Source organism: Zingiber officinale, chromosome 4A (genome assembly GCF_018446385.1).
Source record: "Zingiber officinale cultivar Zhangliang chromosome 4A, Zo_v1.1, whole genome shotgun sequence".
NCBI lineage: Eukaryota > Viridiplantae > Streptophyta > Magnoliopsida > Zingiberales > Zingiberaceae > Zingiber > Zingiber officinale.
In genome coordinates, this window is record NC_055992.1 from 158,956,501 (window position 1) to 159,028,589 (window position 72,089).

Sequence of the window (72,089 nt, forward strand, 5' to 3'; positions counted from 1 at the left end):
AATAGATTAAACTTTGGATCAAATGTGTTAAGTTCCGCAGACGATCCAAGTTTAATTTAAAAGAACACATGGTAGCTAGGAAAAGGTTCAGACCTTTGTATAAAATTTTTGTACAGTGGAACCATTAGGTTTTCTGAGTAGCAACCAACAATTGGTATCAGAGCTAGGGTTTTGCCTCTGTGTATTTGGTATTAGTTTAATTATGCACATGTCATACATAATTTAGGCAGGTTAATAGTAAGATGTGTTAACTTTGTGGATGCAGGATCCAACTATTATGACTTTTAGTTATTATGTGTGTGATTGGACCCTTGGACATGTCAAGGGTATTTATGTGTGTGCATGATTGTATTATAAAATACAGTAGGAGCTGTATTTAGTTTTATTAGGATTTTATTTTTAATTTAGTTACAGGTACATTCTTTTTATGGAATATAGGATCGATGGATGTAAATTTTTATTTTATGTTCGATTTAGTTTACATGTACATTCCTTTGAGGAATATAAGATCGAAAAATGTAAAATTCTATTTATGTCTGTTGGTTGCTACTCGGAAAACCTAGAGGTTCCACTGTACAAAAATTTTGTACAAAGGTCTGAACTTTTTTCTAGCTACCATGTGTTCTTTTAAATTAAATTTTGGATCGCCTGCGGAACTTAACACGTTTGATCCAAAACTTAATCTATTCGTTCTTTTAGGTTTTGACTTGGGTCTCCTGCGGAACTTAACACGTTCGACCCAAATCACCTTAAGTTATTAATTCCATTAAATATTAATTTCCATAATTGGTTCCCAGTACTGACGTGGCGAGGCACATGGCCTTCTTGGATATGGGAGCAACCACCACCGACTAGACAAAATATTTTATGGAAAGCTAATATTTAATTTCCTAAAATAACTTTAGGTTAACCGAAAAGAACAATCAAATCACAAAGGGAAAAAAACAAAAGAACACTATATCGAAAACAAATTCGAAACTCTAGAATCGTATGCCTCTTGTATTTGGTATTATTTCCAAAAATAACTAGTATGATGCGGAAAGAAAAATTACTAGTTATACCTTTTAGAAAGACCTCTTGATCTTCTACCGTATTCCTCTTCTAACCTCGGACGTTGTGTGGGCAACGATCTTCCGAGATGAGAACCACCAAGCACCTTCTTCTTCCTTACAAGTTTCGGCCATCAAAACTTCTCCTAGGATGAAGAGGTTCGGCCACCACCACCATGCTCCAAGGGATGCTAGAAAAGAGGCTTCTTTTCTCTCCTTCTTCTCCTTCTTAGATCCGGCCACCAAAGCTATCTCCACCATGAGAAGGTTTCGGCCACACAAAGGAGAGGAGAGGAAAGAAAGGGCCGGCCACACCCAAGGAGAAAAGAGAGGAAAAATAGAATAGAGTCGTTAGCCTTGAAGCCTCCTCTACCCCCTCTTTTATAATCCTTGATCTTGGCAAATAAGGAAAATTTAATAAAAACTTCCTTAATTCTTTTGCCATTGAAAAGGAAAATTTATTTAATTAAAATAATTTTCTCTTTTCAAATTATAATGGCCGGCCACTCTTCTCCCCAAAACAAGGAGAGTTTTAATTAAAACAAAAATTAAAACTTCCTAATTTGTTTCTAGAAATTTATAAAAATTTCTCCAATAATTTTAATCCCTTCATGATTGGTTAATAAAAAGAAATTTTATAAATTAAAATCTTTCTTTTAAACATGTGGATAATTTTCAAAAAGGAAAGTTATCTCTAAAATTTAAAATCTCCTTTCAATCTACAAATAAGGAAAGATATTAAATCTTTTCTTAATCTTTTGTAGAAACTAATAAAAGAGAATTTTTAATTTTTAAACTTTCTTTTAAATCATGAATATAATTAAAAGGAAAGTTTTTACCAAAATTAAAATCAACCTTTTAATCTACAAATAAGGAAAGAGATTTTAACTCTTCTCTTAATCTTTTGTAGAATCTTATAAAAGGAAGGATTTAAATTTTTAAACTCTCTTTTAAATTATATTATCCACATAAGAAAAATTTTAAAATTAAAATTCCTTTTTATTTTAATAGGGCCGGCCACATGAATTCACCCATGAACATACCCATGGCCGGCCCTAGCTTGGTCTCCAAGCTAGCTTGGCCGGCCCTATAGGATGGGTAAGAAGGTGGGTATAGGTGGGTATAGTACTCTATAATTAAGAGGCTACGATAGGGACCGAGAGGAGGAATTGGTTTTGGTCTCCCGATAAAATTAAGCATCCCGTGTTCGCCCCGAACACACAACTTAATTTCATCAATAATAATTCATTCCACTAAAGAACTATTATTGAACTACCGCACCAATCCCAAATTACATTTTGGGCTCCTTCTTATTATGAGTGTGTTAGTCTCCCTGTGTTTAAGATAACAAATGTCCACTAATTAAGTAAGTTACTGACAACTCACTTAATTAATATCTAGCTCCAAGAGTAGTACCACTCAACTTCATCGTCATGTCGGACTAAGTCCACCTGCAGGGTTTAACATGACAATCCTTATGAGCTCCTCTTGGGGACATTCTCAACCTAGATCACTAGGACACAGTTTCCTTCTATAATCAACAACACACACTATAAGTGATATCATTTCCCAACTTATCGGGCTTATTGATTCATCGAACTAAATCTCACTCATTGATAAATTAAAGAAATAAATATCAAATATATGTGCTTGTTATTATATTAGGATTAAGAGCACATACTTCCATAATAACTGAGGTCTTTGTTCCTTCATAAAGTCAGTATAAAAGGAACGACCTCAAATGGTCCTACTCAATACACTCTAAGTGTACTAGTGTAATTATATAGTTAAGATAAACTAATACCTAATTACACTACGACCTTCCAATGGTTTGTTCCTTTCCATCTTGGTCGTGAGCTACTGTTTATAATTTATAAGGAACCGATAACATGATCTTTTGTGTGTGACACCACACACCATGTTATCTATAATATAAATTAATTGAACAACTACATTTATCATAAATGTAGACATTTGACCAATGTGATTCTTATTTCTAGATAAATGTTTATACCAAAAGCTAGGCTTTTAGTATACATCCTAACAATGTCGTGGATCGAATCTTGCAAGGCGTGGAACCTTTTGAGGACCAGAGGCGCAGCGGAACAAGGAGCAAGATGGATGCGACAACTAGACTCGGTGGCAGTGGCCAAAGATGGCAGCAGCTAGGGTTGGCGACACACGGAGGACAACAATAGATAAAAGCCATAATAGTTGAAAATTAGTTTTTCATTTATTGCTTTTATATTGTGCTGTGTGTGCATGTTAGTATACATGTCTAGTAGGCTAGCATAGTTAAAATTCCTCATTTATAAATAACTAAGTGGGAGAGGGATTTTAAATAAATTCCATGGTCTCCATTACTGGTTTGTAAGTGATGCAAACAAGCTTGCGCGTTGGCTCTGAGTGCCTTCCTCCATATCAGATGAGCTTGTTTGTGGATCACTAGAACAAACTTCCATTTTGGATCACTATAGGAAGTTAATTAAGAGCGTGTGATCTTCCCCATCGGAAGGGGCACAATCTTATTAATGAACTTAGTGTCAAGTAATGGTGTACACTTAGACACATCTAATAGTATCCTCCCCATCGGAGTCACTGCTATTATTCGTGTGACCAAAGGATACCAACTATTAATTTTATTTGTCAAAAAGTTAGGTTGACAAGATAATAAAATTAATGGGTTTAACCCTCCTTTTACAAATGATGAATTTGTATACGTCCACACTATCGTGGCATACAAAATTCACGGTGTTTTGAGGCGTTGGTTAATTTAAATAGTATTGTTTGAGGAATCAATATTATTCTAAATTTAGAGTTCTGACCAAAAGTTATTTGTGATTCTTAGGATGACTTTCAACCCACTGTCCATCATACTACAACAGAATAGACTTACTGGTCCTAACTACATAGATTGGAAAAGGAACCTGGATATTGTTCTTACTGCTGAAAGCTATAAGTTTGTACTGACTGAGCCTTGTCCTGATGCACCCACTGGTGAATCTACCCAACAGGAGATTGAATATCATAAGAAATGGGTAAAGGCAGATGAGATGGTGCAGTGTTACATTTTGGCTTCAATGTCAAATGTATTGCAACATCAGCATCAAGATTTACCAACAACTTATGATATTATGAACAATCTCAAGGAACTCTTTGGTCATCAGGATCGGGCTTCTAGACAAGAAGCCATGAGAAAGATAATGACAACCACCATGCAAGAGGATACTCCTGTGAGGGATCATATCCTAAAGATGATGACTTATCTGAACTAAATACAGATCCTTGGAGGAGAAATTGATGGGGAAACCCAGATTGATATGATCCTCCAAACACGACCTAGAAGTTTTGAGCAATTTCGCCTGAATTACAATATGAACAAAAGGGTATATTCATTGGCGGAACTACTGACAGAACTTCAGGCAGCAGAAGGTTTGTTTCGTCACAATTCTCATATTCACTATGCTGAAAATGGTTCTACTTCTAAACCGAAAGAAAAGAAGAAGAAAAAACAAGTTGGTTCAACAAAGAAAGTGAATAAATCTCATAGTACAGGACCTAAAGCTGGAGTGAAGAAGCCGAAGGGCAAGTGCTTCATCTGCAAGCAGTCAGGGCATTGGAAGGCGGACTGTCCTCGTAGGAATCAGAACAACAAAGGTATATCTCATGCTCTAGTTGTTGAAACATATTTAGCGGTGTTATCTACCAGCACCTGGTATGTAGATACGGAAGTCACTGATCATGTCTGCAATTCCTTGCAGGGGTTCCAGGAAACCCGACGACTATCTGAAGGAGAGATTACCGTCTACATGGGCAATGCTACTAAAGTGGCGGCTGTTGCAGTGGAAGATGTCTACTTATCTTTTAATAGAAATAGAAATAGAAATTTGGTTTTAAGAAATTGTCTTTATGTATCCAGTTTAGAAAGAATTTAATTTCAGTTTTTAAACTGTTTTTGGATGGATATTCAGTTTCCTTTAGTAACGATGTACTTATTAAGAGAAATAAAATGATTATCTGTTCTGGTGCATTAGTTGGCAATTTGTATACTTTAAATCCAATTTTTCAAAGCAAAACATGGAAATTTATAACTCATTTTCTAACTCAAATAAGAGAAAAGAACCTTCGGAAATGAACCAAGCATATTTTTGGCATCTAAGGCTTGGTCATATTAACTTAAGTAGGATTCAGAGGCTTATAGCCGATGGACTTTTGGGTTCATTAGAGTTGGAAAATTTTTCGACTTGTGAATCTTGCTTGGAAGGTAAAATGACCAAGAGACCTTTTAAGGCCAAGGGGTATAGAGCCAAAGAAGTGTTAGAATTGGATCATTCTGATTTGTGTGGTTCTATGTCTGTCCAGGTAAGAGGTAGTTTTGAATATTTTGTCTCTTTTATAGACGATTATTCAATATACGGATACATTTACCTAATGCGCCGCAAGTCCGAGTGCTTTGATAAGTTCAAAGAGTACAAGGCTGATGTGGAGAAACGACTAGGTAAAAGTATCAAGACACTACGGTCTGATCGTGGTGGCGAATACCTCTTAGGAGAGTTTAGGAATTACTTATCAGAGGCCGAGATTCAATCCCAACTGTCTGCACCTGGTACACCCCAACAGAATGGTGTGGCAGAACGAAGGAATAGGACTCTTATGGAAATGGTTAGATCGATTTTGAGTTATTCAGAATTACCAAATTCGTTTTGGGGATATGCTCTGGAAATAGCAGTGTACATTCTGAACTTAGTACCTTCTAAATCAGTTTCTTCTACTCCCACAGAATTGTGGAATGGGCGAAAGCTCAGTCTAAGACATATTCGGATTTGGGGTAGTCCAGCACATGTGCTAAAACAAGATGCTGATAAGTTAGAATCTCGTACAGAAGTTCGCGTGTTTGTGGGGTATCCCAAAGGAACGAAAGGTGATTTATTTTATAGTCCTAAAGACCAGAAGGTCATTGTTAGCACCAATGTCCAGTTTTTAGAAGAAGACTATATAATGAATCACAAGCCCAGTAGCAAAGTTGTTTTAGAAGAACTTAGAGAGGACACGTCTACTTCAGTACCAACAGTACAAGATGAAGTACCACAAGAGACTGCAACACGTGTCACACATGATACACAACCACAGACAGTGCCTCGTCGTAGTGGGAGGGTTGTAAGGCAGCCTGAAAAATTCATGTTTTTGGGAGAGTCTTCGGACTTGATCCCGGGTAAACATGAACCTGATCCCCGAACATATGACGAAGCACTCTAAGATATAGATGCAGCATCTTGACAAAAGGCAATGAATTCTGAAATAGAGTCTATGTACTCTAATAAGGTCTGAGAACTTGTAGAACCACCTGATGGTGTAAAAGCCGTTGGATGCAAGTGGATCTACAAAAGGAAAAGAGGGACAGACGAGAAGGTAGAAACCTTCAAATCTAGGCTTGTTGCGAAAGGGTATACTCAGAAAGAAGGAATCGATTATGAGGAGACCTTTTCACCGATAGCCATGCTTAAGTCTATCGGGATACTCTTATCCATTGCTGCTCATATGGATTATGAGATTTGGCAAATGGATGTCAAGACAGCTTTCCTTAATGGAAGTCTTGAAGAGAATATCCATATGAAGCAACCAGAAGAGTTCATTGAAAAAGGTAAAAAGCATCTAGTGTGCAAGCTCAAGCGGTCCATTTAGGACTGAAGCAAGCTTCAAGGTCTTGGAACATTCGGTTTAATGAAGTAATCCAGTCATATGGATTTATTCAGTGTCCGGATGAGTCTTGTGTATACAAGAAGTGTAACGGAAACGTGGTGGTATTTCTTGTACTATACGTAGATGATATTTTGTTAATTGGTAACAATTTCAAGGTATTATCGGACGTAAGGGTATGGTTGTCCAAACAATTTGATATGAAGGACTTAGGAGATTGTGCACACATTCTTGGGATCAAAGTTATAAGGGATCGCAAGAAAAGAATGTTGTGTCTGTCCCAAGCTTCATATATAGATACAATCCTTGCTCGTTTTAGCATGCTGGATTCCAAGAAAGGTTTCTTACCTTTTAGGCATGGAGTAGCTCTATCTAAAGAGATGTCTCCAAAGACATCAAAAGAGATCGAGGACATGAAAGCAGTTCCTTATGCTTCAGCTGTAGGAAGCCTAATGTATGCAATGCTATGTACGAGACCTGATATCTGTTTTGCCGTGGGCATGGTTAGCAGATATCAGAGTAACCCTGGACAAGGACATTGGACTGCGGTAAAACATATATTAAAGTACCTGAGAAGGACTATAGATTATATGCTAGTTTACCAAGCAGATGATTTGCTCCCTGTGGGTTACACGGATTCAGATTTCCAATCAGATAGGGACAACAGTAAGTCTACATCAGGCTATGTGTTTACTTTGGGAGGAGGAGCCATTGCATGGAGGAGTGTTAAGCAGAAATGCGTTTCAGACTCAACCATGGAAGCTGAGTATGTAGAAGCCTCTGAGGCGGCTAAAGAAGCAGTATGACTCAAGAACTTTCTAATAGACTTAGATGTGATTCCTGGTTTGCCCAAAATCATCACAATTTATTTTGATAATAGCGGTGCAGTTGCAAACTCGAAGGAACCACGAGCCCATAAGGCAAGTAAACATATAGAGCGCAAGTACCACCTGATACGAGATATTGTGAAGCGAGGAGAAGTTGTCATCGCCAAGATTGCATCAGCAAATAACCTGGCAGATCCTTTCACTAAGGCCCTTCCGGCAAAAGCTTTCGATCGGTATGTGGAGGGAATGAGAATCAGATGTATGGCAGAAGATATGACAACTTAGTCATTAGTATAAGTGGGAGATTGTTGGAGTGTATACTGAAATCCTAAGCTTTTGTAAACATTTATTTTGAATAAAGAATCACATTTGGTCAAATTATCTACATTTCTTTGTAGTTGTTCAATTAATTTATATTGTAGTTAACATAGTATGTGGTGTCACATACAGAAGATGATGTTATCAGTACCTTATAAATTATAAACAGTACCTCACGACCAAAATGGAAAGGAACAAACCATTGGAAGGTCGTAGTGTAATTAGGAATTAGTTTATCTTAACTATATAATTACACTAGTACTTAGAGTGTATTGAGTAGGACCATTAGAGGTCGTTTCTTTTATACTGACTTTATAAAGGAACAAAGACCTCAGTTATTATGGAAGTGTGTGCTCTTAATCCTAATATAACAACAAGCACATATATTTGATATTTATTTCTTTAATTTATCAATGGGTGAGATTTAGTTCGATGAATCAATAAGCCCGATAAGTTGGGAAATGATATTACTTATAGTGTGTGTTGTTGATTATAGAAGGAAACTGTGTCCTAGTAATCTAGGTTGATAATGTCCCCAAGATGAGCTCATAAAGATTGTCATGTTAAACCCTGCAGGTGGACTTAGTCCGACATGACGATAAGATTGAGTGGTACTATTCTTGGATTAAGATATTAATTAAATGAGTTGTCAGTAATTCACTTAATTAGTGGACATTCGACATCTTAAACATAGGGAGACTAACACACTCATAATAAGAAGGAGCCCAAAAATATAATTTGGGATTAGTGCGGTAGTTCAATAATAGTTCTCTAGTGGATGAATTATTATTGATAAAATTAAGTTGTGTGTTCGGGGCGAACACAAGATTCTTAATTTTATCGGGAGACCAAAACCAATTCCTCCTCTCGGTCCCTATCGTAGCATTTTATTTATAGAGTACTATACCCACCTATACCCACCTTCATACCCATGATAAGGGGGCCGACCAAGCTAGCTTGTGGATCAAGCTAGGGCCGGCCAAGCCTTGATTCATGGGTGGCTGACCCTAGCTTGAACCCAAGCTTAGGTGGCCGGCCCCCATTAAATTAAAAATAATTTTAATTTTAAAATTTTCTTATGTGAAAGATATAATTTATTGGAGAGATTTAAAATTAAAATATCTCTTTTAAAAGGATCTACAAAAGATTAAAGAAAGAGATTAGATCTCTTTCCTTATTTGTAGATTGGAAAGATATTTTATTTTTTTCTTCTTTATAAATTATTCACATGTAGAAAAATTAAAATTATAGAAATTTCTTTTTATCAACCATTAAGGGATTTTAAAGGGAAATTTTATTTTTTAAAATTTCCAAAGACAAATAAGGAATTTTAATTGTTGATTGAAATTGTCTTGTTTGCTCTTGTTGATGTGGCCGGCCAAGACATGAATGTTTAGGAAATTTTGTTTAATTTTTCTTAATTAATTCATGTCAAGGAAAGTTAAGGAAATTTTATTGTAATTAAATTTCCTTATTTACCAAAGCTAAGGAATATAAAAGAGGGGGTTGGGGTGCCTTCATGAGACACAACATCTATTATTCTCTCCCTCTTTTCCTTGGTGTTGTGGCCGGCCATCCTCTCTCCCTCTCTTCCTCTTTGTGGTGGCCGAAACTCTACCTTGCTTGGAGCTTTTATGGTGGCCGGATACTACTTGGAGAAGAAGAAGAAGAAGGAGAGAAAGCTTGTATCCCTTGGAGCTTAGTTAGTGGAAAAAGTTCTTCATCCTTGGATTTTGGTGCTTGGCCGAAACTTGAAGGAAGAAGAAGAAGGTGCTAGGTGGTCCTCATCTTGGAAGATCGTTGCCCACACAACGTCCGAGGTTAGAAGAGGAATACGGTAGAAGATCAAGAGGTCTTTCTAAAAGGTATAACTAGTATTTTTCCTTTCCTCATCATACTAGTTATTTTTGGAAATAATACCAAATACAAGAGGCGTACGATTCTAGTATTTCGAATTTGTTTTCGATATTGTGTTCTTTGTTTTTTTTATTTTCCTTGTGATTTGATTGTTCTTTTCGGTTGACCTAAAATTATTTAAGGAAATTAAATATTAGTTTTCCTTAAAAAGACTTTGTCTAGTCGGTGGTGGTTGTTCCCATATCTTAGAAGGTCATGTGCCTCGTCACGTCAGTACTGGAAGCCAATTTTGGAAATTAATATTTAATAGAATTAATAACCTAGGTGATTTGGATCGAAAGTGTTAAGTTCCGCAGGAGATCCAAGTCAAAACCTAAAAGAACAAATAGATTAAACTTTGGATCAAACGTGTTAAGTTCCGCAGGCGATCCAAATTTAATTTAAAAGAACACATGGTAGCTAGGAAAAGGTTCAGACCTTTGTACAAAATTTTTGTATAGTGGAACCATTAGGTTTTCCGAGTAGCAACCAACAGATGATTCATCCCATGTTGCTTGTAGTGCCTTATTTCTTCGTTGCTTCTTCGCTTCCTTCTGATTTGGACAATTTGCCTTAATGTTTCCCTTTTTGTTGCAGCCATAGTAGGTGACTTCAATCTTTGTTTTAGAGCTTTGGCTCAGTTGCATCGTCTTTGACTGAATTACCATTTTGATTTCCCATTTTGTGAAGCCCTTCTTTTTCTTGTACAATTTTCGTACAAGGTTGACAAGTTCGACGATGATCTCGTTGTCGTTCTCTGAGTCTGACTCGTCTTCCGGTTTGGGTTCAGTTCGGCGCTTGACTTTTGGTTCCTTTGTTCTGTTTGTACCTGCAACAAGAGCAATACTTTTCTCGGCCGAGGGTGTATTAGTCTGTTCATGCAATTCGAATTCTGAAAATAATTTATCTAATTTTATTAAGGATAGATTCTTGGATACTTTGTAAGCATCTAGCATGGATGCCCACAAAGTATTCCTCAAAAAGACGTTGAGTGCATACCTGATAACATCATGATTTTCCACCTTTTGACCGATTGCATGGAGGCCGTTGAGCAGGTCTTGAATCCACACGTGAAGTTGACTTGCCGACTCACCATCCTGTATTTTAATATTATATAATTTATTTAAGATCAAATCACGCTTACTTACCTTGGTGTCAGAGGTTTTCTCATTCAGTTCGATCAGCTTCTCCCATACTTCCTTGGCGTTGTTGAAGGAGTCGATCCGGTTAAGTTCTTCTTTAGTTAAACTGCATTGAGAGTCTGGGTTGCCTTTGCATCGGCTTCGATCTTCTTGCAGGTTGATGCATCCCATTTGTCGCAGGGGATGGAAACTCCATCTTCTGTGGGATATTTGAATCCCGTCTGGATTATTATCCACATTTTCACATGAGTTTTCAGGTGGTACTCCATTCGGCTCTTCCAGTATCCGTAGTCTTCGCCGGAGAAGAGGGCATAGTATGCAGTGCTATACCCTTTTTGGTGAGCCATTAGAAAATCTTGCAAAGATGAGAACAATAAAACTTGTTCCAAGACTTAGTCTTGGATTAGTAGTGCTAAAGAAGATAAAATAAGAGTGTTTCATGAATTTTGAGTAAAAGTAATAAAATAATAATAAAATAATATTAAAAAATATTGTGACAAATTTTGTTAAATGCAATATTTTACCAATTCTAACTAATGGTGAAAATTTGAGAATGGATTTTTTCAAAAAATTTGGAGGGAAAAAACAAAAGATGTAAGAATTTATTTTTACCAAAAACGAATGAAAAAGCTACGAAGAAATGCTCGGGCGGTAGTTGTACCGATTCAGAGCAGCCCCATCTGATACCAATCATAGGATCAAGATGTACTAGAGGGGGGTGAATAGCGCTAGTGGCTTTTGTTGATCCCTTTGGAGGCCGGCAAGAGGGGAGGGGTGAATTGCTCTACAAGAAAAAGAAAACCACAAACCTTTCTCGGATATTCAACTAATTTAAAAGTACTTGTAATCAAAATAAAGAAACTAATAAAATACAAATCAGACGCAGAGGTTTACTTGGTTTGCAATTAGGGGATTGCTAATCCAAGGAAAGTAAGCGCACTATCTGATGATCTCCTTCGGGCGGAGTAGCCTCTTTACAGCGTTGACTACACAAATAAAAAGAACAGAAATGAAAGCACAGAGAAAACTGATTACAAGTTAGTTGAATGATCTGTGCAGATCAGTGCTATATTTATAGCACTGTTTGGGGCGCCCCGAAGGGTTCCGGGCGCCCTGGGGGGATAAAACTTTATTCCCCAATGTTCAGTCAACATCCACATCATCATGGATGAGTTTTGGGTTCCGGGCGCCCGGACCACTTAAGTCAACCTTGCTGACTTTTTGTGGTCCGGTTCCACTGCTCCGGTTTAGCACATCTCGATCCGGGTCTTCAACTCCGGCTCCGCTAGTTTGGGTGATCTCGGCCATCCAGAATATGGCTCACTCGAATCCAAGTTCCGGCCTTCTCCTCGAGCAGCATTCCTTCCCGGTTTCTTGTCCCTCGAACGCCGCACACGTTCTTCTCATCCACCGATGTACTCTTCCGCAGTCCCCTGGTCCCTCGGACGCACCGAGCCCGTCGGCTCTCTCCCCGTGCCGTCCTTCTCGCTAGCCGCGTCTTCCGCTCGACTTCCTGTGTTCCTAAGCTCCTGCACACTTAGACACAAGGGTTAGATAAAACATGACCTAACTTAACTTGTTTGATCACATCAAAACACCTTGGAGTTCCAACAGCTTTTTCACGTTTTTCGAAAAGCACAGAGTAACGAAGTGGAAGATAGAAATAGAGCAGAAGCAAAATAACACAAGCACTAATACTTTTCTTTTACTTGGTTCGGAGCCTATGGCGACTTCTACTCCATGGCCCGCACGTGAGAGTGCTTTCGATGGAAAATCCACTAATCAATCCTTAAATTATAAGTACAATAATTAAAGTACAATTGAAAGTATACCGACAACTAAGAACAAGAAGTTTCATGCTTCCGGTTGTTGGAGTCGCGTTACGGCTTCATCAGATCGTCTTTTCATCAGCGCACAGTAGAAAGAATGTGAAGATCAAGTGTTATTTGGCATCTGCTCAGACCAGCCTTATATAGGCTGTTGAAGGTGCCTTCAGCTTCCATGGAAGGAACCTCCGGCTTAAATTCCATCCCCACAGATTCGATCGTCAATAGAATCCACTTTCTATGAATTCTATCTGTCCGAAGGCGCCTTCAAGCTCCATGGAAGGCGCCTTGAATACTATTCATCGGAGGCGCCTTCAAGCTCCATGGAAGGAGCCTTGAACACTGTTCACCTGAGGCTTTTTTGTGTTTTCCACTTCCTACAAGACATATTATTGGAGTTGCAAGATTACAAACATAGTCCCATATTAAAAACACATGAGAAAAATTATGATTTTATAAGAGAAAAGATATCTCCATTGGCATGAAGCACACCTTATGAAATATATTATAATAAAATACCCCACTTAAACTATTTAAAGGTGTTTGGATGTAAAGTTTTCATTCTAAACACCAAAGACTACTTAGGAAAATTTATGTCAAAAACAACCCCAGGAATATTTTTAGGGTACTCAACAACCAGTAAGGCATATAGAGTTTATAACAAAAACACCCTAAAAGTTTACCAATGTAATTTTTTGATGAAGAAAATAACTTACCCAATGTAATAAATGAAAATATTAACTCAAGAAACATAGAAGATGATGAAGAAATTCAACTTAAACCTAGTGAATTACAAGAACTAATTACTGACCCAAATATAAGACCAACAAAAGCAAGTACCTATCACCCATCCGACCAAATTTTGGGTGACCCAACTCTAGGAGTCAGAACTAGGTCATCTTATAGAAACCTAAGTCAAATAGCCCTTATTTCCAAAATTGAACCCAAAACTATAGACGAAGCCCTACCAGACCCAGACTGGATATTAGCAATGCAAGAGGAGTTAGCCCAATTTGAAAGAAACCAGGTCTGGGAACTAGTACGTAAACCCATTAACAAAACCATTGACACAATAAGAGGAAATCGAGTTATGGCACAGGAGACTGGGTCATACTCACACTAGACTCATTTAAAAAATGAGTCAAAATGGTTTAGTTAGAGGTTTGCCCAAATTAAAATTTACTGAAAACTCAATTTGTAATACTTGTCAACAGGGTAAACAAACCAAGTCAAACCATAAGTTAACCAACCTGAATAGAACAACTTCGATACTTGAGCTCCTTCACTTAGAACTATTTGATTCACATGGGGCCAAGTCACTAAGCAGAAACCAATATTGCTTAGTAATAATCGATGACTACTCAAGATTCACTTGGGTAAAATTCCTAAAAACTAAAGATGAAACCTTTGAAATTTTTAAAATCTTCTATAAATTAATAGAAAATGAAAAAGACACTCAAATAAAAAGAATTGGAAGTGACAATGAGGGAGAATTTGAAAACCACAAGTTTATTGAATTTTATGAAATTAATGGGTATAAATATGAATATTCATGCCCCAGGACTCCCCAACAAAATAGTCTAGTAGAACGTAAAAACAGAACCCTACAAGAAGCTGCTAGGACCATGTTGAATGAATATAATCTATCTAATCAATTCTAGGCTGAAGCAATTAATACCGCCTGTTATATACAAAATATAATTTTAATTAATAAATTTCAAAATAAAACACATTTCAAGTGATTCTTCTTCCGCGCGCTGCTAACGAGACATTCCAGCTGAGCCACAACAAGACCCCGACAACCCGAAGCTGCAAAACTTCAAATCTTTGTTGTCGGTATAACTTTTTCAGTATTAAATTGTAATAATCGCTTGTACTTTTACGCGATTATAGCTGTTGCCCAAAGTAAACGCTCAACGAGCGTGGGCCTTGGAGTAGGAGTCACCCAAGGCTCCAAACCAAGTAAAAATACTTGAGTCCTTCTATGTTGTGTTTTATATTTCTGCTGCATTTACTTGATATGTTTTCGAATACGAAAAGTGAAAGCAACAAGCGTTATTCACCCCCACCCCCTTTAGCACATCTCGATCCAACAATTGGTATTAGAGCCTGGATTACCAGAAGGTTTAACCATTGACTGTGCACAAGAGCTATGGTCTGATTGAGCAATATGGGTATAATATGGACCTCAAACAAAGAAAGTGGGGGCTCCTATGTTCAGATCAAGAGGACCAGACATCAGGCAGGGAGTCCTAGTTATGTCTAGGCAAGGAAGTCCTAGTAGGTCAGGTGGACCGAGGGGCAGGAAGACCTAGTGGGTCGAGGATTGAACATGGGAAGCCTGTGGTCCTTTGTTTGAGGGGGGATTGTTGGGGTTGCAAGGTTGCAAACATAGTCTCACATTGAAAACACATGGGAAAGATCATGGGTTTATAAGAGAAAAGATATCTCCATTGGCATGAGGCCTTTTGGTGAGAGCCCAAGAGCAAAATCATGAGGGCTTAGGCCCAAAGTGAACAATATCATGTCATTGTTGAGATATATAAATTCTTTTCGGTCTTACACATATTAGTCCAAATACTAAATATACCCTGTAAAATAAAGTTAGCACAATAAAATATAAAATAATAAATTATTTTGATAGTCTTTGGACTGTCCGATTCTAACTTTGAGTTTCGCTGAAATTCTAGGTCGAACCGATGCCTATTGTTCCCTCTTCAGGGAACACGCCCTCACCTACTCCTCTTAGAAGAGTTTATCTTTTGTCAGATCGGTTCTTCAGACAAACTAGACTTCTGCTTAGCGTCTAAGTCTTCAGGACTTTTCCACTAGGCGTCCGATCTCCGACCCGTCCATTTTTCCACCTAGTTCGCGACTACTAGGATTTTAACCTGGAGTCTCCAACTCTAGGGTTTCACCCAAAGTTCTCGACCCACCAAGAGTTTCCACCTAGGGTTACCTCCCCTAGGGTTTTCCACTTGCCTAATTGCAGCTAGAACTTTTGCCTAAGAAAATTTAGGATTTTCCTATAAACTCATTCAAACTTATTAGACAACAAATAACCTTAACTTTGAACCCTTTGTCATTATTAAAATACAGGTTCGATCGTCTGATGTTTCCCGCATCAACAGAAATAAACAAATCGGTTTGGTCAAGAAGAGAAAACCAAAGAAGAGAAAACACTTGAAAGAATGAATTGGGTATTTAGACTCACTCAAGAATCTGATATTGCTTGCATTAGTGAGCTTCGAATGGATAGATGCACTTTTGGAATATTATGTGAGATGGTAAGAGATATTGGAGATTTAAAAGACAACAAAAATATATCTCTACAAGAAGTAGTTGCTATGTTTGTGTATGTTTTTGCTCACCGCAAAAAAAATAGAACAATAAGTCTATTATTTTTACGAAGTGGAGAAATTATCAGTCATCATTTTAATAGTTGTCTTCTAGCAATCTTGAAATTGCATTCCATTTTGTTTAAAAAATCAGTTTCTATTACTAAAGATTGTCAAGATGATCATTGGCAGTGTTTCAAGGTACTTTGCATTTGTATTTCTTAAAATTATAACTTATTGGAAAAAAATCACCTTATTTATTGTTTTCTCAAAATATTTAAATGACTAAGTTGTTTAGGTGCTTTGGATGGTACATTAGTCAAAGTCACACTTCCTTCTGATCAAAAGCCTCGATATCACACTAGAAAAGAAAATATAGCTTTAAATGTATTGGGTGTTTGTTGTCCAAACATGCTGTTTATATATGTTTTACCTGGATGAGAGGGTTATGCACATGATGGTTGTGTGCTTAGAGATGCTATAATTAGGTATGATGGTCTTAAAGTTCCTCAAGGTACAATTGGTCCTGGACTAGCTAGTTATATTTTCAATATAAAACTTCATTCAAACTTATAATTAATGCAAAATATTTTTGTTTGTATTTTTTAAGGTTGTTATTATTTGGTGGATTTTGGATATTGTAATGCCGATGGACTTTTAGCTCCTTTTCGAGGGCAACGGTACCATCTAAATGAGTTTCATGGTCACCGACCACATATAGCCGAAAAGTATTTTAATATGAAACATTCTAAGACCAGAAATGTGATTGAGAGATGCTTTGGGTTGCTAAAAGGGAGATGGAAAATATTAGCTTCCCTCTCATTTTTCCCAATTAAAACTCAAGTGCGCATTATTTTAGCGTGTTGCCTTTACACAATTTGATTCGAAAGTACATGATTTTCGATCTACAAGAGTTGGAACCACTTGAAGAAGATGACATGGAAGTGAACACTTTAAAGATGATGAATATGTGACAAGTATTAGTCCAACAGAAGAATGGACCAACTTTAGAAATACATTGGCACATGAAATGTTTAATCATTAGAGAGAATGATCATATCCTTGACCATTTGTGGGCAAGGGGATATGTTAATGATATTCTTATTGCATTTTAATGAATGTTTCAACATGTTTGTCATGTTTAAGACGACAATTGTTCTAACTTAACTGTTTTTCATTTATTTCAGTACTTGTTTTATTTTAGTTTATATATTATTTATGATGGAATAAATTTTATTTCTCAATAAATTTGTTATCACATGTTGCAGTTTCTTGTAACAATGATCCTCTTTACTCATAACTTTTAATGATTTGACATTATTATGTGTAAGAATGGAGGAAGATTAAAGAGTTCAAAGACGTGAGAGAAATAAATGCTTCTGGACAGAAAATGAGGTTCAAGTATTAATTGCAACTCTTCAAGATATAGCTTGTGATCCTTCATGGAAGATGGATGGTGGTTTTAAAAGCAATTATATGGCTGAGGTATATAGGAGAGTACTAAGCAAGTTCCTACTCTTACAAAACAAGTTACACCTTATCTTTAATCAAAGATCAAGTGGTTAAAGATAAGATTTCATATTATTGACATGTGTAGGCAAAGTGGATGTCAATGAAATGATGTGGAGAAAAAATAACATGTGAAAAGCAATGATTTGATAGCTACTGTAGGTAATTTTATATTTTTTACACTCTCAAAATTTTCTTTTTATATTTCCTTAAGCTTTTTTCAATCATGCATATTTTATATTTTATAGACTCACAAAGAGACAAAAGGAATGTGGGCCGGGATTTCAAATTTCCATATTTGAATTAACTTGAATTAGTCTATGGAAGGCGATCCCGTCCGAATGCTGAATCAACGGACGTTGGGCACGTGGCGCTCTCCGAGTCGCTGACGTAGATCTCCGATTGGTCGTACGAACCTTCGGCGAACCTGCACAGAAGTCAGGCCGGGAAGGGGTTCCCAGCGACGACCCTCCGACGCTCAAGTCAGATAAGTGAACAACGAAGTGGCTCCGAAAATTGTAGAACGCGTACCTCCGGTGAAGGGTGAGGGCCTTTATATAGGGCTGTGGAGAAGCGAGTGCACACATACCGAGGCATACACGTGTCCTTTCCCATACCGTAGTGTGGGCTTGTCAGAGGAGCTTACCTGACCCCATACTGCTACAGTTTGAGTACGTCTCTGATGGGACAGCGGATCCTTCTGTCATAGGATTTTGAGTATGGCCTGAACGCACCCTGCCGGGCGTCCGGCCAGCCAGCCCCCGCCTTACGTCCGGCCGGACATATATAATGGTCTACTTGGGAGATTCTCGATAATGTGCTTTGCGGAGACTGTTAGCAGTATGTTACCTTGTGTCTTCGGCCGAGCGTGACTTCCGCTCGGCCCTTCATTCCTGCTCAATCGAGCGCCGGAATCCCGACTCCCATCGGGGCACCCTTTGGCCGTCAGTTAAACACCGATCGACCATCCGGTCGGTCAGCCACCCTTCTCCGGTCGGCCGATCGGTCCGACCTTCTCTCAAGCGTCCGGTCGGCCGATCGGTCCGACCTTCTCTTGAGCGTCCGGTCAATCCATCCTTTTCCGATGGACCACCTGGACCTTTGACTTCCACGTGACGTTAACTTCCCAAAACGGGGGTCCCCTGTTCTTACCGCCGGATCAGAAGGAATAGAGCTACTAGCGTTGTTACTCAAGGGTATATAGATTCTATTCGCAATTTGGAAGTTGATCAAAATGATGAAATTGGAGGTGAAAATCTAGGTGCATTCTACCATTCTTTAAATGAGTATGAAGAAGATAATAATGTATATTTTGAATCAGAATTAGCCCCAACTACTTCACACAACATTGATGTGATAAAGTTAGCTACAAAATGTAAACAATCATTAGCAACTAGAGATAAAGTTGCAAAAAAAAAAAAAAACAACAACAACGCGCTTGGATATTGGGACACAACTAAAAGACATGAACAGTGGATTTTACACTTTTGTAGATGGTTTTAATGTAAATTTTGCAACCATTGCAAATGTCATGGCAGAAGAGAATTTGTAGGAAAAAATGGCTTCAGAAAGAATGAAAGATGTGATTGCTGAGCTAATGAACCTTAGCCTTTCTAGTAGTGATGTATTCAAAGCAGCTAATATATTCACTGCAGATAAGGACAAGATTGATGTGTTGTTTAATCTTCCTTCAGAGTTGCGAAGGAATTACGTATTTAGTCTACTCGTCTCCTCCCTAAATATGTAGATAATGATGTTGGATTTTGTGGAAACTACTTTGGCGATGGCTGTTATGCTAAATTTTGTGATAGTATTATTGAGTTTTGAGATGATCTTGTTGGATTTTGTGGAAATTATCTTAGGGATAGCTATTATGTTAGATTTTGTGATAGCAATGTTATTTTTTGATAGCTATTATGTTAGATTCTGTGATAGTAGTGTTGTTTTGCGATAGCTATTAAAGAATTAACATTATACAGTTTGTTTCTTTTGCTTGACAAAGTCCAACTGCTGGTTGCTTATACCTCGTTTAATTTGTGATTTGAAGAATGTTGAGCATTTTGTCATTTAATTACATTCGTTTGGGCATAAAATTATGATTGCTTATAGAAGTAAACCACTTTTGAAATAACAATTATTTAAAGAAAATGTGATTTGATTACATGCCTATGAATGCAAAAATTCATATTGCTTGCTTATTTTGATACACTGCAATGTTGTTTCACTATGGTTGTATATAGGTGTACAAGGAGCCGTTGTAAATAAATTGACTAAAAATTGCTCTATCTCATGCAGATAGGAATTCTCAATATAATAGGCATTCGCATAAGAGAAAGCATTTAAGGGCAATCATATGTTTATTGTGTTTTCATTTAATTTCAAATGGTAAGTAAACAATACTATGATCTATTTAAATTTTAAAGGGACTTGTGGTTAATAGGAATAGCAAATAATAACTCCATTGTATTGTAAGGGTAAATCAAATAATTATCCTATAAGAATATTATGATTTATTTTAAGGATAAATATAATATTTGTTACATTTGTATTTTCAAATTTTTGGCAAATCAAACAGTAATATTTACAATCATATTAATTAGAGCTTATAAATTAAATAGTAATATTGGAATGACTAGATTCATATTTATTCCAGTTTACTATCAAATTCATTCATATTTTTATTCTTATACCCAAATCAAACGCCAAACGAATGTAAAATTTGACTTCCGATTGAAGATTTAAAGACAATTTTCTATCTAACTACTTAAAAATAATAATTTTGATAGTAAAATGCATGAGATATTATTTTAATAATTAATAAAAGAGTGTTTTTTTTTATCATTTTACTAAAAGAGATTATACTTTATGGATTCGAACTGAATAATTTTGACAAGAAAATCAAAATAGGTCCAAAAAAATCCCAACCACCACTTCAATGTTGCATGCACTACCTACGTATAAAAATCTCAATCCTTGTCTAACAAATTTTATTTCCACTACCTATAAAGTTATATTTACTTAACTCCCTTATATAAATATGATTATCTAATTATTCCTTATATTTTTTAATAAAAAAAATTAAAATTAAATATAATTCTTCTTAAATCCATTACTTCAAATTAAAATTGAATATATTTTCTATCAAATTAAATATGATTTTTTTCTATTTAATATAATTCTTCTTAAATTTAATATAATTTTAAAAAAATCTAGTATATTTTTCATCTAATTAATAATTATTATTTAAAGAAAATATAATACAATGAAAAAAAAATCATATTCAATTTGATAAAAAATTATATTAAATTTTAATTTAATATGTTAAATTTAAGAAGAATTAAATTTATTTTTTAATTTTTATATTTAAATAATATAAAATATAATAAAATAAATTGATTTCAATTATATTTGATTAAGGAGTGGAAATAAGATTTTTAGGATACGAGTTCTGCAGGCAAAAGACGAAGTTACGATGGGAAGTGCAGTCAAATTTTCCCTTCTTCTATTTTACATTTTTACTAATTAAAAATTCGTAATTAACTCTATCTCTGGACGAGATAATAATTTAATGGCGAAAACCTGAGGACATTTTGAATAAAGGTAAAAGTTCAGGTGGGGAAATGAGAAATGGAAGTTTCCCTACCATACTCCGTCTGCCTTAAATGGCATCATGGTTTCCGCCATAACAGAAGATGGTTTGGATCGAGTGAGGCAAACCGAGAAGGGATTGCAAGGATCCGCATTCCAATTTTTCCCGATTTCAGCGAGCCGAACGCGTATTGATTCCGTGGAGGATTTCTATTTGGTTTTGGCAATCGGGCGGCGCGATGGAGATGGCGAATCAGACGGAAGCGCCGCCTCCCCGGCAGCCGCATCCGCCGTCGGAGGCCAAGAAGGAAGGAAGGGACGGATGGAAGGCGAGCAATTGGTTCGGAGGGGCAAAGCCGCTGCCTGTGTTTGCTTTATTCGCCCTCGTCCTGCTTCTCACTGTGCTCTCGGGAGTCCATCGCGTTTCGTTTCTTGATCGGTTCCTCGCGCCACCGCCAGAAGCGGAACAAAAAGGTGAATCCTTTATCTAAGATCCATCTCTTCTTTGACTTCTCCATTCCGATGCCCCAAATAGTGAAACACTATTTGGGGAGATAAGCCGGAAATGGAAGATAGCGCTACTTTACATTCTCATCTGTGTCATCGGATCAACTTTTTTGTGGAATCCATTAGGGTTTCGTCACTTCGTCGTCCTCATTCGTTTCCTGGAACTCGAGCGGCGAGTGTTTCCCTGTTCTATTGATCACGGATCCCCTGTCTCTACTGGATCATTTTCCAGGGAAATAGAAGACGTGTCTCTCTGTATCTTGTTGATCCGAGCTCTAACAGACGCTCGTAGCCTGAATCCAATATTAGGCTTGAACCCAGTCTTTTAGATCATATGCTTTTGATAAAAATCAAAATCTTGGTGGTGGTTTTCTGAAACTTAGCTTTTTTGCTGAAGAAGATATCGTGTGAACTTTGTGATCGATTCACCACTTTTTAGTTCTTACAATTGCGAATTGTGCTCAAGGTTCAGTGGACGAATCCCTCGGCGGCCTGCTCTCCCTTGCATTTGATGAAGCCTCTTGCAGAAGCCGATTCGAGTCTGCAAAATTGTTGAAACCTCTGAACCACACCCCTTCTCCGTATCTCTCAGAGAAGCTACGAAGCTACGAAGCTCTCCACAGAAAATGCGGCCCGAACACCGAGCTCTACCGCGAGAGCATCAGGCAGTTGAACTCCAACCGCAGCGGCGGTGGCCCGACGGAGTGCAACTACGTGGTGTGGTTGCCACAGCATGGCTTGGGCAACAGGATGATCAGCATAACCTCTGCTTTCCTCTACGCTCTCCTCAACGACAAAGTCCTACTGCTCTTCTTCCCTGACTACATGAACGGCCTCTTCTGCGAGCCGTTCCCCAACACCACTTGGCTTCTACCATCTGATTTCCCTATCATGCATGTGACCTCGATCTTCGATAAAGATCCAAATCGATATGGGAATTTGCTCAGAGATAAGATCCTCAGTAATGACATGAACATCACCAATGCTTCGATTCCGCTGCCAGCTTATCTGTACCTTCACCTCGTACATAACAACAATGACTACAACAGAATGTTCTACTGCGAAGATGGTCAGCTACTGCTTCGACAGTTCCCATGGTTATTGCTGAGGTCGAACCAGTATTTCGTCCCAGCTTTGTTTCTCATACCGATGTTCGAGCAGGAGCTCGGCTTGCTCTTTCCTGAGAGGACGACCGTGTTTCATCTCCTGGGAAGGTATCTCTTCCATCCATCCAACGCGGTTTGGGGCTACGTAACAAGGTACTACCAAGCATACCTAGCAAATGCAGAAGAAATATTGGGCGTCCAGATCAGGACATTTGCAGAAGTCGATCTTGACAAGCACTCGAGTTATATAATGAACTGCGCGATCTCAAAGAACTTGCTGCCCAGTCTCGATACGAAAGACGCCGCTGTTCTTTCGGACACCATCCGAGTCAAACCGAAAGCTGTCCTCGTGACCAGTTTGAAGAGTGAGTACTTCGAGAGGATAAGGGACACGTACTATAGGAATGCGACGGCGACAGGAGAGGTGATCGGCGTCTATCAGCCGAGCCATGAAGAGAAACAATTCACAGAGAAGTTGGATCACAACGTGAAGGCTCTGGCGGAGATTTATCTCTTGAGCTTGAGCGACTCGTTGATTACGAGTCAGTATTCTACGTTTGGGTATGTAGCGCAAGGGCTGGGTGGAATTCGACCGTGGTTGCTCGTGAGGCCCGATGATGAGAACCTTTGCTTGCAATCCTCGACGATGGAACCCTGCTTCCACTTCCCTCCCTCGTTTGAGTGCAAGTCGAGAAGGGAATTGGACCTCGGCTCCGTGGTTCCATATTTGAGACACTGTGAAGACAAGGCCGGTGGTATCAAATTGTTTTATTAGAAGTTTTGAGTCAACTTACTACTGAGTTTGGAGAGTACTGGTAGCGTATAAAGTTGAGTCAGCTGTGTGCAGAACTATACATGAGGATTCACATGAGGAATTTCAAGTGGTGATACTCGTGTTTAGATGATACAATTTGTACTTGGGGTTGTCGATCTCAGTGAGGATTAAAGGCCTGATGTATTGATAAAGTATTTAATAGAATAAATCAAAAGATTAAAATTTGAATTTTAATATGAATAAATATTTTGAATGTTAATCGGCTGGATATGTAATTTACTCTAACTAATTTTTGAGATGATGAATTTGATCTCATAAAAATTTTCTATTAATTATTGAGATAAATCACAAAGTACTATGTCAGCTACCTATTAAAAAAAATTATTTGTTAATTTGTTGAATTGGAGACTAGATTCTTATAGAAAAAGAAGCAATTTACCGCTGTATATGCATAATCATGTAAAATATTTAAACACGATGCAGTAATATCATTATTTTTCAAAAGAATATTATTTTTGAAAATTATACATATTTGTGAGTGCTTTGGATTTGTGTCTATATGTTGTATAAAATTTAACTATACCAAACCACAGTTTCAGATATTGTTTTATTTAATGAAATTTACTGCTACATCAACATGCAAATGCATTGCAGACTAAGTCACAAAACCTAACATAATATTTCATAGACAAACTAGTAGAAACAGATCTCTTGCTCAAGCGCAAGTGTCTCTCGATTATCATGATCAAGTCAAACAAAGCTACAGAAAGCTAAACATGAACTTTGTCCCTTTGAATCTGAATTATAAGCTGCGGTCTCTCTATTAACAGTAGGAAATGTATCAGAAAGATGAAAGACCAGAGATTTGCCGAAGCTTTTCGTAAGACAACCATAAAACAAACCGTCAAGAGCCTAGCATTGCACATGTAAGGAAAAAGCGCTTCCATAGGGCACTATGACCTTTGTGCTTGACCACTGGTATCAAACACATCTCCCTTAATATATGGTATCAATCAATTATTTATCATATTGTCTCTTAACCTATTATGAAGTGAGGTTTTAATTGTTTTTATTACTAAAATCACTCTTTCTACAGTTACAGTTACGTAATTGCAATGCTAGTTTTAAAAGTAAAAATACCAAGTGATATCGTTGATATTTCTTCAATTGACCGATCCTTTTAGCAAGCACGCTGATCCCTCGTTTGGAAGCTGAGTCAGATGGTGGGATTCGGGGACGAGGATGAGGATGTTGACAAAGAGAGGACCTAGATCTAGGGCCTCCACGAGCGTTGTAGGTTTTTCACCTTCTGGTAGAGCAAGGAAAGACGATCGAAGATGGTACCATGGACTTGCGCACACCATAGGCAGAGTGCACGGGAGCGTTAGAGTGAGAACCAGGGAAGAGGTCCCTTGTGTAGACCCTTCGATGCTAAAATCAAGAGTAGTACAAAGCGAAAAGCGCAGGAAGAAGATCAACAGTAGTACTAGAGCAGATGTGTGCGAGCGTGCGTACCTGACCAACGGAGAGGACCTTCCTTTTTATATTGTCTCTCATAATCTCTGCAATTATGAGACATCAGAGAATGTCAGGTGTCAGGACATATCAGGTGATAGATGATGTATGGCAGACTCCATTAGGTAGAGAAAGATTTCGCTTCATGCATGTGGTAGCACATTGGAATATTCCCTGATGAATAGTCGTTATTCTCTGATAAGTAGTTGTGATTTCCTGACATTGTTATTTTTTGACAATAGTCCGATTGAAGTGGAGCTGGGCGGTAGTACACTGAGAGTCTTACCCATGAGAAATGAGGGGACTGTGCCCTAGGGGTTCGACCGGGGTAAAGCTGGCCAGGAGTAGACTTAGAGATGTGCCCAGGAGAAGTTGGGGGGGGGGGGGACTAAGACCTGGGCGTCCGACCGACGTAGAGCCGGTTGATAACAAGTATTTTGACGCATTATATTGGCTTTTGTATTTGTCATTTTTTATCCTTCGTATGTTTAATTCCGTATTAATATCATGTTTTATGAGTATAAATATATTTTGGGCTTAATTATAAATTTTCCTAAAAATTTGACATTATTTCACAATTGTGTAGGGAATTAAAGAAGAGTCATGGACTAGGATTGAGTTGGATTGAATTTGGCTTGATTTGGAGGTCAAAGATAGGAAATCTAGAGCTGAATCAATATGAACCCTTGAACCAGATCTGGAATAATATAGATCATTGGATTAAATCTGAAGCAAATTAAATAAAGGATTCAGATATGATTAATTATAGCGGTTCATCAAGATCTGGATTGATCAGGGTTGTCGAATCGGATTTGGGATATAAAACTCACGAAGCACATCTTCTTCTCTGGTTTTTCAGCTCCCCCCAACGCTTCTCGCGCGGACAGTACCCACGCACGCCGCCACTTCTTCTTCCTCCTTCACCAACGGCCGGCAGCCACCTCTGCTCATCCATCGCCGGCGGCCAGCCATCCATAACCCAACCTTCTCCCCATCTTCTCCATCTTTTTCATGGAAGACACTCGATGCCTCGAGCTTCTCCACACGCTGCTTTAGACGACACCGACACGCTGCCACTCCTCTCTTCTCCATCTTCATCTCGAGGTCGGCGGTCCACCTTTTCACAGTCACCTCTTCTCTTCGGGTTAAGAAGAGGAGAGCATACCACCTGTTCCGGACAGCACCTTCTTCGACATCAGCTCCCTCTTCGCATTCCGACGAATCTGAGTAACACGTCCTCTTCATCAGATTTCAGCAGCAGCCCTCTTTGGCATAGTTATTTTGTTTGAATTGATTGTTAATGTTTGTTAAGTGAGAAGCTACGAAGCTCTCCACAGAAAATGCGGCCCAAACACCAAGCTCTACCGCGAAAGCATCAGGCAGTTAAACTCCAACCGCAGCGGCGGTGGCCCGAGGGAGTGCAACTACATGGTGTGGTTGCCACAACATGGCTTGGGCAACAAGATGATCAGCATAACCTCTGCTTTCCTCTACGCTCTCCTCAATGACAAAGTCCTACTGCTCTTCTTCCCTGACTACATGAACGACCTCTTCTGTGAGCCGTTCCCCAACACCACTTGGCTTCTACCATCTGGTTTCCCTATCACGCATGTGACCTCGATCTTCGATAAAGATCCAAATCGATATGGGAATTTGCTCAGAGATAAGATCCTCAGTAATGACATGAACATCACCAATGCTTCGATTCCGCTGCTAGCTTATCTGTACCTTCACCTCGTACATAACAACAATGACTACGACAGAATGTTCTACTGCGAAGATGGTCAGCTGCTGCTTCGACAGTTCCCATGGTTATTGCTGAGGTCAAACCAGTATTTTGTCCCAGCTTTGTTTCTCATACCGATGTTCGAGCAGGAGCTCGGCTTGCTCTTCCCTGAGAGGACGACCGTGTTTCATCTCCTGGGAAGGTATCTCTTCCATCCTTCCAACGCGGTTTGGGGCTACGTAACAAGGTGCTACCAAGCATACCTAGCAAATGCAGAAGAAATATTGGGCGTCCAGATCTGGACATTTGCAGAAGTCGATCTCGACAAGCACTCGAGTTATAAAATGAACTGCGCGATCTCAAAGAACTTGCTGCCCAGTCTCGATACGAAAGACGCCGCTGCTCTTTCGGACACCATCCGAGTCAAACCGAAAGCTGTCCTCGTGACCAGTTTGAAGAGTGAGTACTTCGAGAGAATAAGGGACATGTACTATAGGAATGCGATGGCGACAGGAGAGGTGTTCGACATCTATCAGCCGAGCCATGAAGAGAAACAATTCACAGAGAAGTTGGATCACAACGTGAAGGCTCTGGCGGAGATTTATCTCTTGAGCTTGAGCGACTCATTGATTACGAGTCAGTATTCTACGTTTGGGTATGTAGCGCAAGGGCTGGGTGGAATTCGACCGTGGTTGCTCGTGAGGCCCGATGATGAGAACCTTTGCCTGCAATCCTCGACGATGGAACCCTGCTTCCACTTCCCTCCCTCGTTTGAGTGCAAGTCGAGAAGGGAACTGGACCTCGGCTCCGTGGTTCCATATTTGAGACACTGTGAAGACGAGGCCGGTGGTATCAAATTGTTTTATTAGAAAGTTTTGAGTCGACTTACTTCTGAGTTTGGAGAGTACTGGTAGCGTATAAAGTTGAGTCAGCTGTGTGCAGAACTATACATGAGGATTCACATGAGGAATTTCAAGTGGTGATATTCGTGTATAGATGATACAATTTGTACTTGTGGTTGTCGATCTTAGTGAGGATTAGAGGCATGATGTATTGATAAAGTATTTAATATAATAAGTTAAAAGATTAAAATTTGAATTTTAATATGAATAAATATTTTGAATGTTAATCGGCTGGATATGTAATTTACGCTAACTAATTTTTGAGATGATGAATTCGATCTCATAAAAATCTTCTATTAATTATTGAGGTAAATCACAAAGTACTATGTCAACTATGTATTAAAAAAAATATTTGTTAATTTGTTGAATTGGAGACTAGATTCTTATAGAAAAATAAGCAATTTACCGTTGTATATGCATAATCACGTAAAATATTTAAACACGATGCAGTAATATCATTATTTTTCAAAAGAAGATTATTTTTGAAAATTATACATATTCGTGGGTGCTTTGGATTTGTGTCTATATGATGTATAATATTTAACTATACCAAATCACAGTTTCAGATATTGTTTTATTTAATGAATTTTACCGCTACATCAACATGCAAATGCATTGCAGACTCAATCACAAAACCTAAGATAATATTTCATAGACAAACTAGCAGAAACAGATCTCTTGCTCAAGCACAAGTATTTCTCTATTATCATGATCATGTCAAACAAAGCTACAGAAAGCTAAACATGAACTTTGTCCCTTTGAATCTGAATTATAAGCTGCAGTCTCTCTATTAACAGTAGGAAATGTATCAGAAAGATGAAAGACCAGAGATTTGCCGAAGCTTTTCGTAAGACAACCAGAAAACAAACCGTCAAGAGCCTAGCCTTGCACATGTAAGGAAAAAGCCCTTCCATAGGGCACTAAGACCTTTGTGCTTGACCACTGGTATCAAACACATCTCCCTTAATATATGGTATCAAACAATTATTTATTATATTGTCTCTTAACCTATTATGAAGTGAGGTTTTAATTGTTTTTATTACTAAAATCACTCTTTCTACCGTTACAGTTACGTAATAGCAATGCTAGCTTTAAAAGTAAAAATACCAAGTGATATCATTGATATTTCTTCAATTGACCGATCCTTTTAGCAAGCTCGCTGATCCCTCGTTTGGAAGCTGAGTCAGATGGTGGGATTCGGGGACGAGGATGAGGATGTTGACAAAGAGAAGACCTAGATCTAGGGCCTCCACGAGCGTTGTAGGTTTTTCACCTTCTGGTAGAGCAAGGAAAGACGATCGAAGATGGTACCATGGACTTGCGCACACCATAGGCAGAGTGCACGGGAGCGTTAGAGTGAGAACCAGGGAAGAGGTTCCCTTGTGTAGACCCTTCGATGCTAAAATCAGGAGTAGTACAAAGCGAAAAGTGGAGGAAGAAGATCAACAGTAGTACTAGAGTAGATGTGTGCGAGCGTGCGTACCTGACCAACGGAGAGGACCTTCCTTTTTATATTGTCTCTCATAATCTCCGCAATTATGAGACATCAGAAAATGTCAGGTGTCAGGGCATATCAGGTGATAGATGATGTATGACAGACTCCATTAGGTAGAGAAAGATTTCGCATCATGCATGTGGTAGCACATTGGAATACTCCCTGATGAATAGTCGTTATTCTCTGACAAGTAGTTGTGATTTCCTGACATTGTTATTTTCTGACAATAGTCTGATTGAAGTGGAGTCGGGCGGTAGTAACTGAGAGTCTTACCCATGAGAAATGAGGGGACTATGCCCTAGGGGTTCGACCGGGGTAGAGCTGGCCAGGAGTAGACTTAGAGATGTGCCCAGGAGAAGTTGGGGGGGGGACTAAGACTTGGGCGTCCGACCGACGTAGAGCCGGTTGATAACAAGTATTTTGACGCATTATATTGGCTTTTGTATTTGTCATTTTTTATCCTTCGTATGTTTAATTCCGTATTAATATCATGTTTTATGAGTATAAATATATTGGGCTTAATTATAAATTTTCCTAAAATTTTGACATTATTTCACAATTGTGTATGGAATTAAAGAAGGGCCATGGACTAGGATTGAGTTGGATTGAATTTGGCTTGATTTGGAGGTCAAAGAAAGGAAATCTAGAGCTGAATCAATATGAACCCTTGATCCAGATCTGGAATAATAAAGATCGTTGGATCAAATCTGAAGCAAATTAAATAAAGGATTCAGATATGATTAATTATAGCGGTTCATCAAGATCTAGATTGATCAGGGTCGTCGAATCGGATTTGGGATATAAAACTCACGAAGCACATCTTTTTCTCTGGTTTTTCTGCTCCCCCGACGCTTCTCGCGCGGACAGTGCCCACGCACGCCGCCACTTCTTCTTCCTCCTTCACCAACGGCCGGCAGCCACCTCTGCTCATCCATCGCCGGCGGCCAGCCATCCATAACCCAACCTTCTCCCCATCTTCTCCGTCTTTTTCACGGAAGACACTCGATGCCTCGAGCTTCTCCACACGCTGCTTCAGACGACACCGGCACGCTGCCACTCCTTTCTTCTCCATCTTCATCTCGAGGTCGGCGGTCCACCTTTTCACAGTCACCTCTTCTCTTCGGGTTAAGAAGAGGAGAGCATACCACCTGTTCCGGACAGCACCTTCTTCGACATCAGCTCCCTCTTCGCATTCCGACGAATCTGAGTAACACGTCCTCTTCATCAGATTTCGGCAGCAGCCCTCTTTGGCATAGTTATTTTGTTTGAATTGATTGTTAATGTTTGTTAAGTGAGAAGCTACGAAGCTCTCCACAGAAAATGCGGCCCAAACACCGAGCTATACCGCGAGAGCATCAGGCAGTTAAACTCCAACCGCAGCGGCGGTGGCCCGACGGAGTGCAACTACATGGTGTGGTTGCCACATCATGGCTTGGGCAACAAGATGATCAGCATAACCTCTGCTTTCCTCTACTCTCTCCTCAAAGACAAAGTCCTACTGCTCTTCTTCCCTGACTACATGAACGACCTCTTCTACGAGTCGTTCCCCAACACCACTTGGCTTCTACCATCTGATTTCCCTATCACGCATGTGACCTCAATCTTCGATAAAGATCCAAATCGATATGGGAATTTGCTCAGAGATAAGATCCTCAGTAATGACATGAACATCACCAATGCTTCGATTCCGCTGCTAGCTTATCTGTACCTTCACCTCGTACATAACAACAATGACTACGACAGAATGTTCTACTGCGAAGATGGTCAGCTGCTGCTTCAACAGTTCCCATGGTTATTGCTGAGGTCGAACCAGTATTTCATCCCAGCTTTGTTTCTCATACCGATGTTCGAGCAAGAGCTCGGCTTGCTCTTTCCTGAGAGGACGACCGTGTTTCATCTCCTGGGAAGGTATCTCTTCCATCCATCCAACGCGGTTTGGGGCTACGTAACAAGGTACTACCAAGCATACCTAGCAAATGCAGAAGAAATATTGGGCGTCCAGATCAGGACATTTGCAGAAGTCGATCTCGACAAGCACTCGAGTTATATAATGAACTGCGCGATCTCAAAGAACTTGCTGCCCAGTCTCGATACGAAAGACGTCGCTGCTCTTTCGGACACCATCCGAGTCAAACCGAAAGCTGTCCTCGTGACCAGTTTGAAGAGTGAGTACTTCGAGAGGATAAGGGACACGTACTATAGGAATGCGACGGCGACAGGAGAGGTGATCGGCGTCTATCAGCCAAGCCATGAAGAGAAACAATTCACAGAGAAGTTGGATCACAACGTGAAGGCTCTGGCGGAGATTTATCTCTTGAGCTTGAGCGACTCGTTGATTATGAGTCAGTATTCTACGTTTGGGTATGTAGCGCAAGGGCTGGGTGGAATTCGACCGTGGTTGCTCGTGAGGCCCGATGATGAGAACCTTTGCCTGCAATCCTCGACAATGGAACCCTGCTTCCACTTCCCTCCCTCGTTTGAGTGCAAGTCGAGAAGGGAATTGGACCTCGGCTCTGTGGTTCCATATTTGAGACACTGTGAAGACAAGGCCGGTGGTATCAAATTGTTTTATTAGAAGTTTTGAGTCAACTTACTACTGAGTTTGGAGAGTACTAGTAGCGTATAAAGTTGAGTCAGCTATGTGCAGAACTATACATGAGGATTCACATGAGGAATTTCAAGTGGTGATACTCGTGTTTAGATGATACAATTTGTACTTGGGGTTGTTGATCTCAGTGAGGATTAAAGGCCTGATGTATTGATAAAGTATTTAATAGAATAAATCAAAAGATTAAAATTTGAATTTTAATATGAATAAATATTTTGAATGTTAATCGGCTGGATATGTAATTTACTCTAACTAATTTTTGAGATGATGAATTTGATCTCATAAAAATTTTCTATTAATTATTGGGATAAATCTCAAAGTACTATGTCAACTACCTATTAAAAAAAATTATTTGTTAATTTGTTGAATTGGAGACTAGATTCTTATAGAAAAAGAAGCAATTTACCGTTGTATATGTATAATCATGTAAAATATTTAAAAACGATGCAATAATATCATTATTTTTCAAAAGAATATTAATTTTGAAAATTATACATATTTGTGAGTGCTTTGGATTTGTGTCTATATGATGTATAAAATTTAACTATACCAAACTACAGTTTCAGATATTGTTTTATTTAATGAAATTTACTGCTACATCAACATGCAAATGCATTACAGACTAAGTCACAAAACCTAACATAATATTTCATAGACAAACTAGCAGAAACAGATCTCTTGCACAAGCAGAAGTTTCTCTCGATTATCATGATCAAGTCAAACAAAGCTACAGAAAGCTAAACATTAACTTTGTCCCTTTGAATCTGAATTATAAGCTGCGGTCTCTCTATTAACAGTAGGAAATGTATCAGAAAGATGAAAGACCAGAGATTTGCCGAAGCTTTTCGTAAGACAACCAGAAAACAAACCGTCAAGAGTCTAGCATTGCACATGTAAGGAAAAAGCGCTTCGATAGGGCACTATGACCTTTGTGCTTGACCCCTGGTATCAAACACATCTCCCTTAATATATGGTATCAAACAATTATTTATTATATTGTCTCTTAACCTATTATGAAGTGAGGTTTTAATTGTTTTTATTACTAAAATCACTCTTTCTACCGTTACAGTTACGTAATAGCAATGCTAGCTTTAAAAGTAAAAATACCAAGTGATACCGTTGATATTTCTTCAATTGACCGATCCTTTTAGCAAGCTCGCTGATCCCTCGTTTGGAAGCTGAGTCAGATGGTGGATTCGGGGACGAGGATGAGGATGTTGACAAAGAGAGGACCTAGATCTAGGGCCTCCACGAGCGTTGTAGGTTTTTCACCTTCTGGTAGAGCAAGGAAAGACGATCGAAGATGGTACCATGGACTTGCGCACACCATAGGCAGAGTGCACGGGAGCGTTAGAGTGAGAACCAGGGAAGAGGTCCCTTGTGTAGACCCTTCGATGCTAAAATCAGTTGTAGTACAAAGCGAAAAGTGCAGGAAGAAGATCAACAGTAGTACTAGAGTAGATGTGTGCGAGCGTGCGTACCTGACCAATGGAGAGGACCTTCCTTTTTATATTGTCTCTCATAATCTCCGCAATTATGAGACATCAGAGAATGTCAGGTGTCAGGGCATATCAGGTGATAGATGATGTATGACAGACTCCATTAGGTAGAGAAAGATTTCGCTTCATGTATGTGGTAGCGCATTGGAATATTCCCTGATGAATAGTCGTTATTCTCAGACAAGTAGTTGTGATTTCCTGACATTGTTATTTTCTGACAATAGTCCGATTGAAGTGGAGTCGGGCGGTAGTACACTGAGAGTCTTACCCATGAGAAATGAGGGGACTGTGCCCTAGGGGTTCGACCGGGGTAGAGCTGGCCAGGAGTAGACTTAGAGATGTGCCCAGGAGAAGTTGGGGGGGGGGGGGGGACTAAGACCTGGGCGTCCGACCGACGTAGTGCCGGTTGATAACAAGTATTTTGACGCATTATATTGGCTTTTGTATTTGTCATTTTTTATCCTTCGTAGGTTTAATTCCGTATTAATATCATGTTTTATGAGTATAAATATATTTTGGGCTTAATTATAAATTTTCCAAAAATTTTGACATTATTTCATAATTGTGTAGGGAATTAAAGAAGAGTCATGGACTAGGATTGAGTTTGATTGAATTTGGCTTGATTTGGAGGTCAAAGATAGGAAATCTAGAGCTGAATCAATATGAACCCTTGATCCAGATCTGGAATAATATAGATCATTTGATCAAATCTGAAGCAAATTAAATAAAGGATTCAGATATGATTAATTATAGCGGTTCATCAAGATCTGGATTGATCAGGGTCGTCGAATCGGATTTGGGATATAAAACTCACGAAGCACATCTTCTTCTCTGGTTTTTCTGCTCCCCCGACGCTTCTCGCGCGGACAGTACCCACGCACGCCGCCACTTCTTCTTCCTCCTTCACCAACGATTGGCAGCCACCTCTGCTCATCCATCGCCTGCGGCCAGCCATCCATAACCCAACCTTCTCCCCATCTTCTCCATCTTTTTCTCGGAAGACACTCGATGCCTCGAGCTTCTCCACACGCTGCTTCAGACGACACCGGCACGCTGCCACTCCTCTCTTCTCCATCTTCATCTCGAGGTCGGCAGTCCACTTTTTCACAGTCACCTCTTCTCTTCAGGTTAAGAAGAGGAGAGCATACCACCTGTTCCGGTCAGCACCTTCTTCGACATCAGCTCCCTCTTCGCATTCCGACGAATCTGAGTAACACGTCCTCTTCATCAGATTTCGGCAGCAGCCCTCTTTGGCATAGTTATTTTTTTTGAATTGATTGTTAATGTTTGTTAAGTGAGAAGCTACGAAGCTACGAAGCTCTCCATAGAAAATGCGGCCCAAACACCGAGCTCTACCGCGAGAGCATCAGGCAATTAAACTCCAACCGCAACGGCGGTGGCCCGACGGAGTGCAACTACATGGTGTGGTTGCCACAGCATGGCTTGGGCAACAAGATGATCAGCATATCCTCTGCTTTCCTCTACGTTCTCCTCAACGACAAAGTCCTACTGCTCTTCTTCCCTGACTATATGAACGGCCTCTTCTGCGAGCCGTTCCCCAACACCACTTGGCTTCTTCCATCTGATTTCCCTATCACACATGTGACCTCGATCTTCGATAAAGATCCAAATCGATATGGGAATTTGCTCAGAGATAAGATCTCAGTAATGACATGAACATCACCAATGCTTCGATTCTGCTGCCAGCTTATCTGTACCTTCACCTCGTACATAACAACAATGACTACGACAGAATGTTCTACTGCGAAGATGGTCAACTGCTGCTTCGACAGTTCCCATGGTTATTGCTGAGGTCGAACCAGTATTTCGTCCGAGCTTTGTTTCTCATACCGATGTTCGAGCAGGAGCTCGGCTTTCTTTTCCCTGAGAGGACGACCGTGTTTCATCTCCTGGGAAGGTATCTCTTCCATCCATCCAACGCGGTTTGGGGCTACGTAACAAGGTGCTACCAAGCATACCTAGCAAATGCAGAAGAAATATTGGGCGTCCAGATCTGGACATTTGCAGAAGTCGATCTCGACAAGCACTCGAGTTATATAATGAACTGCGCGATCTCAAAGAACTTGCTGCCCAGTCTCGATACGAAAGACGTCGCTGCTCTTTCGGACACCATCCGAGTCAAACCGAAAGCTGTCCTCGTGACTAGTTTGAAGAGTGAGTACTTCGAGAGGATAAGGGACACGTACTATAGGAATGCGACAGCGCCAGGAGAGGTGATCGGCATCTATCAGCCGAGCCATGAAGAGAAACAATTCACAGAGAAGTTGGATCACAACGTGAAGGCTCTGGAGGAGATTTATCTCTTGAGCTTGAGCGACTCGTTGATTACGAGTCAGTATTCTACGTTTGGGTATATAACGCAAGGGCTGGGTGGAATTCGACCGTGGTTGCTCGTGAGGCCCGATGATGAGAACCTTTGCCTGCAATCCTCGACGATGGAGCCCTGCTTCCACTTCCCTCCCTCGTTTGAGTGCAAGTCGAGAAGGGAACTGGACCTCGGCTCCGTGGTTCCATATTTGAGACACTGTGAAGACAAGGCCGTTGGTATCAAATTGTTTTATTAGTAAGTTTTGAGTCGACTTACTACTGAGTTTGGAGAGTACTAGTAGCGTATAAAGTTGAGTCAGCTGTGTGCAGAACTATACATGAGGATTCACATGAGGAATTTCAAGTGGTGATATTCGTGTTTAGATGATACAATTTGTACTTGTGGTTGTCGATCTCAGTGAGGATCATGGATAAGCTTAGAGGCAAAGGAGATGGAAAGCGACATGACAAAAACGTGAAAATAAAACAAGAGACAAAGTCTTACGTTGCAAATTGTCGAAGAGAGAGAGGGATGGTCGAAGCGTGAAGACGACGAAGACAAAGAATGTGGCGACATTTTTTCGTTGGTAGCTCTAATATAGTTAGGGCTCGAAATTCCAGCCGTTGGAACTGGGAGACGAAAAGGAGGGCTATCACGTTGAATCGTTGGATCACACACCCGAATTCATGAAATCTCAACCGTCGTCTCACACTAATCTCCTAGCATGGCCATGACACATAGCAGCCCCTCGACTAGTCAACATTAATTATAAGACAGGACGCGTCCATCATTACTTGGATACATCAGCATGCGTATCGCTCACATTAATGGTGCATGACTTGTAGATTCTCGAAGCATACATTGGTACAGTGGTAAAGTTGTCCACGTCAGCCCTAAATCCCGAATGGGAGTCTAACATAAATATTTAACAGACTAGTTAGTGCGAATTAGGCCTCTTTCAACTAGACTTGGAGAGGGGAGACACTTGTGATGTGATGAATATGGGAACTCATATGTGATGTGGCTTAATCAAAGGTCTTGGTCAAAAGTTAAGCAGAACATGGAGGCCAAAGTGGTCACCCGACTCCTTCAGCTCGGTCATCTAACTCCTCCTACCCGGTCAATAGACCTCTTTGACTTGGTTCACCAGATTCCTTCAACTCAGTCACTCGTAGTTGAGACCTACATCTTATGTAGCTTTGTTGTATCATTTTTCCTGAAGAATGTTGGTAACGTAGTCGTTTCTCTCGAAAGTCATGGGCAATGTAGTCGTTTCTCCCGAAAGACATGGGCAAACACATGGGTAATGTAAGGGCACATCTGCAACCCTATATAAAGTCGCCCGCTCTCGCGGGCACAGGGAGGTACATATAGTTATATAAACTCTTTTACTATTTCACAACTTTTACTTTTCTATAGCCCGTTACTAACTTAAGCGTCGGAGTGATCAGCCGAGTCCAATCTCAGTCCCTATTCTAACATCTTGCGAAGTATCTATAGGAAATTTGTGATCCCTTTTGCCACTGTGTTATTTGCGAACAGTCAACTCAGAACTGGTACAGCCAAGGGGAATCTGACTGTTTAATTAAAATAAAGCATTATGATGGTCCTTGCGGATGCTCACGCAATATAATTTCTGCCTAGTGCTCTAAATGTCAAAGTGAAGAAATTCAACCAAGCGCGGATAAACGACGGGAGTAACTATGACTCTCTTAAGGTAGCCAAATGCCTCGTCATCTAATTAGTGACGCGCATGAATAGATTAACGAGATTCCTGTTGGTGCAATCATGCCCTGGAAGTTTCAATGTGTTGACATTTATTTAAGTTTAGGTTAATACGGTGGAACTAACATGCATTGTGAGTTTGCAGGAGGAGTTTCTTGCAGGTCAGAAGACCAGATGCAAGAGAAGACCAAGAAGGTCGAGGACTGGATTCTTGGCAAAAAGAGGTCTTGCAGGTCAGAAGACCAGATGCAAGGTAAGAGAAGTCCAAGAACGTCGGGAACCGGATTCTTGGCAAGAGAAACCTCCTTCAAGTCACAAGATTATGTGTGTGATAGGCTCACTGTCAGAGATCGACTGGAAAATCGATTCAGACATGGCTGTGCGGCAAATTGCCTCTGAATCGATCAGCCGATCGATTGAAGGTAAGGCAATCGATTGGCTGATCGATTGGTAAAGTTCTGCGCAAGGCATTGAATCGATCGGCCGATCGATCCGTGAACTTTCTGTGCGAAGCACAGAATCATCCTGAATCGATCACCGATCGATTCAAGGATTGAATCGATCGGCCGATCGATCCGTGAACATTCTGTGCGAAGCACAGAATCACTCTGAATCGATCAGCCGATCGATTCAAGTTATTGAATCGATCGGCCGATCGATTCACGTAGCTGCTAAATTCATGAGCAAGCGTTTGAATCGATTCAAACGCTGCCCCAATCGATCCAAGTCAAATAAAAGAATCTGCACCGTTGATCTTGACGCGATGGCTTCCAACGGATAGTTGTGAATCGATTGGAATATGACCTCAATCGATCCACGGCGACGGCGGCGTGAGAAACGGCTAGTTTTCTCAACGTATAAAGCACGGAAAGAAACGGGAAAACATACACAAGAAAACACTATACTGTTCCATTGCTCTCAAAGCCTTTTGAAAGCTCTCAAGTGATAAAGATTCAAAGCAAAAGGGTTCAAGCTCCTCTCTACTACGTACTGAAATCTCACCTGCAAAGAAGAAGCTGGTTAAATCTTGTAATCCTTCTCTACTTCTTCTTTGTAGCTTTTGTGATATTTATTTTGAAGAAAAGGGAGAGGTGTATTTCTGTTAAGGTTTCTCCACCTTCAGTGTGATTCCGAGAAGGAGGGTTTTCGATAGTGAAAGAGTGTGAGTGGTGTGGATCCTTGGATTAGTCACCTCCTTGAGGAGGTGGATACCAAGTAAATAACGGTGTTAGCATTGCCTTCAGATTTCCGCTGTGCAAAACAAAGTTAATCAGAAAAAGAAGTGAGCCATTCACCCCCCCCCCCCTCTAGCTCAACCGATCCTAACAAGTGGTATCAGAGCATTGGTTTACTTTTGAGGATTCATCGTCAAGAAAGCACAAGTTAAAGAGCTACAAGATGTCAATGAAGGAGGGACATAGTACTTCACGACCACCATTCTATGAAGGCAGCAATTTTGCTTATTGGAAGAGCCGCATGGAACACTATCTCATGACCGAAATTGATATGTGGTTCTCAATCACGGAGGGATTCATGGCGCCAACTGAAAATGGAAAAATGCTTGAGTCATCCAAGTGGGCTGTTGAACAAAAAATGAAGGCTCAAGCAAATGCAAAGGCGATTGTGACTCTTCAATGTGGATTAAGCTTGGAACAACTCAACAAAGTTGGACCCTTTAAGAGTGCCAAGGATTTGTGGGATAAGCTTATTGAACTAAATGAAGGCACCAAGGATTCAAGAATTGCAAAGAGGGATTTGTTGATAAATCAACTTCAAAACTTCACCATGAAGGATGGAGAAACGGTAAGCTCACTACATGGGAGATTCAAGGAACTCCTAAATGGTCTTCATTCAGTTGGAGAGAGTGTGGAGAACCGAGATCTCATAAGGTATGCTTTAAAATCTTTCCCAAGAAACTCTTTATGGTCATCCATGGTGGATGCTTATAAGGTTTCAAGGGATTTGTCAATAGTGAAATTGGATGAATTATTTTGTGAACTTGAATTGCATGAGCAAGCTAACACAAGCCATAAGGAGAAAGGTATAGCATTGGTTGCAGGTGAAAAGAGCAAAAAGAAGCACAAGGAAAAGAAAAGGAGAAGAAGGAGTCATCTTCAGAATCCGAACAAGATAGTGATAGTGATAGTGATGAAGAGCTATCATCAAGTGAAATGGCAAACTTCGTTCGAAGAATGATGAGACATTCAAGGAAGTTTGACAAAAAGGATGTTAAGAAAATCTTCAATGATGAGAAAAGAAAAGGTAAATCTCGTGTGGATTCTAAGAATAAAACTGATGTAATTTGCTATGAATGTAAGAAAAAGGGGCACTACAAAACGGAGTGTCCAAAGTTGAAGAAGCAAGAGGAAAAGATCAAGAAAAAGAAGAAGGCGTTGAAAGCCACATGGGATGACTCATCATCAAGCTCATCGGAAGAAGATGAAAGGAAGAGCTCAAAGCACATGGCTCTCATGGCCTTAAGTCATGTAGAAGATAGTGAAGATGAAGATAGTCATGAAGAAGATGTGGAGTCTTCAAGTGAGTCATCTTCTAGTGATGATGAGGTAATTTCTCCCAAGCTTGATAAGATGTATGCCACCATTGCATGCTTAACCAATGCACTAGCTAAATCAAAAGGGAAGGTCAAAAGATTGCAAAGTGAATTGAAATCACTCAAAAATGAAATTGTGCCATGTGAAAGTTGCATGCTTCATGAAAATGACAAAAATGATGTTGATGATCTTGAAAAAGAAAATGTATCATTGAAATCACAAGTTGATGATCTTAGATGTGCTCTAGTAAAATTTACTTCAAGCTCAAAATACTTAGATATGATTCTAGGAGCTCAAAGAGGCGTGTACAATAAAGCGGGACTAGGTTTCAAATCTCAAGATAAGGAAGTTAAATTCATGTCCCTAATTAGTAGAAACCATGCTTCAAGGGTTAAGGTTGTTCAAGCTTGGGTACCCAAGCAATTTGTTATTGATGCTACCGGACCCAAAGTGTGGGTACCAAAACATTTGGTTCATCGTGTTTAAACAGGCATGTGCAAGGGGAGCATCCAACAACATGGTTCGTAGATAGTGGATGCTCTAAGCATATGACGGGGACTCATCAAAATTTTCATCATTTAGACACAAAAGTAAAGGTACCGTTTCTTTTGGTAATAGTGGTGAGCTAAAAGTTATAGGAATTGGAGATATTAGAATTTCCGAGAAATTTGTAATAAAAAATGTGTTACTAGTAAAAGGCATGGCTTTTAATCTCTTGAGTGTTAGTCAACTATGTGACTCGGGGTATAGAGTTGAGTTCAACTCATCTCAATGCCTAGTCAAATATAGTGAACTAAACACCAATGTTCTCATAGGCCATAGAAAAGAAAATATTTATCAAGTTGAACTATTTGGTGCTACTAATGTGTTTGCTAAGTGTCTCATGTCCGAAGAAGTGGAGGCGTGTCTTTGGCACCTGAGACTCGCTCAGACCAACATGAAGAATATCAAAAATCTCTCATGGAAGTAGTTGGGGCACGGATTGCCAAAGTTGAAGTTTCAAAAAGACAAAATATGTGATGCATGTCAAATGGGTAAGCAAACCAAAGCTACTCATAAAGGTAAAAATGTTGTAAGTACTTCAAATGCTTTAGAGCTCATTCACATGGATTTATTTGATAGTAGCAAATATATTTCTTTAAACGGTAGTAGATATTGCTTTGTGATTGTGGATGATTACACTAGATATACATGGGTGTTTTTCTTGAAACATAAGGATCAAACTCTAGATACCTTGATTGCTTTTTGTAATAGAGTAGAAAATGAAAAGGCTCATAAGATAAACAAAATAAGAAGTGATCATGGAGGTGAGTTTGAAAATGATAGATTCACAAGTTTTTGTATGGAAAAAGGCTACAAACATGAGTTTTCAACCCCTAGAACACCTCAACAAAATGGAGTTGTTGAGAGGAAAATAGGGTGTTACAAGAGGCCGCTAGGAGCATGTTAAATGAATATTCACTACATAGTTTCCTATGGGCCGAAGCAATCAATACGACTTGTTATGTCCAAAATCGAACTTTAATACATAGGTTTCTAGGAAAAATACCTCATGAATTGTGGTTTGGTAAACAACCTACAATTAAGCATCTTAGAGTATTTGGGTGTAAGGTCTATATTCTAAACACCAAGGATCACTTGGGAAAGTTTTCCGCTAAGGCGGATGAGGGGATTCTTGTAGGATACTCAAGTCATAGCAAGGCATACCGAATTTACAACAAAAGATCAAAACTAGTTGAAGAATCACTAAATGTTGTATTTGAAGAAAATCTCTCTTTAAACGCTATAAGAACAAACAATGAAGGATTACAATTCGAGTTAGAGAAACTAACACTAAATGAGGTAAATCATCAAGGAGAAGAAAATCAAGAAAGTGATGGTGAGAAAAATGAACCTTTGCCACTTGAACCCGAAATTACAACAAATCAAGACTCAAGACCTATTAGGACTCATGTAAATCATCCCTTAGATCAAGTAGTAGGAGACATTACTCAAGGAGTGGGAACTCGATCTTACTTTAGAAATGAAGGAAGTCAAGTTGCCCTAATATCTCAAATAGAACCAAAAACCATTGATGATGCCTTGTTTGATCCGGATTGGATTTTAGAAATGCAAGATGAATTATCTCAATTTGAGAGAAGTCAAGTTTGAGATTTAGTTCCTAGGCCTAACAACAAATCAATTATTGATACAAAATGGATTTTTAGGAACAAACTTGATGATAAAGGAATAGTGGTGAGAAACAAAGCTAGATTGGTCGCTAGGGGTTTCAATCAAGTAGAAGGGTTGGACTATGATGAAACTTATGCACCCGTAGCAAGATTGGAGTCAATTAGAATGATGCTGGCCTTTGCCGCCCACAAGGGCTTCAAATTGTACCAAATGGATGTAAAATCAGCATTTTTAAATGGTGTGATAAAGGAAGAAGTATATGTTGAGCAACCACCGAGATTTGAAAATTTGGAGTGTCCAACCCATGTATATAAACTTAAAAAGGCCTTATATGGACTAAAACAAGCTCCTCGGGCTTGGTATGAACGATTGTCAACATTTCTAGTATCAAAAGGGTTTCATAGAGGCAAAATTGATCCTACTTTATTCTTGAAAAATAATGGTAATGATTTGTTTGTGGCCCAAGTATATGTAGATGACATTATTTGTGGTTCCACAAATAAAGATTTTTTAAATGAATTCATTAATCACATGGAGAGTGAATTCGAAATGAGTTTGGTTGGTGAGTTGACATTTTTCCTAGGATTACAAATTAAGCAAACAAAAGAGGGCATTTACATTCATCAATCCAAATATGTCAAAGAGCTATTTAAGAAATTTGGAATGGAAAATGCAAAGGAAATATCTACCCCCATGGCCACAAATACTAAGTTGGATAAAGACATTGAGGGGAAAGAAGTTGACTCCAAAGTGTATCGTAGTGCTATAGGAAGTCTTCTCTATCTCACGGCTAGTAGACCGGATATACTTTTCACCGTAGGTATATGTGCTAGGTATCAATCTTGTGCCAAGGAGTCACATTTGAGTGCCGTTAAGCGAATTCTTCGTTATCTCAAGGGGACTCAAAATGTTGGTCTTTGGTATCCTAGAACCGAAACTTTTGACCTAGTGGGCTATACCGATTCCGACTATGCCGGATGCAAGTTGGATCGCAAAAGCACTAGTGGTAGTTGTCAATTTCTAGGGTCCTCTTTAGTAAGTTGGTCAAGTAGAAAACAACATTGTGTAGCTCTCTCCACAACCGAAGCGGAATATATTGCCATGGGAGAGTGTGTATCGCAATTATTGTGGATGACTCATACTCTAGAAGACTATAAACTTACCTATAACAATGTTCAAGTACTTTGTGATAATGTGAGTACAATCAATTTAACAAAAAATCCCGTTCATCATTCAAGAACGAAACACATAGAGGTTAAGCATCATTTTATCCGTGATCATGTAACTCGAGGTGATATCATTTTAAATTATGTTGGATCAAAATCTAACTTAGCCGATATCTTCACCAAACCTCTTCCCGAAGTTGAATTTAGCTTTCTTAGAAGAGAATTGGGAATGTGTTGTATTGATTAAATCAAATCCTCCATGGTCACTTTATAGATAGAGCCTTTGGGTTCTTCACCTTAATTTTTTTTTTGCCTCTCACAAACACATAGGGTTATCTTCTTTGTGTGATTTAGATGGGGGTGAGAGGTTAGGAATATTTATCTTGGTCATAATGCTTGTTATGATGCATTAAGTTGGCCAAGAAAAATGATTTTCACATGAAACATTCATTTGTCCAATCATAGGGAAAGCAAGTGTACAAATCATGTGCCCGTTGCCCTACGATTATGATTGGAAATTTCCAATTGATCATGTCACAACTCACTTCTGAAACATTGGTTGAAGTGTGTTATTGGATGGGGATTATTATGAAAAAGATAGATACAAACTTCCTCATATCTTTGAAGTTTTCAATAATTTGTGGTTTTGTGTAAGTTTTCACTAAGACGAGTTTATTTTTATTAAACTTTATTTTTCCTTGATAATATGGAACATATATAGTGTCTATGCAAAATTTCGTGATTGTTGGAGTAGTGTACAATTAGTTGTGCTTTTCCAAATCTTGGTTCTGAAAGTTTTTCAGACATGCACAACTATCAGGCTTCCCAATCGATTGGTCAATCGATTGGGAGGCTCGCACTTGGCCACAGAAGGCACCTGAATCGATCAATGGATCGATTCAGAGTACCTCGATCGATCAATGGATCGATTGAGACGCTCGTCGGTTTTCACAGAAGGCATCTAAATCGATCAATGGATCGATTCAGAGAACCTCAATCGATCAATGGATCGATTGAGACGCCTTTTCGGTTTTCCACAGAAGGCGTCTGAATCGATCTATGGATCGATTCAGACGTTCGTTCGATTTTCACAGAAGCCTTGTGAATCGATCGACCGATCGATTCAATTACTCTCAATCGATCGGTCGATCGATCGAAGCCCTAAAACCCGTCTTAAACCCGTGGATCCGAATCGATCCCTTACTTTTTCCTTTTCTCTTTCTCTCTCGACGCGGCTTTTGCCCTACGCGATTTTCCAGGCGACGGCTCTGCCTGTCTCGATCGTCACTCCGGCGTGCTTCTCCAGCGAAGAGGAGCTATCCCACTTCTCTTCCAGTTCTCTCTCGACACACTGGGCAGCTCCTTTCCTTTTCTCCGCGTCCTCACACAAAATGCGGACTCAAAACCCTAAACCTAGGTAAAACTCGTTGCTCTACTCCTTGTTGTTCCTTTTTGCTGCTATTCTTGACCTAATCTGTATTTTTGTATGTCTTTGTGCATTGCATTATCCCTCATGCATTGCACTTATTGCATTACCCTTAAATCTTTGCATTACTGTCAAACCATTCACTGTCCTTTTCTCACGCACTTTGTATTCCTTCCCGTTCACTGTCAACCCTGGGCATCTCGTGCATTTGTTTTCTATCCCACAGAAAGAAACAAAAGGTCCGTGAATCGGGCGAAGGGTCGTCTGTTCCTTCCTCACGCCCTCAACCTCCCACTGACCCTAGGTTTCCAAATGCTGCAATGCAACAATCTTTCACCAAAAACACCTTCAAACTTATTCCCCCTAGATCAGTGAATTTGCAATATTATAGATCTTCTTGTTTTGATACCTATAATAGGTTCAAGCATTATAAACTTGACTCTTTGTTGACTTGTGAGAGGGACATCAATATAGGTCTTGTCTCCGAATTCTATAATAATTTACACACTTCAGATGGTGTAAATTATCGCACTCGTGTTGCCAAACGGAGCCTGGACTTCTCTTATGAGATTCTTCAATCTTATCTCGAATGTCTTCCCTCAAACAATGACTTTGTCTTTTATCCGAATCTTCCCGATGAGCTGCCTCCACCTTTTGAGCATATTAGCGTTGACTCCATGCATCAGTTCTTCTTTGGTCGTCCTCGTCCGGATGGGCCAGATGCTCATATCACTAAGTTTTCTTCTCTTGAGTTATCGGCTGAAAATGCCGCTTTGTTTAAAGTGATCATCAACTGTCTTTTCCCCATTGCCTCTCGTGCCCTAGCCATTCTACGACCGCCTCATATGTTTGCTCTTTACGCCATTCGTCATTCCCTTGACATCAACATCACTCTGAATATCTTTCATTGCATCATCCATTTCACCCAGCCCGTGCAGCAGACGATACATATGCCTTTCGGGCATCTTATCACAGATTGGCTGGCGTCCCAGAAGGTTGATGTCTCCCGGGGACGGCTGGAGCACATGACAGTGGCTTATTCGCGGATTTCTTCCCGCTCTTTCAAGAAGTCGGGTCTGATTGGTGGTCCAGCTGGAGTTCGATGGATCGATGGCCGTGCTTTTGGGGAGGGACCCCGGGCTCGCCAAAGGGGGGATGCACAGGCCTTGGCTCCTGCGGAGGATGAGGCTGAGGAGGAGTTCCACGGGCCAGCTTCTCCGACTCTTGAGGAGACGGTTTCCACTCGCCTTGAGGAGCTGACCTTGGAGGTAGCCAGCCTGCGTACCACGTTGGATACTGTGGTCCAGCAGCAGACTTCGATGCAGGCGACTATGACTTCGATGCAGCGGACTCTGGATACACTGGTGGACTTAGTGGGCTCATGGGTGACGGTTCACCTGTCTCAGTCTGGTCCATCCCCCGCCTCTGTTCCTCCTGCTGAGGATGCCCCTGATCCTGACTCTGCGGCGGTTCCTGCTCCGGCTACTACGTCTGCTCCAGCTGCTGATCCTGATCCTCCTCCTCCTGGCGATGAGCTTATCGAGTTTTATGTTCCTATATGATATGTTTTTATTTGTTGTATGGATGGTTATTCTGGAGTCCTTTTTGTGAACTCTATTTTATTTTGAATGTATGATATTTTTTTGCTACACTCTCCTTTTGATTCTACATTTCAGTGTTGTTATGTTCTGTTGATATATGTGTTTTAGGGGGAGCATTCCTTGGATGTATCATATTTGCCTTGTGGCACTTATTGAGGGGGAGTTATTCGCTTTTGATTTTTGACAAAGGGGGAGATCTATGTTGAAGTTTATGCTTATTGCTTATGCCTATCATAGTAAATTAAAATCAAGCTTACTGCAATTATGCAATTATTATTTCAGCAAGCTACAATCATTATTTATCATTGTATTGGAAATTAGCCTAAACTTAAATAGATTGTCAAACATCAAAAAGGGGGAGATTGTTGGTGCAATCATGCCCTGGAAGTTTCAATGTGTTGACATTTATTTAAGTTTAGGTTAATACGGTGGAACTAACATGCATTGTGAGTTTGCAGGAGGAGTTTCTTGCAGGTCAGAAGACCAGATGCAAGAGAAGACCAAGAAGGTCGAGGACTGGATTCTTGGCAAAAAGAGGTCTTGCAGGTCAGAAGACCAGATGCAAGGCAAGAGAAGTCCAAGAAGGTCGGGAATCGGATTCTTGGCAAGAGAAACCTCCTGCAAGTCACAAGATTATGTGTGTGATAGGCTCACTGTCAGAGATCGACTGGAAAATCGATTCAGACATGGCTGTGCGGCAAATTGCCTCTGAATCGATCAGCCGATCGATTGAAGGTAAGGCAATCGATTGGCTGATCGATTGGTAAAGTTCTGCGCAGCACAGAATGCGTCTGGATCGATCAGCCGATCGATTCAAGGTACTGAATCGATCGGCCGATCGATCCGTGAACATTCTGTGCGAAGCACAGAATCGTTCTGAATCGATCAGCCGATCGATTCAAGGGATTGAATCGATCGGCCGATCGATCCGTGAACATTCTGTGCGAAGCACAGAATCACTCTGAATCGATCAGCCGATCGATTCAAGTTATTGAATCGATCGGCCGATCGATTCACGTAGCTGCTAAATTCATGAGCAAGCGTTTGAATCGATTCAAACGCTGCCCCAATCGATCCAAGTCAAATAAAAGAATCTGCACCGTTGATCTTGACGCGATGGCTTCCAACGGATAGTTGTGAATCGATTGGAATATGACCTCAATCGATCCACGGCGACGGCGGCGTGAGAAACGGCTAGTTTTCTCAACGTATAAAGCACGGAAAGAAACGGGAAAACATACACAAGAAAACACTATACTGTTCCATTGCTCTCCAAGCCTTTTGAAAGCTCTCAAGTGATAAAAATTCAAAGCAAAAGGGTTCAAGCTCCTCTCTACTACGTACTGAAATCTCACCTGCAAAGAAGAAGCTGGTTAAATCTTGTAATCCTTCTCTACTTCTTCTTTGTAGCTTTTGTGATATTTATTTTGAAGAAAAGGGAGAGGTGTATTTCTGTTAAGGTTTCTCCACCTTCGGTGTAATTCCGAGAAGGAGGGTTTTCGATAGTGAAAGAGTGTGAGTGGTGTAGATCCTTGGATTAGTCACCTCCTTGAGGAGGTGGATACCAAGTAAATAACGGTGTTAGCATTGCCTTCAGATTTCCGCTGTGCAAAACAAAGTTAATCAGAAAAAGAAGTGAGCCATTCACCCCCCCCCCCTCTAGCTCAACCGATCCTAACAATTCCCACTGTCCCTGTCTACTATCCGGCGAAACCACAGCCAAGGGAACGGGCTTGGCAGAATCAGTGGGAAAAGAAGACCCTATTGTGCTTGACTCTAGTCCGACTTTTTGAAATGACTTGAGAGGTGTAGGATAAGTAGGAGCCGGCTCGTCTGCGAAATTGAAATACCACTACTTTTAACGTTATTTTACTTATTCCATGAGTCGGAAGTAGGACACAACCCCTCCTTTTGGCTTGAAGACCCACCTCGTGAACTTTGTCAAAATACTTGTTATCAACCGACTTTACGTTGGTCGGACCCCCAGGTCTTAGTCCCCCCCCACTTTTCTTTTTCTGGGCATAACTCTCAGTCTACCCCCTTCCTTCCCTTCCCTTCTCCTGGGCACATCTCTAAGTCTACTCCTAGCCAGCTCTACCTCGGTCGGACCCCTAGGGCACAGTCCCCTCATTTCTCATGGGTAAGACTCTCAGTCTACTACCGCCCGGCTCCACTTCAATCGGACTATTGTCAGAAAATAACAATGTCAGGAAATCACAAATACTTGTCAGAGAATAACGGCTATTCATCAGGGAATATTCAATGCGCTACCACATGCATGAAGCGAAATCTTTCTCTACCTAATGGAGTCTGCCATACATCATATATCACCTGATATGCCCTGACACCTGACATTCTCTGATGTCTCATAATTGCGGAGATTATGAGAGATAATATAAAAAGGAAGGTCCTCTCCATTGGTCAGGTACGCACGCTCGCACACATCTACTCTAGTACTATTGTTGATCTTCTTCCTGCACTTTTCGCTTTGTACTACTCCTGATTTTAGCATCAAAGGGTCTACACAAGGGACCTCTTCCCTGGTTCTCACTCTAACGCTCCCGTGCGCTCTGCCTATGGTGTACGCAAGTCCATGGTACCATCTTCGATCGTCTTTCCTTGCTCTACCAGAAGGTGAAAACCTACAATGCTCGTGGAAGTCCTAGATCTAGGTCCTCTCTTTGTCAACATCCTCATCCTCATCCCCGAATCCCACCATCTGACTCAGCTTCCAAACGAGGGATCAACGAGCTTGCTAAAAGGATCGGTCAATTGAAGAAATATCAACAATATCACTTGGTATTTTTACTTTTAAAGCTAGCATTGCTATTACGCAACTGTAACTATAGAAAGAGTGATTTTAGTAATAAAAACAATTAAAACCTCACTTCATAATAGGTTAAGAGACAATATGATAAATAATTGTTTGATACCATATATTAAGAGAGATGTGTTTGATACCCGTGGTCAAGCACAAAGGTCTTAGTGCCCTATGGAAGCGCTTTTTTCCTTACATGTGCAAGGCTAGGCTCTTGACGGTTTGTTTTCTGGTTGTCTAACGAAAAGCTTCGGCAAATCTCTGGTCTTTCATCTTTCTGATACATTTCCTACTGTTAATAGAGAGACCGCAACTTATAATTCAGATTCAAAGGGACAAAGTTCATGTTTAGCTTTCTGTAGCTTTGTTTGACATGATCATGATAATAGAGAGACACCTATGCTTGATATGGGAATTTGATAATAAGAGTTTGTTTATGTTCGTTTAATATACGTAAGATTAATTAAATGAACAAATTTGAACGATTCGTTAAATTAAACGAACAAGCTTAAACATATATTGTTCATGAGCTCACTAACATTTGTAAATAATATTCGTGAACAAAGTTTATTGATCTTGTCTGAATGCTGAGTTGACGGACACTGGGGACGTGGCGCTCTCGGTGCCTTCCGTGTAGACCTCTTAAGGACGTGGATCTCCGGCGTTCCTGCAAGCACAAAACCGGGCCGGGAAGGGGTTCCCGGCGATGACCCTCCGACGCTCAAGTCAGGCACCGACGAGGAGAAATCGAAGCAAAGTAACAAGACTGTAGCTACAGTGAATGAATGGCACATACCTCCGTTGAAGTCTGAGGGTCCTTATATAGGACTTCCTGAAGGCGTGTGCACGCTCCCCGAGACATGCACGCTTCTCAGAGTATACCTGTAATGAGTGTGTCAGAAAAGCGTGTCTGACGCCATATCTTAACAGAGCAAGCATATCTCTGACGTGACAGTGAAAACTTCCTCCGTACGATCCTCTGCTTGATCCAGCCGCCGACCATACTGCCTGTCGGCGACACTTGTCTCGAGGAAGATATCACTAACTACTCCTTTTGTCTGTTGTGGGCCGAGCGGGAGAGTCGCTCAGCCGACCAGCTGCGCGGCCAGCTAGCCGCTCGGGCTATACAGTAGTTGGGTCGTCCCCTGTCCGCTCGACCGTCTTCTTTCCCGCACTTGGGGACTTGTGAGCGTCGGAAACTCGACTCTCGCCGAGTTGTCATATCGCTGACTCGAGCGTTGCCTACGCCGATCGGCTGAACCCCTGTCACTTGGTGAAACCTTTGCCGATCGGCTGAACCCCTGTCGCTCGGTGCAGCTTGCGTCGGTCGGCTGAACCCCTATCGCTGACTCTTGACTTTGACTTCCATATTGCCGCTGACCCCTATATGGTTCGGCCTCCCCTTTAACCACCAGATTATTTATGAACCATATTTATCAATAAAACTTTTATTAATATGCTAAGTAAATAAAGTAACTTTAGAATGAACAAATAAGTTTATAATATCATGCTAAAAAATCAATCAAATAAATTTGAATTGATAGTTTAATAACATCTAAATGAATTTAACTTAAGTCAAATTTAAACTAAACTTAAGCTCATAAAAAAGAAATTAAGTTAAGCTTTAACAATCATTTTAATGGTTTAATTTATTTTAGATTCGGCAAGACTTATTTACAACCCTTTATTCTAGCCATCTACTTGGTAATCTTCTTATAATATGAAATTAGCATAACCAGTGAAGAAAACTATTTCTGTGGACCATATTCGAGAAATGCCATTGCTAGAGATTTATTCAAGTAGAGCCAATATGTTATCGTATTGCCCATAATTTCTGGTTAGTCATTGCTTATCGTCATTGTGAGCAAAGGGGACCGAAGAGTACAAATTATTATAATTGTTGTCCACTAGTAAAATGAAGGTTGGATTTTACTATGATTCCAAAGGATCAACAAAATTCGTTCCCATAGTTTGAATGACTACAAAGTGTAAGTCAACATGACAGACTAGTAGAGTTATCAACGAGTCCATTAACATAAAAATAATAATAATAAATTAGGTAAAACTGAATTTGAAATGATTGGTCTGGTCCTATAAAATTTTTTTTGTCAATTGTAAGATAAATCAAGAAGCGCTCATAATGGAATATTTAGATGACAATTTAGTACTTTTCTACTCTATCATAGTGCATTTAATATTCTGAAAGATAAAATTCGTTATCCTGACAATCTCCGACAACCCTATACAATTAAGAGGAAGTAAATTAAAAAATTAAAATGAATCATCATATAAGAAGATAATTTTTCAATAAAATTCAATTCTTATTCAATTTTACAAATCGACTATGTCATAGCCAACTCAGTTATAGCCGAAAGCCGAGAGCATTTAACATGTTACTACATAATGTATGAGCCACGTTATTGACTAAATAGACAGCGCTAATTCAATTACTTGCCGAGAGGAGCACTAGACAATATTAAATTGGGACGATGGGCTCATGCCAACTATGTTTCCCACCGTAAATAGACGGCGAAAATACCACAAGAAGTAATTAACGTAGTTAACATTATGATCCTTTTTTAAATCAAGGAAACGTTAGTGTGTGTGTATGGACCATCAACGAGCAGAAAACCCATAAAAAATACGTTGCCAGAACGCTGCGACGTGCATGTGAAAAATTGACTAGTCCTGAATCAGAATGAATTCTAGTCTTAATTATATTCGAGTCAGTGCACTTCCTTCTTCCTCCACGCCTAGAGCATCTGCATCAGATACCCTATTTAAAGATTTTACCTTAAATTTTAGATAGGGTAGCTAAAAAATCTTTACATCAGCTACTCTATCCATTTCCTAAATTATATATTTATGAACAGTACTTCTCTAAATTTAGGGAATGAATTCCATTCCCTAAATATTATAAAGGAGAGAGAAGAAATATGGAAGCTGATATATGATGTTTTAAAAAGTGGATATCCAAATTTAATAAAGTAACTTTTTTACCTTAAATTATGCATTTTGGATAGGGAAGCTGGTGTGGATGCTCCAGCAACCACCACGCCTAAATAGTATTTTTTAGAAAAATAAAAAATGATTAATTTTTTTTTTTTTAGAAAATGTATATTTTTTAAAAAAAATGAAAATAAAAAACATCCAAATCCAACGCACCCTAAATATTATTAATTTATTGCATATTATTACAGAGCAGCAGCGACCTTTAATTTTAGGAAACACCGGAGGAAGCACTGAGAGGGCGGTATACTTACCGAGGGGGCTCGGCACCGCCTCACCCTCCGCCTCCGGCCCCGGATCGGCGTTGAGGTCGATGCCCTGTGGCCGCTTCGCCTCTTCATCTACCGCCGGCGTCACTGCTCGAGCTCCATCGCCCCCCTCGCAGGTGACCTTCTCGGCGCCGCCCCCGAAGAAGTCCTCCCACTCGAACGACGGGCTCCACCTGTCCGACGCCGCGGTGCCTCGCCCAACGGCCACGGACTGCGACGCGTCGCGCATTCGGCGCAGGATGGCGAAGAACTCCTCCACGTCCTCCTCCGACGCCGCGGGACCCTTTTCTCCACGCGGCAGCGACGAAGAAGCGGGTCGAGGCTTTGAGGGGAGACGGTCGTCGCCGCCGCCGCGTCGCTTCCGCTGGGAGGAGGATGCATCCATGCGCCCTTCCTGTTTGTGAAAATGAGTCAACGAGGTTAGCATTTAGCATTAGCAATGCAAAGTAGTATTAAACGACAATTCATGCATTGGAAATTGTATGAAGCTGACAAACCAACCAATTCGATCAAAACCTGCTACTTAAATTACTATTATTATCTTAAAAAAAAGAGAGAAATGGAAGGTGAGATCAGGCCATGTTCATGCATGCTTCACACAGCAACTGATTGATAAAGTCTATATATTGTAAATTCTTTACTGAATTTGACTCATGCAGCGGTTGAATAGGAGATTTAGAGTTTTTTCCCTAGCATATAGAGAAGAAGCAAAGTCTCAAGAATTACAAATTAGATAGAGGCCCAACCATCTAGAAAGAGTCTCTTGCAAAAAGTAGGGTAACGTTGCGTACAATGGATCCTTCCCCGGGACCCCACATGGCGGGAGCTTCGTGCACCGGGCTGCACTTTTTATAGAGGCCTAACCATCTGATACAAAATGTAGAGTAAAGCACAGCTAATTAGATGGTAGACTGAGGGGTTTAGCAGAGGGTTACTGCACAACGAATTTGATCTATCAGGAAACCATCTGCAGTGATTGGTGATCTCTTCATCAATACTTTGCAGCAACCCACAGTGATTTGGTTTCATCTCTTCATCAATCGAACAACCATTTCTGAACACAGGGAGGGGGGTTTCTGACTTTGCTGCTCAAATGCTAGTAAAATTCTGTGTTTCCATACACTCCACATCCAACTTTGGTAGGAGTGTTGTAGAATAAGCATTTGAATCTTAGCCGAACAATGTCGGTCTATAGTCACGGATTGCTAATCAATGCCAATCATTGGTCGGCAGTCGTTGGTGGTACTTGATGGTCAATTGGATTGGGTCGAAAGCAAACTAGGTCATGGATTGAGCCAATCCAAAACTGCATACAACTGCACTCTCAGTACTTGCAACCCACTCCTCCAAAATAAATATAAAGCCTTCCACAACTAAAGGTAATCCTGTCTTCTTAAAAAAATAATAATAATAATTTCTAGAATTTTCAGAACCCAACTTGAATTCAAATAAAAATTTGGATATACATATATATCCACAATTTCGTAAATGATAATAATAATAAAGAAATTGCAACCATAGACTTGAATTCCAATAATAAGTTTTTCTCATACTCAAGATTCAAACCTTAAATCATAGAATATAAGGATATAGAAAGGAAAAACAAAGACAACATATATGCATATGATTATACACAATCTAAGTTCATCTTTCAATGACTTAACATGATGCGACTTTGATACAACTTGCAAGAAAAACTATGCTATCATTTAAAAAGCAAAACTTTAGCACAGCTAGAATATGGATCTCATGCTAAATCATTAAGAAGCCTACTTGAATCAATGGAGACACAAAATATCAACACTGATAGTCTTACTAACGCCGGGCAGAATAGCGATTATTCTAGGGCTTGTTTTCTCAGAGGAATTGCAGAGAAAGACATAGAGAATTCAATAAACGAAGAGGAGTTGCCTCTAGGTTTAAACGAAAAGAGTTTTATTTTCAAAACCAAATGCGAATATCTAACATCAACCCAGACAAGTGTTTAAATGGATCCAAAACTCTTAACAGAAAGAAAAAAATCATAATAGAAAGGAAAAAATCTTAACAGACTCAAAACCCTAAAATGCAAAAGACGAAAATTACTCTAAAAAAATGACAAAATCTTCGAAGCCTTCGAAAAGACTTTAAACGACATTTTTTTGCCCAAGATTGGTCGTTATGGGTTCAGCCCAAATTAAAAGTTATGTCCCGTCAAAGCTCAGATCCTCCTGCATCAGTTGCCCCTGGTTAAAAAGAACTCATCCTCGAGTTTAGAATAGTATTATCAGCATCCACAGAACAAGGACTCGAGTGCTTCATATTAAAGACATCAAAGGTCTTCAAGTGACTAGTAAAGCGCAATCTGTTAGCATTCATTGATTTTCTGCAATATCACACATGGTCCAATCTTCCGATCTTTAAGCTTAAGCTTGTTATACACGCCAACACCATGCTCATATTCAAAGCCCACTCGTATCCAAGACCAGAAATAAGATGTATAATGTCATGTTCTTGCTTGGATAACAAAGAGTCTACTTGTTTGTTGTTTTGATGTTTCATAGACAACTTGTCTTTTAACAGTTCTAGCATAATCCAATCTTTGCTATCTAGTGAATCATCGCAACCAATCTTGAGTGCCTCAATAATTTGCTTCCAATGCTCATCTGTTGTTTCAAGTTTTCTAGATTTCCCTACTTGATTCATCTGCGACTTATCATATGAAATTTTAGAATTGTCAACCGAATTGGATGCAATTTCAATTTTGGACATTTCATTAGATAGTAAGAACTTGATGGAGCAATGCTACTATATATGTCATTATTGTTAACCTCAAGCATGTCTGACACCATTAAGGACTCTTTTCTATGAGAATTACCAGAGGACTTGATTGATTCTGTCCCTTCCAATGGATATTCAAAGGTCTCCATTGTATGAGACAGAAGAGTTTCATTATTTGACTCTAGCTCCATATTTGCAATTTCAACTTTCTCGTCCACTTCGATCCTGGAGTTATTGTCCACTTGAGAAACATTCTCATCAACAACATTGTCTTCTTTGGACTTGTCGTCTGCATCATTCATTTCTTCATTAGATCCGAAGGAACCCAACTCTGATCCATCCATATCAACATCTTCAATTTGTTTTGCTTCTTCCTCATTTTGAATATCCGTAGGATCTTCAAATTCTTGGTTTTTGTCAACAACTTCTAAATCATCTGCAGCAAGAGCATTGTCATCCTTAGCAGTAACCTCTCTACTACCTGAATCTTTTTCCTTGACAGCAGGACCCAGCTCATATTTTGCTGAACGATTTTCAGTATTATTATCTTTATCCACATCCCAAAGTTTCTCATGAACTTTCTGGTCACCCTCTGCTGTCTGTCCCATTTGAGAATCCAATAATGAAGGCTCCTGCCCTTCAACTTTTCCGCCAACGAGCCTCCATTGGGGGAATTATTAGTGCTCGAAACCTGCATCTCCCTGTCACCAACTTGAGTAAGGCTCGATACCTCATCAGCCGAGATAGATTTCCCATCTCCTCAGAAGGAAGAAGGAACTACGCCACCGGAAGAGATTTGCCCTACCCCACCATCAGGCAACGGAGTGTTAGGTATAACATCGTCCTGAGTAAGAACCTTCTCTCGCAAATCGACGGAGATGCCATCTACAATATCCCGAGGTCTAGGTTCGACCTGAGAAAGCTCCTCTTCACCCGTCGGGGTCTCTACCTTAGGCACAACGTCGTCGCCATCCTCAGGGATGGAGACCATTGATTGCTCAAGAACCGGAGTTGGCATTATAGAGGGTACATCTGAGGCCTGAGGCAATGACAGTGGGCCAGAATTGGAGGAGGCTATGGCGAATACCAACTAATGTCTCTGTGTAATCATCAACTGATCTGGCACCCTGCCTCAACACATGAAGTCGCTGGAACAAAGTTTGAGTGTAACCGAAGGGAAGAAAGCGACTCTTCATCTTCATTTTCATCTTCTCCCAATCAATCATCTTGGCCTTGCCTTGTCTATTACATGATCGTCGCAACTGCTCCCACCCCGCCGGTGCTCAGCTTGATGACAACTAACGTTACTTTCACACGATTGGGTACTTCCTTATAATAAAAAATCCTCTCACTTCTTTAAGTCAATCAACGAATTCCTTAGTCTATAACGTACGAGAAAACTCAGGAAGATCAACCCGAAACCCGATATCTCCGATATCTCCATATCATTGCTCTTGACCACAACTTTTGCGATTGTGATGGGGTTTTCAAAAGTGGAATCAGAATTAAGATAAGGGAACTTACGACCTTGAAGATCTCACATCGCCAAATGCTCTTTGTAGATCTTCAAGCCTCTCATCCTCGACGTTACGATCACAGTGAGGAGCTTCCTAAATCGGAACCTGCCTATTGTGACCATGATCATGACCACGACAGCCATCCATCGGATCTGATAAGCTGATACCAACTTATGTCGGGTAGAATAATGATTATTATGGGGCTTATTTTGTAGAGGAATTGCAGAGAAAGACATACAGAGTTTGATAAACTAAGAGGAGCCGCCTCTAGGTTTAAATGAAAAGAGTTTTATTTTCAAAATCAAAAGAGTTTCTAATTCAAATAAGTGTTTAATAGTCCCAAAACCCTAAGATGCAAAAGCAAGAAAAAAAATCCTAACATAATGAAAAAAAAATCTTAACATACTCAAAACCCTAAACGGACTCAAAACGTTAAAATGCAAAAGACAAAGATAACTCTAAAAAAAGACAAAATCTTCATAGCATCCAAAAAGGCTTTAAACAATGTTTTTTTTAGGGCCCAAGACTAGGCCATTACGGGTTCAACCCAAATCAAAAGTTATGACATGTCGAAGTTCAGATCCTCATGCATCGCTTACACGTCTAAACATTTTTTATAGAGAGAACCTTAAAATCACTAGCTGATGTACTGTAAATGAAGACCAAATATGATTAAACTGGAGATCTCAACCTACCTGGGATACACTTAATTGATCGAGTTTGCTGTAATCTTGATGGAAATCATGATGGACTATTTTTCTCTGCTTACGCATGTTGAGCATATGTGGCAAGGAATAAAATTTAAAAAATTTCTCTGCTCAAATTTCTGATGTGTTTGTTTCTGTATGCAGTATCTGCGTGCTAGTTCTTGTGTATGTCTCAGAATCTGCTACTTCTTGTGCTGCCACTGAGATGAATTGTAGGGTAGCCAGAGTGGTGTTAAGCTCTAGCTCTTGCAGATTCTGTAAATGATGCAATATCAGTGCTGCTGAATGGAGTTGTGCAGTTCCTCTACAGGAATGCAGTGTGCTGAATTGAGTGACATCTTTTATTCATACATCTAAATTGAGGCTTAGTGCATTCCTAGTCCTATTCCTATTCCTATTCCCCTAAACTGCCCCTTCTCGGAGGGGGAGATTTTGCAAGGTATCAGAAATTTGAGTGAATGTGAAAGATGATTTTTGCAGTAGAATTCTTGCTGTTTTTAGAGTTTTAAGGTAGACAGTTACTTTTGCATCTCTCTAATCTTAAAGTTCGAAGGCACACCTGCTACAAACTTTGGGAAACATCTTGTGAGTCAAACACCAAAATATTTGCTCTCTAAAAAGTAGTATTTACTTTCATTAACCAAGCAACTACATTGATGGCCAGATTTGAAAAAAAAAAACAAAACAGAAACATCTTGATGGACCTTTTCACATTTGGACCATAGATATATTTTAATCATATTCATCAGGTTGGCTTTGTTTAAGGGATATGATTTATAGAGTTAGCACTATGTTTTCTCCATTAGTTCTAACTACAGTTGAGTCAACTAGTCATGCCATATCGCATTCAATTCTATCAGATGCTACTGCTGCCAAACTTATTGTGGAAATTCTGGAGAAATTTCAGTCATTCTATGAACCTTCCAAGGAGCTAAAGTGGATGCAGTCTTGAAGCAACCTCTCAAAGTCGTAGATAAGATTTTGTTTTTCTCATTTCTTTCTAAATTTTGAAAGAGACGTATTGTAGTAAAAATTGTTTCTCATAGTAGGACTATGTTCCTAGATTATATGAATAAAGTTAAATTATGAAGTAAGTTTATAGCCGACTGGAAGTTGAGTTGGTTAAGAGATGGGATTTTTTTTTATGAGGATATGTGTTTATCGAAAATTGATCTTTTATCTCATTGTAGCAATGGAAAGAAAGGTATATTTAGACGATCGATTAATTAAGTGATTAAACAAAGTTCATCTTCATAGAAAACACATATGCACATGACAAGCCAGACTTTGCTTTACTTGAAGGAAAACACCTCCCCTTCAACATTCATCACTCAGTAGGTACTGTCCGGTTGCAGTCCACCACAGGATTAAAAAAGCCAAGGCGTTGGAAGTTTCAGTCAGCGAGAAAAAGACAGGCAGGCAAAGCCAAACCCTAAGCACTAAGGAAAAGTATGCAGTTGGACATTAAAAACATGCAATGTTCCCATCCAGGAACGCATCTAATTTCAAAGTCACTGGAATATATAGATTAGATTCTCCAAATCCACGGAAGCTGAGCTGAGTCAATGGCTTCTCCAAAGTGGAAGTCCCGTCCTTCACGTTTTCATTGACATTCAGGTGGAGGCAAATCAAAAAGAAAGGATAATCCCCTCTTGCACAGAAGAAGCAAAGACGACGAAGATAAATAATAATAATAATAAATTCCATGGATTTGTTGCTTTCTTGACGAAGTCGACCACTACTTGCTGCTCAAGGTTTCTAGATGATAGACATGGAACGTATCTGATTGCCCTGTTTTTAAATAAATAAATAAATAAAAAGATGTGAACCCCATTAATTCTATACGTAGATGATTTTTCATTGAATAAGTTTATTTATAAATTTATAGTACAATTTATACACGCTTGCAAGTCTATTTCTAAAATATTCATCCTATTTAAAATTTTATTATTTTAAACATTTTAACACCTAGTGATTGATTGCACCGTTACAGCGTTAGCTTTAAGCCTCCAAAAACGAATAATTTGTTGTCTCGGGGTTAGATTGATGTCATCTACATATTTAGAGTTCAATTATTTATAAGATTTTTTTTTTAAATAGGAATAATCAAAGAATATTAGACTTTTGGGTTGTTCGTTAGGCGCACTTTCCGATTTATCCTGATGACTGATAGAAAAATTTCATGAAATCGGATCGATCATTTTAGGGATAGTCAATGTGGCTAACTAGGTTTATCATTTTCAAAAAAGAATAATTTATTAGGAGGGATAAATAATTTTATTTTAATAATGATTTACTTCATATACTCGAAGTGAAATTTTTCATAATACTAGCATCCTTAATTTTACGTTGTATCTATCTAATTGAGATGATTAATCTAGGAGTCCACTCCTCACTCATAAATATTATGAAAACCTCTTGAGGCAAAAAAGTCTCGTACAGGCTCAAATACAAGAAATACAAAAAGAAACACAAACTAGATTATTAAAGAAATCGAAAACAAACCAGTTTACAACATAAACTTTGCTTTGTTTACTCTTTTCTTACTTTGGATTGTCTCTTGATGGTGGAAAATGTAATAGCACTTTTTCTCTAAACACCGAAGAACTGGCATTGAAAACCCTAGACAAACTCCTCTTTATATGAACGTCGTTCAAATTATTTTTTTCACCTCCTAATCGATTAAACTTTTCCCTAATTGATTGTTACATCAGCTGCCCATCCAATAACCTACAGAATGACTCTTTTTCGAATTCGTAATCGATTGGTGATTTATACTAATCAATTCGGCAACTTTTAATTGATTGCCCCAATCGACTCAGAAGTTTTTTGTTCGTGAGAGCAAGCACTCTAATCAATTGCCCAATCGATTCTTAAGCTCTCTATTCTCTTGCAACAAATGCCCCAATCGATTAGCCCAATCAATTGGGAAATGATGAATCGATTGCCGCAATCAATTACCAAGCCTCTGTTGTTTCATGAATCTTTAGTGAGAAACCCTATAGGCCCTCAATGTGTTTTCTCAAAACACTCTCAATCGATTAGGTATTTTGCCTAATCGATTGGAGCAAGTCTGTCTAATTGACTTTCGGCTAATTGATTGATCTAATTGATTACTTAACCATAACTCACTTGATCCGAGTTTAGAATTCTCTTATCCAACATCCGATCAACCGTGACTTGTTGGGACTTTCTGTTGCCTAGTATTCGATCAATTTTGACTTGCCATGACTTCTTCACCAAGTGTTCGATTTTTCGTGACTCACTTAGACTTTCCCTTGCCAACTTTTGTTAGACTTTCAATCACCAAATGTTCGGTCAACTTTTGACCCACTTGAATTTTATCTTTGTCAACTTTTCATTGGACTTCTGATTACCAAGTACGGTCCTCCTTGATTCACTTGAATTTTTTTCTTGCCTAACCTCCAGTTAGGCTTAGACACTCTGTAGACTTTCATCCTACCTAACCTCAGTTAGAGCTTTCCCTTGCCTAACCGCAGTTAGGGCTTTCATTTGTCAACATGCAATTTTCCTTGACCCACTTTAACTTTCCTTTGCCTAACCTCACTTAGGACTAGTCATTCGGTAGACTTCCACCCTGCCTAATCTCAATTAGGGCTTTCCCTTTCCTAAATGTAGTTAGAGTTTTCTTTTGTCAATGTCTGACCTCCTTGATCTACTTGACTTTTTTCTCACATATTGTCAAATATCGAAACTCAAGCTTGAGTCAATCTCGAGCTTAGTTAAACTGGTCAACTAGCCCTAATATATTTAAGTTAGGCTAATCCATTAACCTAACTTCCATCTTCATCTCATGCCAAAATATGAATTAGGATTTCCTAATTTAAACTCTATATGAATATAAAAGTAAAAAACACTACTCTTTTTATTAAAATTTTAAAAATAATGTCTTCATTTATTATTAAAACAACATCTCATTACATTTTTATTTCAATACTATCCTTATTTGTTACATTATTATAACAACTACGAGATCATAACTACTACATAATTATTATAGCTATGAGTTTATAGATGCTACAATTGTATAGTTATAGCAGTTACAAGATCACCATTGCTATAATATAATGTTGACAGGTGTTGGTATTGATTTGAAATAAAGTATCGATTATGATTTATACCTACTATAATATAATATTGATCATCAAAAATGATGTGTTCATATTGCTATTAGTATTGATAAAAGATGTTACTATAATATAATAAATGATCAGTGTTGACCAGAGATGAAATACTTATATTTTATCAGCTATGAATTATAACTACTAAAACACAGTATTATTAGTGTTCATCATAATTTTAAAACCTATTTTATATCAAGTAAATTGTAATGGTTATAATTGTATAATAGTCACTAGATTATAATTATTATGACTATGTAGTATTTACTAATTTGTATTTGTTATAATTATATTGTGCCAAAGAGAAGGGTAGTTTAAAAAAAATATATATTGACATAGGATGGAGTATTGTTCTGATAATAAATAAATAAATGAATGAGGACATCATTTTGGCGATTTAATAAGAATGAACACTATTTTGATTTTTATCAAAAAAAAATATTGAAAGGATGAATATCTAAAAGACTATTAATTTATTATTGACCAATAGGAAGCCATTTGCTAGTTTAGAAAAAAAAAACTAAAAACATGTCATTTTCATACTGACCATTTTTTTATTTTCGTTTTAAAATTAAGTCAAGAGAATCGGCCAAATGAAGTCACTAGAAATTGGATGATTCTTCTCGCTGAAACCTACTAAAATCAAACATTTTCTTTCTTTTTAAATCTTTGTAAACATTAAAATATGTTTTGTTGAGTTATCATATAACATAATATTGTGTGGGATATAATTAATGCTAAATTTTAACATGATCTATAAGCATTATGACATACACGAAAATAAATGAATAGTTTGTTTTTGTTTTGAAAAAAAAAATCAAAATAAAACAAAATGTTGTATAATATAGTAGATAAACTAATTATAACTATAATATTAATAGTGATAGCAATCTTGAATGTAACAAATACAGAGAAATAAAAATTTTGAGGGTGCGAAAAATAATGTTAATAATAAGGCTAACAAAAGAACTAGACATGACTTAATCTTAATAAGAAATAGCATGCTTGTGACAATTATAGAGAAATAAAATAAAAAATTGAGATTGCAAAAACAATGCCAATGATAAGCCTTTGCCGCCTCATGGGTGATCAAATCAAAGGATCTCGCTAACGATCTTCTAAATCAAATGAAATGCATGTGATTCGTGGTGGATTTTATATTAACTTGGCACTTTGTAGTCGACACGTATTGCACACATGCCAAGCTCCAATCATGCACCCAACTTGTGGCCGACTCCTCTCTCAATTATTGATATGTCCCAATCACACAAGTTCATCTTGATCTGATCATTTTTTTTCCTTTTCTTTCATATAGTATATTTTGCGTAATTATCTAAAAGGAGTTCTGAGAGTCTTAAAAGGTGCATACCTAATATTCCCAGAAGTTCGTCGTTCCCCGATGACCTTACATTTAGGTTGTGTTTAATTTAGGAGTTTAGAAATAAGAAAATAGATTTATCCTTAAATTTTATGTTTCATTGATAGAATTGAAATTAAAATTTTAAAATGAAACTTAAAAATTTAGGTATTGATGAAACTCACCTCCTCCTTTAGGATTCGATGAGAATTAGAAGGAACATAAAATTTTAGACGAAAATACTCTTAATATATTTATTTAATTTTTCTTTCATATCACTCTTTTTTGTTCTCTCTTATCATATTTTTTCTCTCCTCATTCTATCATCACACTTTTTCTCTTATTATATTTTCTCTCTTCTCAATCTCTTCCACCATACACGTTCTTTCCTCATTTCTCTCATCATACTTTCTCTCTCTTTATTTTCTCACATCATACTTTATCTCTCATCATACTTTTTCTGTTCTCATCCTCTTTAATCATACTTTCTCTTTCATCGCTCCCACGAGCTTAGCTGAGTTGGTAAGTGGCAGGTTGATTGTCACATGAAATCTTGGGATCGAATCTCGAGACTGGGGGGCGTAAATCCTTGTAACGCGTGTAAATTCACCCCACCTGTCACTTGCTTTCTCAATCACCATAATTTACCTCCTCTGTGTTAGTCCTGTGATGAGATGGTGTATTTGCCTTTTTGTCACGTGCTTTCTCTCCCATCACATTATCTTTTCTTATTTTTCCTCGTCACACTTTCTCTTCGATTATATTTTCTCTCTTCTCAATCTCTTCCATCAGACACACTCTCTCCTTTTTTTTTCCCTCATCACACTTTCTCTCTTTATCTTTCTCTCCCATCACACTTTTTCTCTCATTATCTCTCATCATATTCTCTCCCATCATAGCCCACGCGGGCTTAGTTGAGTTGGTAAGTGACAAATTGATTGCTGGATAAGGTCTTAGGGTCGAATCACTGGGTTAGCGGAGCGTAAATCTCTGCAATCCGTGTAAACTCACCCCACATGCCACTTGCTTTCTTAGTCATCGTAATTTACCTCCTTCGTGTTGGTCTTGGGGCCGGTTGGCATGGGTGTTAGGGGCGAGCGTCTTCACCTTTTACCTGATGCTTTCTCACATCATATTCTCTTTTCTCATTTTCTCTCATAACACTTTTTCTCTTTTCATTCTTTCCCATCACACTTTTTTTCTCATCACGCTTTTCCTCTTTTTATACTTTCCCATCACAATTTCTCTTTCATCATTCTTTTTCATCATATTTTTCTTTCACATTAAACTTTGTCTCATATATAATTTTTTCTCTTATTTTTCTCTAAGGGTATAAAAGAAAATTTTAATTTATTCCGATAGAAAATATTTAACTAATCAAATATTATTTTTAAAAATGATATTCATATTTATACTCATTCTCATTCCATAATACTATGATTATAGAAAAGAATCAAACACCACCATTGTCAAATTCATTAACTATATTAGTTTAATGGAAAGGATATATTTTAATTAGCATTATGATTAACGTGTGCCAAGTGGTGGTGGTGAAAGGGAGCTAGCATCGATCATGCACACCAACACTCGTTTAATTTATGATAAATAAAATGATCCACCGCAAGAATCTTATTTAAATGCGGAGGAGTCATCTCTAAAGATTTTTTTTAAAAATTAGGTCCTTTCGCAAATATCTACATCTCTCCAAAATATATCAAACTACAAATTAAAATAACATTTTTATTTGAGGGAGTGTGTGAATTCAAGTGGCAAAAAGGTGAAATCGCTCGTCCTCAGTGTTCTCGTCGCACCCGACTCAAGGTTATCATGAGAAAGATAAATCATAACATCCTGAGTTAATATATGTCAGGTGGAATGAGTTACATAAGGACCGGAGGAGTGTGCGAATTCAAGAAGAATAATAAAAAAAAGTCCTCGGTGGCCAGTGACCTCTTTGATTATTCCCTTTCGGAGCTTTCCTACCCGCATGGGGTCCTCATGTTCCCCACCCTACCTCACAATGTAGACACGCCTTTTAGCAACGGGCCCACCACTCGTGGACGGCGTCACGGCACGCCGCCGTGAGAGAGACACTGCGTCGAGCCAATGACTTCGCCGGCCGTTGACTGATGCGTATTTCATTCGGTTTGATTCAATTTTACGGATATTTTATATTTAATTATTTAGGGTGGATTCCGTGGGTAGGCGGAGGTGATCATTTCGGGAAAGTATTCTATTTTGGAATCAATCCATATCGAAATTCGGCAACGAACGCATCCAAACCGCAGCTAGCTGGCGGAATCAAACGGCGTGCGATGCGGTCGGTTTGGATCGCCAGCTCTCGCCGCCGTTGATTCGGCATCCGTTCTCCTCGTCGTTGACTGGCGTTGGCCGCCCACTTCCCTACGAACAAACTATGCGCCCCTGTCGTGAAGAGACGTCCCCCAACCGGAAATGTGAAGGCGCCCAATTCCAGCTCACTTGGTGGTCCCCGTTGCCAAACCCATTTCGTTTCGTTTCGTTTCGTTTCGTAACTTAGGACGAGGGGAAACACGTCGATTTGTCCGTTGCTTCGGAGCCCTTACTTTTGACACTTTGGTCCCTGTAATATTATTATATTATATATTCAAGTACGACTTGCCGTTGTGTTTTTTTTTCACAAATAGGTCTCGAGATCTCTGCCCCTTTGCTCTATATAAACCCACCGGCTCTCCCCATCTTCATCCACCGTGCGAGACTATTCCGATGGAGGATTCCGGCGACAAGAAGAGGCGCCGCCACGAGGAGGAGGAAGGGAACTCTCCGGAGGCTAAGCGTTTCCGTGATCACGAGATCCTACTCGACATCCTCGACGACGACCACGCGGCATCCGGTGACGACGTTGCTTCGGTGATGAAGAGTCTCGAGGAGGAAATCTCGCTGCCCTCGCCGCCGGCGGTTAGGGGATTCGTGGCGCCCGACCAGCCTGACTTGGGGTACCTTCTCGAGGCCTCCGACGACGAGCTCGGCCTTCCGCCGGCGGCGTCGTGCTCGTCCGACGAAGGGTGCGAGGCGTCCGAGGCGGCGATTGCTGTCGAGGATGGGGGAGAGTTTGGCGGCGTCGGGTTTGGCCAGATCTGGGGGCTCGATGACGAGATTGACGGATATGGAGGCTTCGGGTGGGGGCTCCGGCCGGAGGAGATGGCGGAGGACGGGTTGGTGTACGATGGCGGGCTGTTTGATTACGCCGATGACCTTTACCCGCCGTCCGATTTGGGAGAGTTCGCGTGGCGGTAATCGAGATCGCCGGAGGCAATGATAAACCTGTAAAGTCTAAATTTAGATAGGAAAAAAAAAATGAATGAAAAATAATAATAAAAGAGTATCCAAAAATCGAGCTCGCCCTTCGTTTTCTCTTTGTTTTTTTTTCCTTTTCCTTTTATTTTTTTTTTTTTGGCAAAGAGAAAAAAAAAGGTCCGATTGAAAGTGAGAAGACGTCCGATTGAAAGTGAAAAGACGTTGAATTCTGAATCTTAATCGATGAAATCACAAAAATACAACTCAAATTTTTATTAATTTATATGTAAAATATTTTTATTTATTATTTTGTACGTCTTCTAAGTAGGGGACCTCTAGTCCAATTGGTACGTATACGAAATAATGATTGTAATAATGGGTTGAAATTTAATAGAAGATTTCATCACTTGTCGATTTCTATTTAACCCTCTTTTAATAATATGGAGCAGTTGTAAGGGAACTCATATTTCTTTTTATATATGTTGTTATTGTTGGATAAAATCCTCATTTATTTTTCTTTTAATAATAAAATCATCCACACTTTTACTTTTTATTTTTATTTCCAATAGAACATTCTAGAGGATAGTCATGGGGATTGTGGTCCAAGGCTTGGGCCCAAATTACGATTTCATATTTTCTTTATAAATTTTAACAATATTATAAATAGTAAATATTTTAAATACTATTGAATAAACTCTATATATAACTCATCAATTTTTTTAAAAAAAATATTTTAAATTTTTAGATTTTTGACAAAAAATTTAAAATTTTTAATTTAAATAATTGGACCCGCGAGCCTGGGCCTAAGTCGACCGAGGCACCTTTGAAAATATTGAATACACAAGTGTGACTAAACACTCTTGTTCTATGCTAACAAATTAGATCAATTATTAAATTTCTAAAGATGCAATTCTGACCCCATGTGTTTTACATTCGACCTTTATTAAATACCTCATGGATGGATCTAGTGGCTAGCGCATGAGATGTTACCATAATAAATCTGGGATTCGAATCTCGACAAAGTTGAGATAAATACCTCCCTTATGTGCTAGTCACTATTTCAAAGGTTAGTAGCCGCCCGTGATTTACCTCCTCCATGTTGGCCTTGAGACGGGTTGGCGGGGCGCTGGAGGCGAGCATATTCGCCTTTTACCACAATATATTTTACAAAAATGAATTTGTCTACGAGTCAAACAACAATAATCAAATATGTGATCATGATCTGATGAGTTAACGACAGACAACTATTAAGGTAGAGATCTTGGATATTTTGATTTAACAAAAATGCCTAGGATACCTGTAACACTAATCAAAAGTTAGAATAGGTATCAAGGCTGAACTCGGCGTAATCACTCCGATACTCAAGTCAACACAGGGACTAAGAAAAGATGAAAATTGTGAAGTAATCAAAGAGTAAAGATGGTTGTGTGCGTGTATCTATGCCCGTGGGAGTGGGCACCAGGCACCCTTTTAAAGAGTGGCAAATGTATCCGTTTCTCTGATATATGTGCATTCATTTACCATGTTTTTTGAGATATGCATTGATGTTCATCACATCCTATGGGAGAAACGGTCCCATGAATGAAACGGTTATACCGCCTCTTGTGTTTTTAATGGGCCATGTAAGGCAAGGACTACTACCCTTGATAAGGTTGGAGAGGTCAAGGAGACTGAGTTGAACAGGTTTGTAAGGCCAACTTGCAGAGTCTGGAGGAGTCTAGAAAATCAAACCCGGAGGATAGAGCTATAGAGCTTTAAAAAACTTATGTTGAAAGAGTCCGATTATGTCGAACTGAGGGAGTTGAATGTGTCGAATTGAGAGAGTCAGGTGCATCGAATTGAGGAACTCAGGAATTGAGCTGTGTGAGTCAGGTAACGAAGTTGAGGGAGTCAGGTATATCAAACTAAGGAACTCGGGGTATAGAGTTGTGGGAGTTAGATAACGAAGTTGAGGGAGTCGGGTGCATATTTTACTCGATCATATCTGTGTCATGCCTTGATTTGATTTTTTTGACTTACACTCTGGCTTGACTCTTGACTTGACCTTGCCACATATTAGCTCATATATTCACCACATCACAAGTCTTGCTCTCAAATATAGTCAAAGGAGGTACGAGTCTAACTAACTAAATTGGTGTAACTTGGCATGATTAGTGACCCGGATTCTAGGCCTGACGTGGTCGTGCCACATTACCGCCTTACCGTTGAATATCTCGAGAATATGCGTATCAGGCGTCATTAAAACCCACAACACACGAGATCACATATCCTGGTCATGATTGGCCCATGCCATTTGATCATTAATGTTTCTCGGTCTGAGGTTGACGCGTGTTAAGGCCATGTCAGTAGTTCGGCTCAAGGTGACAATCAAGATCTCATGGATTCGACTGCGTGATTCGACGACCTAGCACCTTAGCTCGCTTTTTCGTTTGCGAGATCTGATGACTGACAATCCTAAGCCCTGATTATATTAGGACGACGGAGGAATGCCGCCGCATTCGTCATTTCTTTCATCTTCGTTCCCGACAATCTTCATCTTTAGCCTACGATTCCCCATCTTCATTCCTTTACAACCTTCTGGTTTTGCCCACGGTTCCCTGGTATAAGTTGTCGCCTTCTTCTCCCTGTTTTACCAGTCAACGTTGTATGTCTTAAATTTCCTATCTAACCATGGCCCCCAAATGCTCGTCCACCTTTCAGTATGAGTTAGTTGAGTCAGACTTCAATGGGGGTGATCTAGACCAGCTACACTTTTATTTTGAGATATCGGTAGACTGCACCATTGTAATCCATAACTGCTTGATCATCTCATTTAATTATCAACTAACCAATTTTGTAATTTTTTTCGGGGCCAAATGCTGAATGGGCTTTACTTTCCTATTGCGACCTTCTTCTTTGAGATTGCTGAGTACTTCCACATTCCTCTTCAGTAGCTAGCCTGAACTCATTATGACTACTTTGCGGGGTAGTTATGTTGGGGATCTTTGGACCGGCTAGAAAAGGGGGGGGGGGGGGGGTTAAATAGTCGATCACCCCAATTTGTTAACTTTACAAGAGTTAGTGCGTAGCAAAAATACAAACAATATAAAAGGAAGATAATCTAAAGACAAGAAAGCAAACCACACTCGACACGCTTGTTTACGTGGTTCAGAGATAATTTGCTCATATTCCATGGCTATCCGTAAGATGGATGATCGTTATCCGTCGGTGGATTAGCCCCCGACAAACTCCAACTACCTCAATTTTCCTTATGGGTGGAAAAATCTCACTACAATACCAACCAAGAACACTTGGAACAATAAAAGCACTTGGAGAACTTGGTAACTACTACTAATTAGGGTTAACTACTACTAATTTTGTCAACCAAGGTTAGCCGCCCCAAGTTTTATTATATAGAGCTTGGGAAAATCGACAAGCTGATTTTACTGTTACTAGTCAACTGATGCTTGCACCAGTCGAGTAGTACTGGCCAATGGTACTCCGTAGAACCCGTGATTCTGCCACTGGCTCTTTACCAGTCGACCAGTGCCTTCACTAGTCGACTGATCCCTTCAGCCGTTGGACACAGAAACATTATATGCCCTATCCCAGTCGACTACTCTATGCATCAGTCAACTGGTAAAATCCAAAACCTAGGGTTTCCCTTCCCGAGTACATTTCTCTCGCACTCAGACCCTCACGACTTATTTGACTCTTCTTTGCAGTCTTGCCCTCTTGCCTTCAAGCCTCCTTCATTTGGTTCTCGTCCCTCGGATGCATTCAAGTACGCGACTTGTCCCAATGTCATCCTTCGAGTATGCTTTGAAGTACGCTTCCCTTTGTTTATCCTTGTTTCTTTGTCCACGGTCCCTCAAATGCTCCATCCTTCACCGAACTCAAAGCCATCAAGCTAAGTCATATGTGTATCCTGTAAACCTACACAACAAAAATACACATATCAAATACAAGGGTAAACCTAATTTAAACCCTTTGTGCAAACATTAAAACTCATGCTTAGCTTACACCGAACCCTCAATATTGCTTCCAACAATCTCCCTCTTTTGATGTTGGGAATACATTTAAGTTAGGGAAAACATAATAATAATCAACAATGCTAATCAAACATGCAACATGTATTGGAACCTATCACAAGACTCCCCTTACATCTAAGCTCCTAATTGAGCTAGAAAATTTTCACCGCAAGGATATTTAAGAACCTATCACAAGGCTCCCTCTACACCTAAGCTCCCTGATCCGGCGGTTAGAACGGTGGACCATTCTGAGGGGTCCATGCCACGTTGGAGTCAAAAGGCCAAGTGGCCGACCGGATAGGCAGACCAACCGGTGAATAGCTGAGACAATAGGCGCCCCGACTAAAGTTGGGGTTCCGATGCTCAATGAAACAATGTCTAAGAGCCGAGCGGAAGGCACTCGCCTGAAAGTCTCCCCAGCATTTCAACGCAAGCGACAGGCGAGACGTGAGGGGCGTGCCGCCCGGCCGGCGCAGGGGATGAAGGCCGTCCGGACGATGGTCTCCGTCCAGCCGGCCGGACGTACGTCCCGACCGGCGGTGGGTAAAGGAGAACAGGAACATCTTCTGACAGCCGTCAAGTCATATGGCTAAGCCATACTCCTAGTCTGACAACGGGGTGTCTTGTTGTCCCATCGAAGGCGCGATGGGACTGTTGTAGTATGGCGTCAGGTAAGCTTTCTGACAAACACATACCGAGGTATGGGCTGCGGACACGTACGCGCCTCGGTGGGCGTGTAGAGGCTCTTTCACCGCTCTATATAAAGAGCCGCAGACTTTGCCGGAGGTACGCATTCTACAAGCTTTGGAGCCACTTTCTTTACCACTTGCTTGCCTGACTTGAGCGTCGGAGGGTCGCCGCCGGGAACCCCTTCCCGGCCCGACTTCTGTGCAGGGTCGCCGGAGCTTCGTACGACCAGTCGAAGACCCACATCAGTAACCGGAGAGCGCCACGTGCCCAGCGTCCGTGGAGTCAGCCGTTCGGACAGAATCAATTTGGCGCCGTCTGTGGGAACGCTCCTGCATCCGATCGGCAGCAATGGACGAGGCTGGACGACAACACATGGTGATGCTCTCGAACGAGGAACTCGACGCTCTGATCGAGATAAGGGCCGCCAAGCTTGTGGAGCAAAAACAGAAAGCCACAGCCGGGCGGCCGGAGCAGCAAGCAACATCAGCGTCTGGTGGTCGAGCGGAAGCACCACCGGCCCCCGTTGCATTTCATCGAGCCCTATTCCGCACCCCTGATGCCGTACCAGCTCATAGAGATAGGGGATCTTCTTCGGATGAAATGCCTAGACGGGATGACAGAAATGGGAAAGCCCCCCGAGCGAATGCATCACCTGAGAGGATTAATCGCCAATTTTCAGAGGCTATTCTGCAAGATCCTCTGCCGAAGCACTATGTGCCTCCGACGATCGGCGAGTATAATGGGACAACCGACCCAGATGATCATCTGGGTAAGTTCGATAACACAGCTACTCTCCATCAATACACGGATGGAGTAAAGTGCCGAGTTTTCCTTACCACTCTCTCGGGATCGGCTCAACGGTGGTTTCGGAGGTTGCCGGACGGATCCATCACAAGCTTCAAGGACTTCCGAACGGCCTTCCTCCACCATTTTGCAAGCAGCCGACGCTACCAGAAAACGAGCGTGAGCCTGTTCGCCATCAAGCAAGAAGCCCGTGAATCGCTCCGAGCTTACATCCAGCGATTCAATAAAGTGGCGATGGATATTCCAACGGTCACTTCGGAAACCATGATGAATGCCTTCACACAAGGCCTAGTGGATGGGGATTTTTTCCGATCACTCATCCGAAAGCCGCCCCGAGATTACGATCACATGCTACACCGGGCTAACGAATACATCAGCAAGGAAAAAGGAAACACCAGCCGAGCGGGCTCCTCCGGCCGAGCGGAAACAGCACGCC

At 39.8% G+C, this 72,089-nt stretch overlaps 4 protein-coding genes across 5 annotated transcripts; all 4 read left to right on the forward strand.

Moving 5' to 3' along the window:
- Positions 1-21,298: 21,298 nt before the first annotated feature.
- On the forward strand, positions 21,299-23,761 carry LOC121971916 (probable fucosyltransferase 8). Of its 2 annotated transcripts, none has more exons than XM_042523436.1 (2): positions 21,299-21,664; positions 22,164-23,761. In XM_042523436.1, exons 1-2 carry the CDS (start codon positions 21,430-21,432, stop codon positions 23,576-23,578), a joined length of 1,650 nt encoding a protein of 549 aa, XP_042379370.1. In that variant the 5' UTR covers positions 21,299-21,429; the 3' UTR covers positions 23,579-23,761. The 2 variants fall into 2 exon arrangements, with proteins under 2 accessions (XP_042379370.1, XP_042379371.1); XM_042523437.1 differs by having other exon boundaries at positions 22,170-23,761.
- Positions 23,762-26,521: 2,760 nt separating this feature from the next.
- LOC121972979 (fucosyltransferase 2-like) lies at positions 26,522-27,688 on the forward strand. The gene has a single exon (XM_042524584.1). The coding sequence runs from the start codon at positions 26,522-26,524 to the stop codon at positions 27,686-27,688; it is 1,167 nt and encodes a 388-aa protein (XP_042380518.1).
- A 2,936-nt stretch (positions 27,689-30,624) lies between these two features.
- Positions 30,625-31,791, forward strand: LOC121972980 (fucosyltransferase 2-like). The gene has a single exon (XM_042524585.1). It carries the CDS (start codon positions 30,625-30,627, stop codon positions 31,789-31,791), a length of 1,167 nt encoding a protein of 388 aa, XP_042380519.1.
- Positions 31,792-65,618: 33,827 nt separating this feature from the next.
- On the forward strand, positions 65,619-66,149 carry LOC121972981. The gene has a single exon (XM_042524586.1). It carries the CDS (start codon positions 65,619-65,621, stop codon positions 66,147-66,149), a length of 531 nt encoding a protein of 176 aa, XP_042380520.1.
- Positions 66,150-72,089: the final 5,940 nt, after the last annotated feature.

Coding starts and splice junctions, on each gene's coding strand:
- LOC121971916 (XM_042523436.1), top strand. CDS start 21,430: ATGGAGATGGCGAATCAGACGGAAGCGCCGCCTCCCCGGCAGCCGCAT. Junction 21,665..22,163: donor GCCAGAAGCGGAACAAAAAG/GTGAATCCTTTA, acceptor ATTGTGCTCAAG/GTTCAGTGGACGAATCCCTC.
- LOC121972979 (XM_042524584.1), top strand. CDS start 26,522: ATGGTGTGGTTGCCACAACATGGCTTGGGCAACAAGATGATCAGCATA.
- LOC121972980 (XM_042524585.1), top strand. CDS start 30,625: ATGGTGTGGTTGCCACATCATGGCTTGGGCAACAAGATGATCAGCATA.
- LOC121972981 (XM_042524586.1), top strand. CDS start 65,619: ATGGAGGATTCCGGCGACAAGAAGAGGCGCCGCCACGAGGAGGAGGAA.